Source organism: Stylophora pistillata, chromosome 2, assembly GCF_964205215.1.
Source record: "Stylophora pistillata chromosome 2, jaStyPist1.2, whole genome shotgun sequence".
Taxonomy (NCBI): domain Eukaryota; kingdom Metazoa; phylum Cnidaria; class Anthozoa; order Scleractinia; family Pocilloporidae; genus Stylophora; species Stylophora pistillata.
Window position 1 is genome coordinate 10,167,662 of NC_142520.1, and position 72,089 is coordinate 10,239,750.

A 72,089-nucleotide genomic window follows, 5' to 3' on the forward strand; every position below is an offset into this window, starting at 1 on the left:
ATAAATCTTGAGCATCAAAAACCTTTAGATTTAACTACATTATTTGATTTTCTCTCCTCAAGTTACAAAAGTCTGAGTGTCTCTTATTCATTGCCATCCGAATAATTCATCAGTGTTTCTCTGCAAGCTTGATTTGAATTGCTGGTTAATAACAACCAGGTAAAATATTTCTTTCCCTCCAAAAGATAGTTTTTATTGCGTATTTCTGATTGTTTAATGATGAAATTGATCGGAATAAATATTGTAAAAATTCAAAACTTAGGAAACGTCGCGGAAAAGTTTCAACCAAAATACCCCAAATGAAGTTCCCGCACACGATCGAGTTTGTTCCAACTCGTTTTGAAAGTTTCTAAATTTTTCAGCGCTTTGTAAAACCGTGGTTTCCTTCTTCATCATTTCTAATTAGTTACTCTTATTGACAGTAGCAAATTTTTTTCACTTAAATTTCGGGCCGTTGCTTTCCTGCAACTCCAGATTTGCAGGCTTCGGATTTGCCAAAGTCTACATTTTCATCCAACCCACACAAAAGAATGTCAAACTTAACTCACCGTGGTTGCAACTGTTAAGGTGTAGAACCAACCTCCAAACGAAAAAAGAAGAAATATGAAAGCGAGCATCGGGCAGCGACGGCGGACCATCTTCAGAGTATTGTTAAAAAAAAAAAAAAAACCCTCTTAACCCACTATCACGGTAGTTTGCTTTTTAAAATTATTTTCAATAAAGTGAGTAAAATGTAGCAATCATCAGTTGCCCATCTCTGGCACTGCTAGGTTCTTGAAGAGCGAAGTTTTATTCTTACCGTCATTTATTATTAATCAAAATTAGGTAGGATCATAACTTTTTCATGTTTACTATCTTCCTCAAACATCATTTGTGCATGAAATGTGCCCATTATAAGCCTCTTGTTTTGTGGAATTTTAAAAGAGATATTTCTCTGAAACATTGATCAAAACGAAATGAAAGAACGACGGAAAAAGAAAACAAAAAGAAGAGAAAAATCCAGATACTAACTAGGGATAATTAATCCTAATGTTACTCATTAACTTCTCTCGGGGTACGTAGATTCTTAGCCATTGGAGCCAATTTTGACTAATGTAAGTCTTTTGTATTCTATGTCAAAACAATTCCACAATTAAAAAAACTCCTTAAATAAAAACACATAAGCGACTACCGGGTTTGGTGTTTTCCCATTCAATGACTTGGCATTTGGAGGTAGAATGATTATTTCAACATTCAATAAAGAAAAAGTTCTGAAACGTCACTCAATATGAACGCAATATGAACTTTTTGGATCTTTTCCCAAGCTTTTTTTATCGCCAATAAAGAAAAAAAATTACATTGATTTTAACAGGCGAAAATAAGTCTGTTTAAACGACAGGGGTGCGTAACTGTTAAAAAACAAATTACTGTCATGTCAGCCAAGCTTTTAGAATATTCGTCACGATTATTATCATAATGAAGTGTACACAAACTCATCAAAAAAGCTTTTTTTTTGTTTGCTGCTTGAAACGGCTCTTTCGCACGAATCAGGGTGTGGATCACTATCCGTTTCTGGGGATGGAAAACGATGGAAAAAAAAAAATTTAGACAGCTGTAAAATCCCGTTAACGCCACTAGTGTTATAAAATCCGATCCCATTCCGGCTGTATTATTTTGTCTGACAGTTTGAGGCACTTCTTGTAAATAATCAATGTAATCTGGAGACAATTTTCATCTTTCAACGCATGGCAAAACCAAAAGTAATAACATTTTAATCCAACATCAAATGTCATTGATGCAAACAATTAAAAACTAAGATTTAGCCCTTTTTTGCGACGCAATGTCCCAAGTCTGATTCACGCTAATGATAAGAACTTGTAGAATAAACGTTAACGACATAAGAGGGTTATTTTGTTGTTAAAATGTGTGGTGTAAATCCGTGGGCATAACGACGACACAATGAAAACAGGCTATATGAATAAACAGGCTACCGCTGAGCTGTACATGATAACATCACTGATTAGCACACTTATTTGGTTCGCTAGTTTTGGAAATTTTCCTTCGGTTCTGGCTTCACCCGCTTGCGCTCAACAGCCGGCGGGGCTTCGCCACATGTGGTTAATTCACCAAGAACAGCCTTCGGAACTCAAATGGTCCATTCCTTTTCTCTTTTAAGATTTTCGTCCTTGCACGTGTTATGATATTGCAAATTACGGCGCTTAGCATGCCTGCAAACCTTTGGTTGGTTCTTCTTTTACTACCTGCCTGATCGCTTATTCAGAAATTTCACTTTAATTGATTAACGAACAAATGCCAGACACAGCACAAATTGGCAGATACCGTGACAGCCTTGAATCAACTCCATGCTCTATACTCTGTTGTAGTTCACCACTAAATTTTCTCCGATTCTTATTGGATTTAATTGATCTCGTGACGCGTAGTGTTCATCCATGGTGGAACACTATCAACCCATAGTGCCCGGCTTCGGAAAATACCTGGATGGATAGTACCCGGCCGCGGAAAATACCCGGGTGGATAGTATACGTCCGCGGAAAATACCCGGATGGATAGTACCCGTCCGCTGAAAATACCCGGATGGACAGTACTCATCCGTCAACAAATTTGAATGCTTTGACGGCCGGGAATTTGGGGAAGTCGAAAAAACAGTGACTTTTCAAGTCTGACATGTATAACGTATTATTTAGCCAATATACAGTTGCGAATTATGACATTTATGACAAGCTGTACGCATGAATAAATATTTGATTGATCTGCGTTTAGTGGGTTTTGACTGTTTTTCAAGTGGCGCGCAGAAGAAAATTTAGAGGTGAACAATAAAGACAAAAGAGTGTTTGTCTCAGAACCATCGGTCTGATAGTTCCTCGACAGAAACACTCTATTGTTTAAATAGAGCACGTCTTTCAACCGACAATAACGCGCATTGTATCCAGTCTCTATCATAATTACAAATATTACCCAAATTTTTTGGCATATTTTTCGGAAAACAGTAGGGGTCATAGTTTTACGTTCCAATTCTTCTCGTTTTCCCGCATATTTTCATGGCACCCTATCCTATGGTATTGATGGTATGCCCAACTTTAATTTTAAGCGTCCCTGTCTGAGAAAGTGTTCCAGGAGCCAAAAGTGGTGGTCCACCTGAAACTTGGCACAAAAGTCAGGTGTGATAAGATATTTCAAAATCCATTGTGGCTCACTCCTCTGACTGTTTGTTCTGTAGTTTCAGAGGGGTCCCATTTGTGGCCTATCACGGAGCACCAAAAATTCATCCTCCTAAAGGGGTTAAAGTTAGGTCAAATTTGAGGTCAAAATGACTACCTAGAGTTTCCATTTTTCAAAAAACCACAACATTTACCTGCCTGCTTGAATAAAATTAACACCAAATCCAGTATGTACTCTAGTGACCCATTTATCCAAATCAGTTGAGAAAAATTTGGCTTATTAAGGTTTGTTAAGTTTTTGGCACAAACTCTCCTTGCCCCTCTAAGGCCAAGCAAAATGGAATTTTTGAGCATAATTCCTGCTATGAAAAGACAAAAGCCTTGACATAAAGCCTTTATTTTGTATTTGGTGAGTGAAAATAAAATATTAAAGCCAAATCAATTTTATCGTCTAGAAATACCAGCTGGACTCATAGCTTATAATTACTCTTAGAAGGCCACTGACTAGCACTGTAAATACCCAGCGGTTTAGCAAAATAAAGGTAATTTTTTTTCCTATGAAAACCTAGTACCCATCATAGAGTACAAATGATGATGTTCTGACCTAGAAGAGCTGGATGAAAAAAAATTATTGTCGCTTTTTAAATTAAAAATTCCACACGAGACGTGAGATGATGCCAATAGGGCCAGCCATTTTGCACGCAGAATATTAGGACTGGGCCGAGTTTCCATTCCTCCCCCTATTCAAGTGTAAATGTTTGTGTTCTTATCAAGTATTAAAAGTATAGCGATGAGAAGTTTCAGGACCATTTTACGATGGCGCTTTGTTCCTTTGGAGGGCTAAATGATCGTTGTGGTGCGGCGTCCTGGGATCTGCACGAAACAGGAATGACTCCTTTGTTGTCTTGCAATAATGCCATGACTACTTCGTTAAAACACAAGTACAAGGGTTCAGGTGAGTCCTGGGCGAGAGGAAGATCGGGTGATACCAAAGCTACAGGTACAGGAAATGAAAAATATATGAAAGGGCTCATACACGCGCATAGATGTAGCAAATGGCTTTTTTAGCGCCACTCTTGCAAAGAGCGGTCCTCAGAAAAATATTTCCTTACTTTTTTCCTATGAAAACGGTTTAGGGCACATGTTTTAATATAGTTTGATGGTTTTTTAATTTTATTTTGTACGAGGGTTTCAAATTTCGCGAGCTCCCTGCCAAGGGAAGATTAACAAAAGCAAAAACTCAGTCAACTGCAATCATTATGCGAGTTTTTTGACGTTGAAATATAGGTAGTGCTAATCGTAAGGCATCACGTCTGAGTCTCACGTCCGATATGGTGGGTCAGTTGATACAATAACAATCGCATCTCGAGGTGTTGCCTGGCATGTTTAATAGGCGCTGCAACCAAATATATTTGTTATCCAGCTCTCCTAACTGTGTATTGCCTGTTTTCACATGACTTCACGCGGTATCCATATATAGGTGTCCGCCATTATAGAGCCCCTCAGCAGCGTAATCTGATGCTAGCCAGTTCACACGAGTCTCGCAGTACTTTTCGATTTGATGATGAATACTTCACAGGAAAATGCTATGAGGACCTGGATAGTCTTTCTAAAGATATACCAGTGCTTTCTGAGTACGCAAAAGGTTTACAAACGCACGTTAAGAGGAGATATTTCCAAAAAATCTCACAAGTTGGAGTCGACCCTGCTAGTATCTCCAGCGATACATAACCGTAGAAAAAATGTCACTCTGATTGACAAGTTGTCATCATGTCTCTGTACAATTGATGGAAAGTAGATTGTTCTCCCACGTTGGAATCATAGGTTTATGGCGACTTCCGCGCGGTCTGGATCCGAGTGATTCGGCCGAGTGGGTTCTAATTAAATATTCATACGGCGTAGGTGCCGAAGAGGGGGTTTTATGGTTTATTCATGCGGCGTAGGTGCACTGGGGGCTTAGGGCTGTTGGGGTTTAGGGTTGTTGGGGTTAGGGTTGTTAAGTTTGTAACGGTTTATGCACTAGTGTGTATTACAAACTTAAAGACTCGCATAATTACTTGTTATATTCGTCTTCGCATCCATCTCACGCTAAGAATTCCATTCCTTTTTCTCAGTTTCTAAGACTTCGTCGTTTATGCAGTGATGACTCTGATTTCCACCACAAATCAGAGTCAATGTGCCAGTTTTTCCATAACCGTGGTTACCCTGTTTCTGTCGTTCAAGCGGGTTACCACCGCGCCCAACTTATTGATCGACATTCAGCGCTACAAACGTCGCATGAGGAAGATTCCGACCGCATTCCATTCACTCTCACGTTTCACCTCACAAACGCTCAGTTAAATCCATTATTCTTAAAAACTTTAAATTACTTCAAAACAATCCAGAGACAAGCACTATCTTTTCGCAGCTTCCACTCATTTCATTCAAACGCGACAAAAACATAGGCAATTTTTGGATCAGAAGTTCTTTTCAGACTAATGACCAACCAGGCACTTTTAAATGCTCTCGTGAACGATGCAAAACGTGTCCTTTCATTCACAACACTGATAAGATATCGGGACCTAAACGATCCATTAAGATCACCGATCGCTTCACGTGCACCTCCGCCAATGTAATGTATTGTATAACTTGCACTTATTGCAAAAAGATATACATCGGCGAAACAGGCAGAAGACTAGGTGACCGATTCCAAGAACATCCTTGAGACGTGGAAAGGAATGACAAGGACACATCAAAACCAGTCGCTGGACATTTTAATTTACCTAATCATTCTAAGCAACATATGGCAATCTGCGGTCTTTCCTTACACTTGGATAGCACGGAAAGCCGTAAAAATCTTGAACTAAAGCTCATCTTTCCAACCGGCAGTCTAAATCCCACAGGGATCAACGAACGTTTTTCATTTCACTAATTTTCTTGTTTTTCTCCTTGCCATGTTCCACCAATAACGTAGCTCCATTCTTTTCCTTTAAAAGCACACACAACCCACAATTCCTCTATTCACTCCGACGAAGGGGTAACGCTCGAAACGTCAGCTTTTGTAATCGTTACGGTGGCCAATTTAACACTTCAACTTTGTTGATATATCCAAATGTTTTCGTTACCCCACCGACGCAGCCCCAAACAGCTTCTTTCAAAACTATCAGCCTTTGATAAACATTACGTATGCGAAAACTGTGTGTTGGAGTTAACCCCTCCACCATCTTAGATTCTGTTGTGCTTTTTTTACCGTGATTTTTTAAAATGAGATGCAAAAAAACCCTACACACGAACCTACGTGAAAACTTACCCTAACCACCCCAACAACCCTAGCCCCAACAACCCTAGCCCCAACAACTCTACCCCAACAACCCTAAGCCCCTAGTGCACCTACGCCGCATGAATAAACTCTAAAACCCCCTCTTCGGCCCCTACGCCGTATGAATATTTAATTAGAACCCACTCGGCCGAATCACTCGGACCCAGACCGCACGGAAGTTGCCATAAACCTATGATTCCAACGTGGGAGAACAATCTACTTTCCATCAATTGTACAGAGACATGATGACAGCTTGTCAATCAGAGTGACATTTTTTTACGTTTATGTATAACCTCTTCCTCCATTTCAACATTCATTGCATACACCATGTCATCTGAAAAACAACTGTTTGGACGAAGAGATTGAACAGAACCCTCAATGGGCCCGAACCATCCTAGACGAATTATTTGCCATTATAAAAGAAAAAAGCAACCACGCAAGATCTTTGTGAAATACGCAGACAAGTGACTAAATACAGTGACGAGATTGAAACCTATGATGCACAAGTGGGAGAACATTCTACATTTCATCGATTATACAAAGACATGATGACAGCTTTTCTAGCTTATGTTACTTATTTACATCTCAAATATCGTGCAGAGTGAACAAATAAACATAGTTAATCCCACCGCCATCTTAGATTCTTTTGTTATCTTTGTACTTTTTTGTACCGTTACTTTTTAAAAACCCTACTCACGAACCTATACGAAAATTAACCCAAACCTTAATAACCCCTCGTACACCTACGCCAAACCCTAACCCTAGCCCCCTATATACGCCTACGGAATATTTAACCCTATTCAAACCCCTCGTACACCTACGCCACACGAATATATTAACCTCGACCAAGGCACTCGGACCCAGGCCGCGCGGGGTGTGCCATACAGGCCCCCAATACTACTAATATTGCAAATCCCGGCACTTGGCGTGCCTACATACCTTTGATTGGGTCTTCTACCCGCTCACTTATTCCAAAATTTCACTCTTAATTAATTAACGAACAAACGCCAGACACAATAAAGTATTTCTGTCGAGGAACTATTGGCTGGTAGTTGCCCCGCGAAAATCTGATGTTCTTAAAACAAATGTTTGCCTGAGAAGTGAAGCTTCGAGGGCAAATATGCTAGTTTTAAGAACATCAAATTTCCATGGGGCAACTATCAGACCGATACTTCCGAGACATAAACGCTCTATTGTCTATATTGTTCCGCGCACCTGTTGAAAAACAGTCAAAACCCACTAAATGCAGGTCAATCACATATTTTTTCACGCTTACAGCCTGTCAAAAATTTTAATACCTCGCAACCGCACATTGGCTAGATAATACGTTAAACCTGTCAGAATTCAAAAGTTACTGTTTTTCCGATCTGCCAAACTTCGCGGCCGTCAAACTATTCAAAACTTTCCACGGATGACTACTACCAATCCAGGTATTTTCCGCGGACGAGCACTATCCATCCGGGTATTTTCCGCGAGCGGGCACTATGGGCTGATAGTGTCTCTCCATGGATGAACACTATCGCGTCACGTGATCGATTTAAACCAATAAGAACCGGACAAAATTTAGAGGTGAACTATAAGGGCTTATAGTGTCTCTCCACGGATGGATACTCTCGCGTCACGTGATCAATTTAAACCAATAAGAATCGGAGAAAATTTAGTGCTGAACTATAAACTCTGATAAAGCACGCCCTTTTAACCAATGATAGTGCTCGTCGTATCTAACCTGTATCACAATTATAAATATTACCCAAATTTTTCAGCATATTTTTCGGAAAACATAAGGGGTCGTATTTTTACTTTCCAATTCCCCTCCTTTTCTTGTATCTTCATAGCAGCCGGCTATCCTTGGGAATTTATGGTATGTCCAACTTTGATTAAACGCTTCCGATAAATGAGTCAGCCATAAACTATGAAAGCTTACTTTCATGGTAACTCACTTTCATGATCTGGAACTCCATAATCAGACCTGCATACACTTTTTTTTTCCTTGATATAACACCAACATTACAAATATTACATTACAAATATTACATTACAAATATTACATTACAAATATTACATTACAAATATTACATTACAAATATTACATTACAAATATTACATTACAAATATTACATTACAAATATTACATTACAAATATTACATTACAAATATTACATTACAAATATTAGTTACAAATATTAGTTATATTGTCATTGGCTTAGGTTCTCACAGGGTAAAGTGTCTGTCTCGCACACGTGCAAGTCATATTCCTTTTCGACATTGTCATCACAAATGTATGTTTTTGTTCTAGACGCCCTCCCCCCCTCCCCCCCTCCCCCACCCTTTTTTTCTCACAGACAAGGTTTGGTGGTAGGAAGGAAGGGATGAGTTGTAACTTAGCGAGGTGTCTCGAAATATAGGGTACCCCCTTCCTCCACCCCTCCCCCCATCCCCTTAAATCTGTCATTTTTTCAAGGTTTGTTTCTTCAGTAAATGGCTTGAACTCGGGGGTAACATGTGAAAGTATCATGTCATCGTCCGGGTGAGTGTAGTCTTGAGAAGGACTGTTGTCGATGGTGGCGACTTACTTTTCCACAACCTGTGGGGATGTCATCTTGACCCTTGACTCTTCGTTTGTCCCTTTGCTATTATTCTTCTTTTCTCGTGTTTTTAAATCTAAAATGTCACGTTATTTGCCCGCAGTTGTAAGGAAATTTGAAATATTTCCATTACAAGATTATGAAGTTCACAAACGATATACTACAACTTCTTTTTTTATTAATAGCTTTGCACTAAGTTTCCAGTATTAACTATTAGCAACAGCTTTGAATGAAAGTTTAAACTCACGTTTGTTTATTTAACAATATATTTCTTAATAGTAAATGTAAGTAATGTCCCCGGCCACCACAGACACTGCTGCCATTTCATAAAACCCTTTTGACACTTATCTTCTATTTCAACATCTTTCTAAGAAAATGTTTCTTTTCCAAATGTTACTAGCTCCCTGTAAGAGCCCGTGGTCTTTTTTGCAATTGCTTGATAGGTGGCTAAAACAGTTCAGTATTCAACGGAAAGGTTTTAGGTCAAACAGACACCTTTTTCGCCGATGGAAACGACATATTTCTGTTTATAACAAGTACTTCTACGAAATACATAGTATGTTTTTCTTAAATTCAGAACAGAGTGTCAAAGCGTATGATATAAATTATTATTACAGAGAGATAGGGAATATTATTCCGTTATTCAAAAAATTATGTATACCTCACACATTAAAAGAACTTTTTTTACGACACTAGCAATACTTTTAAACAACTGTCGTTAAATGAAGTACTTGTGAATACTTCCTACTTAATTCTGGTCCATAATTTACAATTTCACACGCAAATTTACAAGTTGCCGTAGCAACTCATTGGGTTTTCCGGTTGTTATACCAATTTGCAAATGATTTCCTTCCTCAAAGGGCTCGGGAGGGATCTCAACTTTGACAAAATCGTGCGTGTCATTATCCCCTCATGCTAGTCTTCATCATGTGACAACACGTTTTCAATGTTAAGATTAGTGCTACGTTCGAAAAGCCATACCGACTCCAGACTGTTCCATTGTAATAGGCGTCTTTACTGTTTGATCTTAAAATCTTCACTGATCTCACTGAAAATCGGTAAAAGAAGGTCACTGAAGATTCATATCAAACGATTGATTTGAAAGAACAGACAAAACTTAATCCTAGGCTTCCAGGAGATATAATCATCTGGAATTATTTCTCATCGTCTTAGGTTGTACAGTGTGATAATTGGTCTGTGCGATATTGTGACCATTCCTTAAGACCCTGGTGAAAAAGTATAACGAGTGAGACTCGACTTCTGAAAAAAAATATTTCTTCATTATCTCAAGTTTTAGAACCCTATTTGTACTTTTCAACCATAAAAAAAGCACTGAGCTCAGTTAATGTAATAGATGACCGAAAGAAATGATGGCTAAAAGTAAACCAAATGAAAAATAAGATGCGTGACTTTTGGGTTTCACAGAAGGTTAAAAAGTTAAACAGTTACACTTTATTCGGCACTTTAACTGAGTGCTATCAGTCGATTGGAATGCCAAACACTGAAAGCTCAAAACTAAGTGCCATTATCATTTTAGATAAAGGTTTTTTTTTTTTTTACTCCAGGAACGTAATAGTCACTTGACCATGACCAGCGTTGTTGTAACAACATTCATTGTCCTGGTTGTTTCCATCGTTGTAAGAACCTCCCCCACCACCACAGGTGTTACCACCATTATTTCCACTGCTTCCTCCAGTGTATCCTCCTCCTCCTCCTCCTCCTCCGCCTCCTCCTTCTAATCTTCCTCCATGAGCTCCACCACCTCCACCAAACCCACCATCGACATCGTTATACCAGGCTCTTCCACCCACCCCTCCCTGAATAAATCCCTTACCACCTTCTCCACCCCGTCCTTTGGTTCCATTAAAATTCTTTCCACTTCTTCCACTGGAGTAAAACCCGCCACCACCACCACCTGAAATACAATGAATATATTTTAAGATTTTCGTAAATAGAAGCGAAACTATATTTAAATGAGATGCTAACCCATTCGAATTTTGGAATTTTTTACTAGTATTGTAAAACGCTTCAGTAAACCCATATCAGTTCGGCCAAACCTTACATAATGCATTTTAATTGAGCCGCTATCCATGAGGTTTAATATTTGTATATAGCACCTGTAATACCTAGTTGTATAAACTGTTTTGTCTTACTTCCCCTGTCCAAGATACTATGAGTTGATTTACCGCGTTACCAAAATCCTAAATTGCAGAGTTAATGAACGGTGAGTTTCTTGTTCTGACACGAAAAAACAAAGGAAATTTTTTTCCTCTAGGATCTTTATCGTGATTGTTCAGCGTGCGCTCTTGCACCGCGTCCTATTTGAAACCAAACCCTATTTGGCGTTGAAACCAAATTTTCGAAGTGGTCATATGATAAGATGCTTGTTAATCAAGTTTGATCGGGCTGGACGGGAAAATATTTGGCTCTCGGTCACGAGACACGGCACGTGCTACATTCGGTCCGTACGTCACGACCGCGAGCAAAATAATTCCTGTTCTCCCGCCAACATCGGTATCGCTACCTTGACTCGTCTTTACAGTAAATATGACCTCTACGAGGATCTCAGTTGGGTTAACCGTCAACCGTCAAATGGCAAAAATATTAACCGTCAACTGTCAAAATCGCAATATTTTGCCGTCAACCGTCAAATAAGCAAGCCAAAATTAGCCGTAAAATGTCTCAGATATCCTTAAATAAAAATCATACGATTGCCTTAATTGGGATCAAGCTCCATTTTTTATGAATAAAATTTTTGATAATCCCAAAAATACATTTATGTAAGTCCTTTAACTTCTTTTCGCAAGTAAAACTGGCTAGCGACAGAGCTGACTTCTGGTTTGGAAACACTTCCGGTGTCGTAAAACGTTGGTAAGTTATCAATAAAAGGTGTCATAAATGAACAGTTCTTTACAAACGCGTCATCAGGAAAATCTACAGCCAAATTCGCGTTTAGTTCTTTTTCTAAACGACATTCCAAAAAATGTTATGCTTACAGTTGTTGAAGTGATGGAGGCTTTGTCGAATATTGATCCAAGTAAGGCCGGTGGACCAGATGACATCCCCGGTTCACTCCTAAAACATACTGCTGCTGAAATTGCCCCTTCATTATACAGGCTCTTTAATATGTCGCTTTCTACTGGCTCTTTTCCAGAAAATTGGAAGCGCGCGAACATTGCACCCGTCTTTAAGAAGGGCGATCCTGCCCTAACGGAGAATTATACGCCAATTTCTCTTTTATGCATTGTCTCCAAAGTTATGGAACGATGCGTGTTTAATCACTGCTACCCTCATTTATCGTCTTTTCTTCACCAACTCCAGCATGGCTTCCAGCCCGGAAAATCCACAGAAACGCAACTACTTGAGGTGTATCACGATATTTTAGACAAACTAGCCAATGGCCATGAAGTGGACGTAATCCATTTTGACCTGTCAAAGGCATTTGATAAGGTTCCACACAGGCTACTCCTCTCGAAGCTTCAGCTCCGTGGTATATCCGGTCCAGTTTTGTTGTGGTTCTCAAGCTATCTTTCTGACAGATACCAACGAGTTGTTGTTGACGGCATATCCTCAGACTGGCTCCCAGTCACATCAGGAGTACCCCAGGGCTCCATCCTGGGTGCGCTTTTATTTCTGGTCTTCATTAATGACATGTCGTGCCCCATTACTTACGGAAGTAAACTTGGCCTCTTTGCGGACGATATGAAGCTATATCACCCTATTGTTTCCAATGGATGTGTCTCCCTGCTGCAAGCTAACTTGGACAACTCCAAAACTTGGTGTGACGACAACGGTATGTCTTTCAGCACAAAAAAATGTAAAGTTCTACACATGTCAAAGAGAACCTCGCGCCAAAGAGAGAAGCATACATACCATTTAGACGGCCAGACCTTGGACTCGCCTCCTGACACCAAGGATTTAGGCGTGACTGTCACTACTCTACTATCATGGACGACGCACATCGAAGAGATATGAGTCAAGTGTAACAAAGTTCTTGGTCTTGTATAGCGTGTCTGCGGTAGAGACATTGTTAACGTATCAACTATAAAAATGATGTACACTGCGTTAGTTCGCCCAATCGTCGAGTACGTATCCTCTGTATGGTCTCCTTACACAGCAAAGCATCGTAGGTTAATCGAAAATATACAACGACGGGCTACTAAATTCATACTTAACCGCCCAGATTGGAAAACCAGCTACACTGCGAGACTGAGAACTCTTAGCCTACTGCCGCTTGAATTCAGAAGAGAAGTCCATGATCTTGTCATTTTATGCAAAATTAGGTCAGGTCTTATCAACGCTAGTTTTGACAATCTTCTGCTTCCTGCCAACCATATATACGCAACCCGACGTCATCATCCTGCAAACATCCGCCCTTTATTTACTCGTACTCAGCGGTATTTTAAAAACTCTTTCTTTCCTCGCACAATTAAATTATGGAACGATTTACCGAGCAACATTAAGCGAGCGAGCTCTTTACATAACTTTAAAGCCTTAGTGAAGCGGTTTTATAAAGAAAAGCTCACGCTTTATACTCCGCCCGGTTTGGAAACACTTCCGGTGTCGTAAATTGTTAGTCATTTATCAATAAAAGGTGTCATGAATTAACAGTTCTTTACAAACGCGTCATTATGAAAATTTACAGCCAAATTCGTTTGTTTAGTTCGTTTGATAAACAACATTCCAAAAATTTAATCATCAACCGTCAAATGACTTAACATTTAACCGTCAACCGTCAACATCACCTTCTGCCCCCCATTGAGATCCTCCCAGACGACCCTCGATCACGAGCTCGAGCTTGCCGACCAAATTACGACACGTTATATTTTCTGAAACTACACGGCATTCTTAAAATCTCGAGAAACTGAGGAGGATAACGACACATTAATTTCTAAAAGCACGAAAGCTTATCGGATACCAGTTGTCATCACTCAGAGACATCCAAACACTCCGGCTAAGCATTTACAGCGAGACCACTGCCTTATTTTAAACACCAGATAATCGACCTCATTGACAAGTCAGCAAAGCCCGAAATGCGAGTTTGCTATTTCCAAATTTTTATTTACGAACATTTGTAGCCCAACTAAAAGAAAGAACCGGTTTAGAGCGGCTGTACACTCAAGATCATTTAAAGAAGAACGATATTGATGTTTACGTCGCCTCCGAAATACACCTTGAGCCAGATAAACCTGAATCTATTGTCAGCATACAGATCTAAAACATATTCAGACGGGACAGGAGCTGGTCAAGAGTGGTTTTGAGGGAAAAAGGCGGAATTGCTGTTTATGTGAGAAGTAACCTAGATGTTGTTGATTGTTTATAGATTAAAACTACATAGTTTAATTTTTAGACATGATCTTTTATAAATACGCAGCAAGTTCTACTTTCACCTAAGTATATTTTAGCGCACCGCACATGTTTTTTTTTTTTTTTTATCTCGGGATATTCATATTTTATCCGAGATTTATTAAAGATTTATGTGACGCCGACGCATATTTCGAGTTATGGTGCACGCGAAAAGTTTGGAGAGCACAAGAGAGGAGTTGCTCGAAGTGCAGCCGGGAGCGTTCGGAGTTATCAATACAACACTAAAAATAATACCGACCGTTCAGAAAACCAAGAGGAAATTTCCTAAATTTACGAGTCCCGTGTGATAGATTTACCTCCTTGAATTGTTGGTTACTAGAATTGACGATCAGAAATTACGTCGCATTGTGTTGAAAATCTTAAAAATTGTACGATTTCAAAGGAAAATCATCTATTGAACAACACTTTTGGGATATACATGCAGCAGCTCTTCAGAATAACATTCACCCCAACGTCGCGAAGCCTCGGTCGAAGTAAAAAAGCTCAGTTTTGTTTTCAGCCACATTCACGCTTCGCGTTTGGCATATAAAGTATCGTCGACTCCAGAACTAATTCCGTCGCTTTGAAGAGTTACATGATGCTCAATGTTTTTAGAAACGATTATCATGTTAGCATATCTTCTTTTCAAATAGAGCTCCAAAAGGTTAGAGGGAAAACAGTCGTGAAAGTTTTGAAACTTCGCGGGTAAACTCGATGGGAGATTTTCGCCAACAATGAAGTCAGTCTGAGCCATCTCTATCAGCCATCCATTAAATTAGAAGCCACTTAGAGCGCACGTTATAATATGATTATGATGTAACATTAAATGAACAGCTGAGATGTAAGGAATCATCACGATATACCCTTACCTGACCATCCATCATCAGCAGTGTGTGCACCATGTCCATTGCTACCCCCTGACCATGATTTGTATCCAGGATTCCCTGTTGTGTTTGTGCTGGCGTCACATCCTTCATGTCTTGACCGAGCTCTATCTACCCCTCCTCCGCCTCCAGCTATTATCAAAGGTGTGTTGGCTCCTCTCACCACGAACGTTCCTCCACCACCTCCAGAAGAGCCATAGCGCGTGTTTATTCCTCCTTCTTGACCAACAAGTATTTGAATGACCTCACCCTTGTTTAGGCGGAACGTTCCTATCATTCTTGCTCCTCTTCCTCGGTACTGAATACTTTTATCGCGTCTATCGTAGCCTCCTGCAGCTGCTATTGCTTCTATTCTGTAGTCACCAGTGTACGGCACAGTCCACTGTTGAACTCCGCTGGACAGTGTGACTTGCCCGTCATGATCATGTCCTGTGTAGTCACTGCCTAGCGTTGTTGGACCAATTCTTCCACTGGTGTTGAGGTTTGTAAAAACGGCCTTGAAAGCTGAAAGGGAAGAGTTAAGTTATCTACATCGTTATAACCATAATTGTTTTAGCTTTTTTCTTTCATTAGAGGTAAATTTGCATCTACAAAAAGGACATAGAACGGTTAAAATCTTGTAGATTGATCCTTAAAACTACTCACCATTATTGCAATTATTAAGTTATATTTAATATACAACTTTTTTTTATTTGATCAGTTATTCAATTCTTTGTCTCTCAATGGACTTGTACCCGCTAGTCACGAAAATATTTTTCCCCGAACGTTTATCAAGCATCGCATCTGATTTTGATTGAAATGTTGTGTCGATCTTCTTTGTTAAAACAGATCGCTTTTGAAATAGGCCTTCAACTAAAACTGTCCTTTCTTTTCCTCGTTTCAGAGGTGACTAATATACTTCTTTAAACTTTCCTTTCTTAAGTTTGAATTATAGATAAACCCATCCTCTAAAAAATCCACTCTTGGATTTCTAATTTATTTCTTCTTTAAATCGGGAAAGCGAGATTTATCAATGCTACTGGGCTAGTTTAAGCCCTTTCTCCCCTTCCTTTGGGCTTTTCCAGGCGCTATTGCATTAATTTACATTTTCCGCCTCAGTGCTGACGAGTAACTGATGATATCCAGCCATTCTGCGTGAAAAAACTCGAAAGTTGAGCAAACCGTAAAATTTTGATTTAGCGTCCGGGGCTATTGAACCAGGGGATTTAATTCTTGCTTTTCACGTGACGTCGTCGAATTTAGAAATTAGGAATTATCGATCCCTACGAGAATTCGGTTTAGTAAGTTAATAGAACAGTTGAATTCTTATCTTTTGAAAAATTTTCCGTTCGATCAGGTTTTTCTTCTTGTGGTAAAGCAAGGTTAAATTTCTAAGCTATTGCTTGACATGATATTAACATACTGGTACGTAGGTTAAAGAAAAGACTTGTAATATCGCCGTTCTGTTGTTGAGGCTGGGCATCCTGTGCCCTGCCCGCATTTTGCATGACCAGCGGTTTCACTTTATTGCTATTTATTATCGTGACCGCCATTTTTTATTTAGTCTTTAGTTAGGTTCTAAGTGAAGTAAGGCCTATTAAAGGTTCGAACTCAACATCAAGGACGAGACAATCTTTTGGTTCAACAGTAACCTTTTATTCTGGGTCAGATGAACAACTGACATGACCTCTAGCGTACTCAAGTTGGTAATCAACGATATAAACGACGATACATACATAGATACATACATACATAGATACATACATACATAGATACATACATACATAGATACATACATACATACATAAACTTTATTTCCATTGGGATTTATGAATAGCACTAGATGTGCTAGTATCTCCGAACATATAACTACAAAACAAATGACATTAAGTTTAAAATCGAAAGACTCATATAAAACCTCATATAAAAATGCTACTAATTATATACTAATCCCCACTACATATATAACTCCTAATGGTACGTTTAAAAGCGGCTAGAGTGTCCGACATTCTTAGTTCATCTGATAAGCTATTCCATGCAGAGGCAGCGAGATACCTGAAAGAGTGAAGTCCAAAAGTTGTGGTCTTCACCGCTGATATCTGTAATTTCCTTTTACCCCTTAAATCATTCGCACTTTGACTGCGCTCTTTGAGAAGTGATGTGATATACCCAGGAGCCATGTTGTAAAGGCCTTTGTAAACCATAGTCAATATGTCCTGGACTCTTTTATCTTTTAGTGATACCATACCAAGCCTGTTAAGTAAAGCTGAATACGAACTTTATCTGTCTCCGAGGACTAGGCGAAGCACTCACTATAAACGTAACCGTGTGGATCCAGAGAGAAGCTTTCCAAAACGCCCAATGACCCTAGACTGGTTATTGACCCTATCGCATATATGGGATACATGCTTCCAAAAACTAAGTTTTGAATCAATGTTAATTCCTAGAAGATCTATATCATCATGCTGCTCGATTCTCATCCCATCAACTATAATTATAAATGAAAAATTACGATCAGTTTCTCCGAGTATGAGAAAATAAAATTTACTTGGATTGGCCATAAGACCGTTATTCCTAAACCAATCGACAACAATCGATAGTTCACTATTCATCCTATCATACAGGGTAAGGTGATCCGTATCCGAGCTATATAATTGCTGATCATCAGCGTATGCATTAAGCTTAACCTTTGTAATACAATAGAAAATATCATTTAAGAATATGTTAAAAAGTAAGGGTCCTGGGACACTTCCCTGTGGTGCACCTCTGTAATTATGCTCCCACGTGGAAAACTCATCGCCAATTTTTACCCTTTGTTGCCTATGCTGAAAGTAGTCAATAAATAAAGCACAACCATGTGTATCTAAGTCGTACGCTCGCAATTTAGCAATAAGTAGATCGTGGGGGAGGCTATCAAAAGCCTTTGATAAGTCCATTATTACAACAGCTATAAGCTCCCTTGGCGCGGAAATTAAAATCGTATCGAGTATACAAAGTTAAAGTGAGTTCCTTTAGATCTCCCGAACTTGTACGTATCGCGTTTAAAAACAATTACAAGTAAAAGAAGAGGTCTTAAAATCTGCTCGATAAATTTTTGTTATGCTTTCTGGGAAGTTAAAGAATTTCGGTAGGTTTCCTACAAATGAATATAAATGGTAGGTCACAGACTTAGATTTTCGGATAATTTACAATAACTGAAAATTCGAGTCTGTTTGTAGACCTTACGTCCTGCCATGGTAACCGATATGACATCACCACTACCCTTAAAGTATTGCCCAACAATATAGTTGCAAAGATGTTTATAATTTTCCCTCAAGATTAAAGCTCTTTTCTTGTAACCTTTCATGGTTTCACAAACACTACGACAACGAAACCATGGAGAAAATGTCCTAAGGAAAATTCCAGCCACTGATGGCCCCGTAACAAAACGTTGAGAAGTTGGAACGTCTAATGAAAAAGAAAAATGTCCCAAAACAGCCGAGATGTCTTATCGGTTGGCATGCGGTGCAATCGCTCCAAATGATCTGGACAAGCTGTACGAGGCACTGGTAACGGCAACAGAGCAACGGAGTTCACACGACATACTAACATTAACAACTGCATACAAAGAATCTACCGACAAAGAATCTAAAACTTCAAATTATTAGCCTGTATGTTCTGAACTTGAAGAGCTAAGGAATCATCAAGAGCCTTTCGAGAAGCTAAGTTAACGGTAAATAAAGAAAGTGAGACATTACTATTTCACTGTTTCCATGCTTAAGGAAATCTGTAATTTCTACAAGCTCCCATTTGAATCTAGAGATTTGAAAGCTATTCTAATATCAAAACTTAAGGACTGAAATGACCCATGAATGCCAGTGTTCAGTGGAAGGATGGTTACACCATCAAGCAGTGTTGCAATGGACTTTGCTGCTGGCTATAATAGCCACCATTTTGCTAGAAGAAAGTATATGTATATATATATAGCGTAGAATACACACACACACACACACACACACACACACACAAACAAAACAGTTTAGTTGTAAAAACCTTTGTGCTTTTTACATTTTTACATACCTATATATAATTGTGCAGGGTAACTGAAATGAAAAAGAAAAGGTGTCCTGCATAACAGTCTTTCAAATTTATCTCTTTAATTTAGCCAACAGGGAGTCATGCAGAGGCGTGTGGTGAAAGCAACAAACAAATTAGAAGCAGAGAGGAGCTTATTTAGCCGGCCTTTTTCATGTCTTTGTATGAAAAAAAAAATGTACAGTAAAACTGAAAATGAAAAGAAAAGGGTTTAGTGATAATAGGTCAGAGCTGAAACTAACATGGCGCACTTGACAATTGTATGTGGAGCTTATAAGTGGAAAACACTAAAAATTGCACATGGCTAGTCTTATTAACACCATACGTAAATGACATTGGTTACTGTTTCGGAAAATCATATGTTAGAGTCAGCAAAGCGATGATTTTGCATACATTCTTGGGAACAGCAAAAATGATATAGAACAAACATTCTAAGTACAGTGTTCATTGCGTGAAATAGAACATAAATAAAAGGTTGTGGTAAAAATGACGCTTTATCTTATTCCACTGAAGACAAGCAAAAGGTAATATGGGTACCCTACTTAAAAATACATCAATAACTACTAATTAATACCAGTTCTAATTTAAAGGAAAGAGTTATGAGAATAAAATGAAAGTATTCTGTACCACGAAGCATGCCTTCACTGTTTAGACGGAGAGTCCTAAAGTTTTTGGAAGGAGGGAAGGGGAACGAGGAGCTGTGCAATGCAAAACCAGATCTACGGCTTGTTAATCAAGTCGTGTTGGTGGAAACGTTTGTGTCTTAGATGTGATAGTCGGAGTACGTTATAATTAGGATTATAAAACTTGTGTTTCTCCAATGTTCATTACCTGTCCAGTTATGTATATCCCCGGTGAATCCACGTTTACAAATGCACTTGAATGATCCCTTGGTGTTTTGGCAAACGACGTTTTCATTGCTGCAGTTGTGGGTATCTCTAGCACACTCGTCGATGTCTAAAATAAAGTCAATAGACCTTTGGTCAAAATACTGAATTACAGAGGTCGCAGGAACTAGGGGGGGTGGGGGGGGGGAGAGGAGGTATGACGTGCAATGCTATTTGTCGCCAGTGGTGTGTGAAGAAGCAAGTTACAACAAAAAATGCGAGGCTTTGGAGAGGAACATTCTTCGCTCCACTTTTCCCGGCACGGAATGCCTGTAATAGGCTGGGGTGACACTACAGCTTGAAAACATATAATGGGGCTGGCTTGAGATCCTTTCTAAAGAAAGAACAAGAAAATTGAAATTACGCGTCATAAGTAGAACCGATTTTGAATTATAAACCATCCGAGGGAATAGGCCCCCGTGTTGCAATGAAATACAAAATTAATTATTATTATTTTAAGTCTTGCCTTTTTTACAATCGTGGCCAGTGAACCCAGACGCACATGAGCATCGATATCGTTTTCTTGTGAATCCCGACTGGCAGGTGCCGTGGTTTTTGCATGGAGATTGAGCACAAAAATTCTTTAAAAGAAAAAGAAAAAAAAAAATAAAAAGAAATGGGATGTCACAAGTAATTATTCAATACCTTAACAACATTCTCCGACATCTCCCCGAGAACTTGAATACAAAAAGAAAAAGAAAATCGGGAAGGGGTGCCTGTAGATACAACATCTAGGAACCCCGGTCATAGGTCAATTGTATCCTTCTACCTGTTCTTAGCATCTCCCGGGCCATGAAATTGATGTAATTATTGCGACTGTTTTTAAGCTTCGAACCAATGGAATAAAACTGCCTTTTGCAGAAATGCCTTAAAATGACCTTTCCAGTTATCTTTTCTCCCGAGAATTTTCTTATTAGAAGCGTGGTTGTGCTTTCTTTTATAGAACAGCGATCAATTGTTTACTCAAGGCAGGTGAGCATGGCTCTAAAATGAATACGACAAAGTACTCGCTCATGTTAACGGTGTTGGGTGTCCGTCCTCAAGGCGCTTAAAGGATTTTTGTTTTTGGTAATTTATGTACAAAAGATCCGTAACGACGCTAGCAGGTGGTTAAAATTATGTAAAAATAACAAATAATGGATGAAAGTATCCCTCAGCTCTCATGAATGGCTTAAAAAGAGAGAGGTGCAATTGAAATTTAATTAACAGCTCGTCTATGTACCTTAGTTCCATGGTACACATAATTCGATGCTTGTACCAGATCCTCATCATACTCTTTAGCAGTTGCGTTATTCAGTTCACAGTTGTGTGCTTCTGCCCCATTTTCTCCAAAATAAAAGTTAACACTGACGCAGTTATAGTTCAGGTAGCAACGGTATTCACAGGTGTCCCTGTCAATCACACTGATATTTGCTATGGTGTGGTTAATAAGACGTGCTCCCACGAAGAACAGGGTCGATGGAAAGGCTAATATACGGCATTGATCTAAAAATTCAAATCATTAAAAGTCAAATAGCGTCATGGGTTCTAAAAGTCTAGGTTGCTGTTAAACTCGTTTTCCGAGCGCTTGGGTCTTGCCTTGATAATTATGACATATTCAGTAAGATACCAAAATCAAATTATATATATTTATATATCCTTTAGTTTTTTTCGAGAGAAAAGATCTTTAGAAAAGGATTGTATGGACAAGAGATATGTTATTTGGCACGTTTATATATGAAGTTCATATACTTTGAACTGCAGTATTAGATACGTATGATTCACGATCCTAGCAGTAGAAAGCGCTATTTATGCAATAGCGCTCTCTACTGGAGAGACTACTAATGTGCTCTCTACTGCCAGAGTGTACATTGTACATTATGCAATGCGCTCTCTACTGCGAGAGACTACATTGCATAAGTAGTACTCTCTACTACTCATGCAATGTAGCCATCTCGTTAGTTAAGCCTCTATAAACGAGAATTTTAGTCCTGAAAAATGTGCGTTTCCATTTTTCTTTTTTTTTTTTTTAAATAAGTTGCATAGCTGAAGAATTAAGAGCAGAAAAACAAACGTTTCTTGTAAAAAAAATGCAAGCTTTAAAACATACCATCTGGGCAGAACTGAAATCGTCCGAAGGGAAGCACCACAGAGATAAGGAACAAGTGGGGAGAAACCCTCATGTCTGCCAAAAAAAACAGCAGAAGAGAAATCCTTTCGATGTTTTGAAGCTGTTAAGCAAACTGAGGAGCTTAACAGCAGTTTGTTGACAGAGATGTACCACCAATTTAAGGTTACGCTACCCTAGAAACGTGTTAGCCAATAACATTTGGCCGTGATATATGAAAGATGTTTCACCGCCCGTCACAGAGAGGCTGTGAGATTAATTGTTAATGTCTACTGTAACAGTTAATTTGGTTAGTTTTCTCCTCAGGCAGCTATTTATATCTTTCACTCACTATCTCTAGGGAGGCTTCTTATCTTCTTCAAACTGTTTTAATAATTATAAGCAGCATCAATTGACAAAACTTTGTGAAAATGCAAGCGCATGAAAAGGTTTTTTTTCTTTTTTTTTCTTTTTTTTTTTTTTAAGATTCAAATTGATACCTCTGTGGTATTTTAACCAGAGAGGGATTTTAAAAGACAATTTTAGAGCTCATGGCTTCAATGAGGTAGACCCTTTTGTTAAGTGTCATTTGCACTGAGTTATTTTTAGCCTGATTTGCACCTGCATTTCAAGTATTCTTTCCTACAATTAAGTGAGTTTTTGATATGCAAATTAATTTCGAAGAGAAGGTTTTCCCCTGATTTCAAGTGAAGTTTCCATATTTTGTTTGTGAAATGACTAAGTGCATCTTTTAACTTGTAGCAAGAGAGAATTTCATTAGCGCGCTCGACACTTTAGATCGCTGTCCACACGGGTGGTCTTGCCAGAAATCAATTTTAGCTTGCAGAGACACGAATAAGTAGGATTGGAGAACAACCAAACTAAAAAGGAAAACTTTCTTTCGACGGGAATTCGAGAGGATCGCCCATAGAGAGAGTGGCTTACATTGCCAAACCGAAATCTGGTTTATAAAATAATATCTACCACAAAAACTCAACTTGTTTTAAAAGATAAAAGGTTTAGATATTGCATAAATAATTTTGAAAAGACCTTTGAAACGGCTATAGATATTCCTCGCTTCATTGTGCATTGACAATTATTTAATAATGAAACTCTACGTGGAGGATTGTTTTATATCACTACGTGATGATGGTAAACAACTTTTTTTTTAACTCGAACTCATCTTATCAGATTAGCAAATTCTACAGTTAAAACTTGCTTGATTCATTTTTTTTGTGTGTGTGTGTGTGTGTGTGTTTTTTTTGTTTGTTTTATTATTTGGTCCACATCCCAATTTCTTAATGTCTTTTAATTTTGCTGGAACATGTCAGCTGATCTGTCAGGTTGCCAAGCAACAGTAAGATTGGGAGCCTCAAGCCCATATGAAGACAATTTTCGAAAGAATAGGCTACTTTTTGAGATCTCATAATGTAATATACTTTTTGCCGGATGATGCATCCTTCACTTTGTAAGTTTGCTAAACATTGCTTATGTTTTTCTATGCAAATCATCTACGTTTTGAGTTTTATTTCTCCAAATTTTGCAACCGACAAAGTTTTTATCAGCAGATCGTTAATGAATCAGTCTTGTGAAAGACATAAAACGAAACTTATAATTTCACCGCAGTAAACACTCTTTTATCTTATTACAGTTGTGATAAGAACTTCGAAAAACCTACGTACAGACCTAATCGAGTGTTGTTGCTCAGAAAACCTCATAACTGAAGTTTATCTTGGTTTTTTTTAATAATGTAGTCTTTAAGTCCCGACTTTTTCACATTAATTTTTAAAATAGAAATTTCCATACTTATTCTCAAAGTTGCTTTGTATAACAATATTACCCATTCTTATTATTCATGTCAGTTAACCTTGTCCAAGATAAAACGTCTACACATCGAATAAACATTAGAAGTCCTTTGACTAAATTCGAAATCTTCTCTTGGCCTCACTGGATATGGGCGATAATCGAAATATGAGAAAGTCATTGTGAGTGTTTCCATAGTAATTGCATAGCATCTACAACGTTTATTGGCGGTCAGTATCAAAGTTATTCCAGGTAAAATACAAGATAGACTTAAATATTTATGCATGCGTTTTACAGTGCATCGAAGATAGTTAGAATATTTCTCATGATTATTGTAACGAATGAAAAGAAAGAACCACAAGGATCTAGAATTAAAGATCAAAAATCTCCTCAAAGTGATAGCAGACAGTGTACAGCAATTATTCTGACAGCCTCTAGCTTGCTAGCAGGCGATAGTTTGCGTCTACAAGCGCGAGACTCAGCGCGGCGAATATTCGGTCGCCATTTGAAAGCGCGGGGAAGGAAGGAAGTGGAAAAAAACGCCTGCCCGAAACCCATCATTTCTAACCAACCGCTCCCTATAAACTGCATGGTATCCCCGACATGTCACGCATTCTTGAAGGAAGAATCAGATGGAATGAAATGGAACCTCGTGTCTACAACTTACGAACGTGTCATACTGCCAAAATAAAGTATTCACGTGTCAGGGGTGATCGCGGACGGTACGGCGCAGTGACACCAAATTAAGCGGTAAAAAATTTAAAATCGACAAATAAAGTATTAAACGAGGAGTGTATAACCAGGCTAGTCTTCCGATGGGAAACACTAACATTTCAACGAAAATTAATTTTTGATCCCCATAATAAAGGAGTACAGAGGCCTTGAGTTTCACGACATAGAGAACAAAACTTTGTACGAGTTATGTAGTGAGCTTGGTTTTCGGTTGACGCATTTATCTAAGTTATCCTACAGAAATTTGCAGGCCATGAGGTCGCAAGTTAAGAAGCAATCATCGCTTTTTCAAAGATTGGAAGTCTGTAGCAAACGCAGCACTCAAACTTCACCAGTGCTGTACAAACACCTACTTGTGCAAGTCGGTTGGCAATAATACAATTTAAGAGCAAATCCGTGCAAAAATCAAACATTACATTGCAAAGTTAAAAAACTACAATTTGCTGTTCTTTTGCATACAAGTATCCTTTAGAAAGTATGCAATTGCTGAAGTTTTTTCCTTGAAAACATTATTTGTTTCAGGAAAAACGAAAACGTTTCGTTTTCAGTCCCAGGATCGATTTGGTGACACCGAACAGGTTTAAAAAGGTCATGATTGGCTCGACTCGCGTATTAAAACAATTGTGCTATAAAAAGCTATCATAGTTCCAAGTGGTTGTACAACTTGTCACAGTCTAAACACCGCGATTTCATAAAGATTAGATCAATCCCAGTATTCAAGAGAAGTCAAAAGCTTATGGCTCTCCCGTGTTGCGTAAAAGGGTAGACGAAAAACAATGACAATTTTGAGCATGTGCCTTTGTTCAGAATTTCGTAAGATTGCAATATGTAGAGTTGAGTTTGGGGAAATAAGTTTGGCATTTTTAAAATTTGTTTGAAAATCGTAAAGAAAGACATAAAATCACGCCATCCTCTTGTGTACATGTTATCATCAAGACATTGATAGAGTAAAAATTACCACGACTCCGATGCATATAGCAAAGTAAATATAATAACCTTAGCTCAAATATTATATTCTTAGCTGTTCGCAACAGTCCAAAGATTTTTTTCCGTTTTGTCGTTTTCTCCATTCTGGGATCTCTGTAAGTTTGACATTGGCACCGTCGCTTTGTGTCGCGCCTCGATCAAAACAGCTGCTCCAGAAAACGTCTAAACTTTGCAATTTGTGTTCCATGTGCGCTTGATACGACGTGTCGGTGTTCTTAGCGACAACATTCATTAAAACACTGATCGAGCCGACTATTTAATTAAAGCTTACGTTCAGAGTTTTCTATCTTCGACCCTGCGATCTCTCCCTATAATTCGTTACTTTGAGGCAGCAGATTTCTCTTTAGATCGCTAATAACTATTATAACATAACCAAAGTAAAACGCTCGCTCTGATTGGTCAATTTAGCGTCCCCCCTTTGCCCATGGGTGTACGCTGCTGACGCGAGCAAATGCAAAGACCATTTTTCCGCGCGCGCTTGTTTTTTTCTGGTCACGTAAGGTTTGTTAAATAAAAGGGAACTCTTTAGCTACAATGTGTTAATGTTATGTTATAAAACAAATGGTAAACACCACTTCGTACACTATTGAGTTATAGATGCACTTAGGAGGTTTGCTAAGCACTCAAGAAGCTACAGTCGCTCTCGGCTATCGCCTCGAGCGACTCTTACGCTTCTTTCGTGCTTAGCAACCTCCTGCGTGCATCCATAACTCAATAGTGTACGCTGTGGTGTTTACCATTTGTTAATTTTACCACGAATTTATCGTTCTCGTTACTTACTTCTGAAGAATCGATCACGTCAATTTTGTGTAATTGAATTAACCTTACTAGTGCGTGTTTATTTCCAACGAGGACTGAATAAAGATTATAAATTTAAGAAAGACAATACTTTCGGTGTTCCTGCCCTTGAGGAAATGATGGAAATTTTTTGCTCTTTCGGGAGTATAGTCGGCAGTCCATGTTCGTAGATTTATCATATTATATTGTCGCGCTATTCAAATTACGTAGGGTAGTTCTGTCAATTAAAACCATCGTGACCTCTTTCCTGTTGTGAACTCATTGATTGAAAACTTCTGGACAACGATCGTCAAAAACAAAAGAGAAGAGACATATGGCAAAAAAACCCAATCTTTTCAATCGAGGACTCAGGGACTCGGGGACTCAGAGACTCGGAGACTCGGGGACTCGGCGACTCGGCGACTCTGGGACTCGGGGACTCGGGGACTCGGAGACTCGGGGACTCGGGGACTCGGGGACTCGGGGACTCGGAGACTCGGAGACTCGGGGACTCGGCGACTCGGGGACTCGGGGACTCGGGGACTCGGGGACTCGGGGACTCGAGGACGCGCAGGGACTTAGTGACGTGATAAGCAAACAACTCCTGATTCTGTAAAGTATAATTTTCGGTGGCCTCGAGAAAGTTATTACACTTCCGAAACAGGTAGACTGCTTTTCCAGACACGTGCGTAATGTTAACGACAAAAGTGATCCTTTTTGGTCAAGTGACTCAACATTCTTTCGCATTTCTTTGCCCGCGCTTTTGTTGGCTGTTGTAATTTATCCGCTTTTGTTTAGTAATACAACATGTTTCGAAATATTTCTTTTCCGGAAAGTCATTGCCAACTAATTACAACAGACGAAACTGAGGTGTCTACCTTCCATGATCTGATGCGAATTGTAAGGAATAATTATAAGTGAGAGTGTTTACAATTCATTCCTGAGGAAGAATTGCGGATTCAGTACAAGGACGATGAGGATACTTCCGTAACGAAGTAATCGCAACTTGCTTCCGTTGTTATAAGCTCGCATCAATCTTCCAGAAAAAAAAAAAAAGTAAAATAAATTGTTAACACTCTAATTTATTAATTCTTCATCAAAAATAAATTGTAAACGCTGGAGTTGTACTAAATCCGCAATTCTTCATCACGAATTCATTGTAGACGCTCTAATTTATTCCCTACGATTCGCATCAGATCATCTAAGGTAGACTCCTCAGTTTTGTCCTTTGTTACTAACGACAACTGTTACGCACGTCTCCAGAAAAAAAAAAAACAAAAAACAAAAAACAAAAAAAAACAGTGTGCCTGTTTCGGTAGTATAAAACCTTTCTCGAGACCATCAAAAAATACACTTTACAAATCAATGGAAAAATCAGGTGCTGTTTGTTTATTACGTCACCGAGTCTCCGCGCGTCGCTGAGTTCCGACCTCCTCGCGCCCCACGTCCCAGAGTCACGGCGTCCCTGAGTCTCCTAGTCTCCGCGTCTCCAAGTCTCCGAGTCTCCGAGTCCCTGATTCCCACTTCCCTGAGTTCCACGTTCCTGAGTCCTACGTCCCCGAGTCCCCGTCCTACTTTTGGTCGCAGCCTGATAAAATTCCACATTCATTTCCCCAAAAGAAACTTTACATATTTTGAAAGATCGTTACCTCGGGTATTGTCACTCTTAATCTTACGAAATTCTAAACAAATGCACACGCTCAAAATTATCGTTATTTTTCGCCTACGGTTTTACGAAGCATGGGAGAGCCATGACTTCTATACTTCTCTTGATTACTCAGATATACCTAATGTTTATGAAACCGTGGTATTTAGACCAAGGCAAGTTATCAAAAAGATTGGAGGTAGGAGAGCTTTTTCTAACGTAACAGTTTTGACAAGCGGGTGAAGTGAATCATGACTAATTTCAACCCCGTTTGCACGTGATTGGGATCGCCAAATTGTGCCTAAATTGTAAACTGCTTCCACAGTTTTTCTCAGAAATTAATAGATATTTCAATTTAAGGAAAAAACAACATGGCACTCATGTTCTTACTAAAGGCTATGTATATGCAAAAGACGAGTGAATTTGATTTTTTTCAGATTTGCCGAAGATTTACGATTCTCTTTGATTCTTACACGGATCTGCTCTTAATAACGAAGTAAACGACTAGTCTGTTTATGCCTTTTCCCCAGCCTGTTAAGGAAATAAATGACTAGTCTGTTCATGCTTTTTCCACAGCATGTTAAGGAAATAAATAACTAGTCTGTTCATGCTTTTTCCACAGTCTGTTAAGGAAATAAATAACTAGTCTGTTCATGCTTTTTCCACAGCCTGTTAAGGAAATAAATGACTAGTCTGTTCATTCTTTTTCCACAGCCTATTGAGGAAATTGAAAGGACATCTTCTCCCCTTGGTACACTTATCACAGCTGTTTCTTGTTCGGGTTTCAAAACCACCGTTTTCCTCTCAAATTAGAAAAGGCAACTCTCCACTTACAACACCCTTCACTTCTTAATTTATAACGTGACGAGCTTTTGCTATCAAACTATACCTTATTTTTCTTTTGACACCTACTCAACCAATTAGGAACCCCTTTCGGTGACAGTAAATCGAGGCAAACCTTTAAATCACCCACTGTGGTCGCTGCATCATTCGTTAAAAAAATGCGCCTTCCATCGACAGCAGCGAGTAAGAGAATCGCTCAAAACCAAAACACGTAGAACACGGATTAGATATGAGCAATGCAAAGAGGAACTAGGTACTAATAGTCATAATGATAATAATAATTATGATAACGATAACTGTATTCAGTAATAAGAACAAGATAAGAACGGACGTGCAGTATGTAGAGTTTTTGTGAGCAAGACCTTTCTCGGAACATCGGGGAGTAGGTCTTACCCTACCAATTCTCCTCTCTTTCCCTTCCCCCCCCCCCCCACCCCTCTTCTCGAAAAAAGTTGTTAACTCTCAAGTTCACTAAAGAAGTTCTCATAATAATAAATAATCTTTCGTTATTATGCTTTATTCATTGGAAGAGAAACGTCGACCAGTTAATTACTTACGTGGAATAGCAAAAATAGAAAGACTGAGGTATATAGAGTGCCTCTATTAATGGTTCTGCGCGTCCTTGGAACGCTGAGAAGATTTTTATTGGGATTTTATTTGTTTTAATGACATTCGGATGAGCCTAGCATTAATTAACAAACATTAGATACATTATCCTGTTCATGCATATAGAAAATATATGTTTACTTTTGTTAATCATACCAATCGCACTGCAGTAATGAAGATTATCATTGGTAGCCCTAACGTTAGGTCAGAGGGAGGGGGGAGGGGAAAGTAGCTATCGAGTGTTAGCCCTTCGTCAGAGCGAATGGACGAATTGTGGGTTGTGTGTGGATTCATGTTCAGAAAGTGGAGCTACGCCATTGGTGGGAACATGGCGACGAGAAAAACACGAATAAATTAGTAGAATGAAAAGCGTTCGCTGATACCTGTGGGATTAAGAGTGTGGATTTGAAAGATAAACTTTTGTTCAAGAGTTTTGCGGCTATCCGAGCTACCTAAATGCAAGGAAAGACCGCAGATTGCCATATGTTGCTTAGAATGATTAGGTAGGTTTAAGTGTCTAGCGACTGGTTTTGATGCGTCCTTGTCATTCCTTTCTACATCGCGGAGGTGTTCTCAGAATTGGTCACCTAGTTGTCTTCCTGTTTCGCCGATGTATATCTCTTTGCAATACAGAGAATCTGTTCAAGAAAACCAAATTCAATGATCAAATAATGTTTTGAAATAAGCCCAGCCATTCATAAATTTGCACAGGGCCATCTTCATATGAGTTGCCACAAGTCAAACCGGAACAGCCTTCGCCATTGCAATACGAGCCTCCTCCCCCTCCAGTTTGATTTCCATAGGTACCACTACTTACCCCAGAGTATCCACCACCTCCACCTGATACGCAATTATCCTCTGATCCCCCTCCACCATCACCAAACCCTCCAATTGCTTCTGGTGCAGGGCTCCCGTTATTACCGCTATTCATTTTTCCGGCTTTACCTCCGACCCTGGCTTCGGCACGTGACTTTTTCGACCACGCAAGGGCCATCCATGCCCTAAAGACGTTTTGAGAGTATCGACGCAGGAGGCTGAATTGTGAAAGAGATGATCATGAATACCACTGGCGTACTCTTCAATATCTGTCCGTACAAATGGGTAGGTTGTTGAAAATTATGATAAACAGTGACACAAGGTATTTCGTCATCGAAATTTCTGGTGTAATAGGACACCTGACACAATTTGAGACATGCCGATTCTTTTTATCGCCCCGTCGAAGTGCTCCAGGTGTAATGTTTGTTGAAAGAAAATATATGACATGTTAAGTGAAAGTGAAAGTGAATGATTCGATACCTTAATAGCAGCATAGGCTGAATTGCTAAGGTCTACAGTGTTACTAAGGTTAAACACTCGGTCCTCGTCAATATTTCTTGGATACGAGTCTGGCTATTTTTCCATCAGCATTTTATTCTATAGCTTCAGAATCACGATAAGAAATCGTGTGCGTTTCTAAAGAAATAAAGTGTGCCAGTTTTGTCATGAGATGCAAATCTAGTCTACGATAACAACAGGGTTTACATGATTTTTAATTGTGCATGTGTTTCCATTTCCAATAAAAGCAGTTTTACAGGAACAGCGACGAGAGCGACATTCGGCACTGATATTGCTGCACATGCCAATAGAAGCTCGGCACTCGTCAAAATTTTAGAGGATAACAAAATAAATTCAATAATAATGATAATAATAATAATAATCATCATCATCATCATCATCATAATGAGAAACGAAAAAAGAAATTAGACAGGAAGAATATGAAATATCTCATTTGCTCCTTTACCTAGTAACACCATCGCCCTTTTAACGGCTTAAATGGCAAAACGTTCACGATAATGATAATAATGGCAGTACTAATAATGCCTGCTACAAAATGGGAGTTTCTGGAACATGTACTCCTACAACGATGCAGTTAACCGGAACAGGAACCGGGAGAGGAGCAGGAAAAGGCAGAGAAGAAGGGAAATTGACGAAAAAGTGAAAAGCTGTGAAGACATGTCCGAGGGGGAATTTGAAGCGCACGTCTACAAGGTGTTGACGGAAGCAGCCAAACAACAAGCGGAAGAGGAAGAAGCCAAGATTCGCATCGTCAAGTTTTTGGTCGAAAAACTTCGAGAAACTGAGGCAACACTGGAAGCCATCAAAATGTCCGTGGCGATACTTGTAAAAAAACAAGAGATGGGCAGGTTTTAAAATAAAAGTTGTTTATTATGTATGGTTTACAAGTTTCTTTGGTATCCGCATGGAAATTTCCGCTCTAATATATCTACAAACGGTTTACACTATTCTTTGGTATCCGTAAGGAAAAGTCGCGTCACTTTCCGCTCTAATATATCTACAAATGGTTTACACTATTCTTTGGTATCCGTAAGGAAAACTCACGTAACTTCCAGGCTCTATCACCCTTTTATCGAATACTAGTTGGTAAGTTTTTATTTTCGGTTCCGTGCGAATTTTCTTTTCTACGAGATCTCGTACGAAATATAGCGGGTTGTACTCGTGGGTGACTGCGTGATGATGATCTATGAGCTCTTGCCACACATTGTCTTTTAGAACTTGAAAATTAAGTTGTTGCCTACCCCTCACATTTAACGAAAACCCTTTCACTTTGGTACACACATGTCCGAGTCGCGTGCGATACCCGTAATTTTTCGCGCCTGCACTCACAAATTCCTTGATCCAGTCCCCCTCGTCCAATTCATTTGTCACATCGCCTAAATGATCGCCTAGCGGAATCTTGGCCAAACCGTGTTTCCAACGGTACAAGACAGAATCTGTGTCGTAGTACAACACCTGCTGTTGTACTCTTTCTAGCGATTCGTATAGTTTTAAACGCGTTAATGCCGTGGTAAACGCTGCGATGAAAATGTTTGTGGTCATACCTTTGAGAGGATCCTTTGAATCTCGTTGATGCATGACTTCCACAATTTCATGCGATAAAATTCTTACTTCTTGTACGTGCACCAGCGGGTCGTCCAACATGTCCATCAGTCCGCAGGCTTCGGTCATTTGGCAGGTTTGCGACTTGTTGGTCTGCTGTCCGAGTTTTCCCCAAAACGAATTTAACATCAGTTTAGCGACTGCTTTACTCCCTGGGTTTCTCGTGATCTTGGCGGCGTCTAAACGAATTCCCTCTTTTCTCTCGTATTCACTCACATATCGCATGCGATCTGTTTCTTCTCGACACCAGGGAGGGTAACCGGCGCTCTCTTGTTTTATTTTGAGCCAAGTGTCGACGTGCGGCGCAAACAATCCTTCTTGAGATTCTTCAAAGTGCCACACTTCGTGAATGCGAAGCACTCGATACCCCAGAGGCATAGCTTTTTCCAGTTCTGACGAACACCAATTACCTCGCAAGGTGCGTTCGGCGTCCGTGTGAGCGCACTCGTAAGATCTTTCCAGCAGCGGTTTACCACTTTCTTCTTCAACGCACTTGGTGCATAAGGGAAACGTCAGCTTGTACGAACCAGAGCCCATCTTGTGTCGGTACGGTAACAAGGGGTGAAACAACTGAGCGGGAGGTAACACGTCCACTTTCAATAGACCAAAATAGGCTGAGGGATCTTGGTATTCGGGCTCGTACAACATGACGGGGTGCCCTACAGGGTACGCACCATTCTTGTTTACCCACGGGTATTCGCTTGTCACGTCGACGTAACGTATCTGTTCATCGCCTGTGACCCGATGATAGAGCGAAACGGCACCAGTACGCCCACCAAAAAATGCCTCGCGCAGTTCTAACGGTTCCACCAGATGTAAATCTGCGACAAAGTCACGGCACTCCCCAACTTGCTTTTTCAGATTGGAAAACTCGCATTCCCACATTTCCACGACCGTGTACCCGGCGTCACGAAACGCTTCGAGTTTTTGAACCGTCTAACGCCTTAACGCTTCCACGTTTAAATCCATGGTACAGTGAGGGACTTGTTTTCTATCGGGAAAGCAGGTACGGCATCCGTGGCACAAACACCCTTGAAACTCGAAACAGGTGCGCGATTCTTGGTGATATCCGTCCACGTGATAGGTGTGACCAGGCAAGCGTAAGCACACTTCACCGCCATTTCTTGCGTGACATATGCGAATTCCACGCCGCCTCTCTTCCCACAACAACCACTCTAAAGATTTCAAAGAATGCGGTGGACGAGCCCCATGCCAACCACTACACGGTTCTAAGGCGATGTTATCTTCCTCCGTGACTCGTTTGCACCAGTAGCGATTGCACGCTTGGGCGATGGTGACGCATTTTACGAGCGGGTCAAAGCCAGCGACCGCGCGAAATTCGGCCACAAATTTTTGACATCCGGCTTTCAATAATTTAACATCCGAACCGCAATATTCGATCAACTCACGTTTTAGATCGTACACGGCAGGCGGTTGCCAACGGGCAGATTCTTCTCTGTACCACTCCTCAAACTCGGTCATTTTTTTCTCTGACATGAACGCTGGTCGAAATAAACGCGATCCGGTAAGGCACCCACATATTCCGCATTGTCGGGAGTGTGAAAAGCATGTGGGAAAAACCCTTTTCAGTTCTTCAATTCCAAACTGGCTGGAAATTTGGGCGAGCGAAGATGGAATGAAACAGAAGGAATCTTTAAATTGTACTCCTCCATATGATAGAGACAACTGTTTCGTTCCGTTAGGGATCATGAACTCAAATCCTCGGTGTTCTTTTAAGAGTTGTGCTTGTAAAAAAACACTATCGTATCCTTTGAGGTTGTGAAATATACATATGACGTCACGGCTCTCTTCTTTAGGAATGGGGTGAGTGTCCGTGCCGTAGATCAGGGTATCTAAAAATTCCAAAAATTCCCCAGTGCATTCTGGACCGTAAAAGGTGTGGCACTCGTCCGAGTCCCCCGTTTCGGCGCGCACCAAGATGGGGACAGGGTAACGTCAGACTCGATCATTGCTGCAAAATCGGCGTAGACAAAAATGGGTGGGTTTATGTAGGTGCTGACATCAGGATTTTGTCGTTTCTCCTTTTTGTACAGGTCTTTGGGTTATTTTACGGGCTTGTCTTCCTCTTCTTCCACGCGTTGGATGTAACACTGATGCGATGTCAAATCTACATCTTCCCTGCATGCGCGACATCGCCCGTTATAACATTCATGCGGGTCGTCAGAAGGCGTGTATTCGTTGCAACACAGCTCGCAACGCACCCAGGTAGGGCAAAATCTTCGGTAAGATGGTAGGCCATACATCTCTCATCGTAAAAATGGCGATGTGGAAACGTGGGATTTCGTCCTGTGTGAGTTAGTTCAGGCAATATTTTGCTTCTAAAGGTGCTCTCACGGACCTACCTTACCCTGCAGGAGTTCTTTTATTTCCTTACATAGGCTGAGTATATAATGGCATATCAATAAATTGCGTCTAAGTTTTCACAATACTGCCTAGGGGGCATGATACTGAGACAAACGTCTCTACAATATAACTGATGAAGTTTTTGTTTGCTTTTTAATTTTTCGCCATAGACTAAATCCCATTTTCAAAATTTTCAAAGTAGTCTGTTTGAAACAGCTTCCTGGAGTTTCGAAAAGCAAAGATATTGTTTAGGTATAGGGTATTTCTCATGAAGGAAACGATACCGGATAATAAATAATTCTCATACTATCTTGATGATGTTCGTCTGTATGGCACTTTTGTGGTGCGCGTAGTACTGATAAGATAGATACTTTAAACAACCGAATTCTTAGAGTTATCTTGCAGGATTATAATTCTCCCTATGACTCTCTACTGAGCAAAGTTAACTCCAAATCTCTGTCTAAAAGACGCCTTCAGACTTTCTTACTTACATTGTACAAGATCTTGTTTTTTAACTGCTATCCAGGCTATCTAAGGAATATGTTTAGTTTCCGGTCAGTATCCTATAATCTACGCGGAAATTATAATTTGTCTCTACGTCTACAAAAACTACTACTTATGGTCTTCACTCCTTTTCATATATGGCTTCAAAACTAAGGAACTCTCTTCCCGACTCTTTTAGAACGTCTGACTTTTCTGATTTCAAGCGGAAGATTCTACAGTATGACTCTTTCTCATAGTTAAATTTTAGACTGCTACAATTTGACATTTTACATTTTCGTAGTATTTAGAATTATACTCGTAACTCGAAGATACTAGCTTATCCTTTAGCTACTCCAAATTCGAGATTAAATAAAGTATATGTAGGTATGTATGTATGGCTTAGTTCTCTTGAAAGTTGGAGACTTTAGCGTAAATGAAGGAAAATATTACTGGTAGTTTTCCTCATTGATCAAAAACATGTGAAGGTGTTTCCATGTAAAAACCATAATAATCGAGACGTTTTTCCTTGTGTTCCGCATTCTTAGGGAAACCTTTGTTTCTTCCGGTCATGAAACGATTCGAATGAATACTCTGTTATTTTAAGACATGGAGATAGAACTGAAGTCAAACACTTTTGAACCACCTGCTGTTAAAAGCTACGATGATATGAAGTGCTACTCAGAGTTTTCGTACTCATTCCATTTGCTATAGCTAACGCAATGAGTATTTTTACGAATCTAATGGTTTTAGAGACTCAAATAAAAACTGCAACAGATAAATCTTGAGCATCAAAAACCTTTAGATATAACTACAGTATTTGATTTTCTCTCCTCAAGTTACAAAAGTCTGAGTGTCTCTTATTCATTGCCATCCGAATAATTCATCAGTGTTTCTCTGCAAGCTTGATTTGAATTTCTGGTTAATAACAACCAGGTAAATTATTTCTTTCCCTCCAAAAGATTGTTTTTATTGCGTATTTCTGATTGTTTAATGATGAAATTGATCTGAATAAATATTGTAAAAATTCAAAACTTAGGAAACGCCGCGGAAAAGTTTCAACCAAAATACCCCAAATGAAGTTCCCGCACACGATCGAGTTTGTTTCAACTCGTTTTGAAAGTTTCTAAATTTTTCAGCGCTTTGTAAAACCGTGGTTTCCTTCTTCATCATTTCTAATTAGTTACTCTTATTGACAATAGCAAATTTTTTTCACTTAAATTTCGGGCCCTTGCTTTCCTGCAACTTCAGATTTGCAGGCTTCGGAGTTGCCAAAGTCTACATTTTCATTTAACCCACACAAAAGAATGTCAAACTTAACTCACCATGGTTTGCAACTGTTAAGGTGTAGAAGCAACCTCCAAACAAAAAAAGGAGAAATACGAAAGCGAGCATCGGGCTGCGACGGCGGACCATCTTCAGAGTATTGTTAAAAAAAAAAAAAAAAGAACCTTCTTAACCCACTATCACGGTAGTTTGCTTTTTAAAAATATTTTCAATAAAGTGAGTAAAATGTAGCAAACATCAGTTGCCCATCTCTGGCACTGCTATGTTCTTGAACAGCGAAGTTTTATTCTTACCGTCATTTATTATTAATCAAAATTAGGCTGGATAATAAGATTCATAACCGTTTCATGTTTACTATCTTCTTCAAACATCATTTGTGCATGAAATGTGCCCATTACAAGCCTTTTGTTTTGTGGAGTTTTAAAAGAGTAATTCCTCTGAAACATTGATCAAAACAAAATGAAAGAACGACGGAAAAAGAAAACAAAAAGAAGAAGAGAAAAATCCAGATACTAACTAGGGATGATTATTTCTAATGTTACTCATTAACCTCCCTTGGGGTACGTAGATTCTTAGCCATTGGAGCCAATTTTGACTAATGTAAGTCTTTTGTATTCTATGTCAAAACAATTCCACAATTGAAAAAACTCCTTAAATAAAAACACATAAGTGACTACCGGGTTTGGTGTTTTCCCATTCAATGACGTGGCATTTGGGGGTAGAATGATTATTTCAACATTCAATAAAGAAAAAGTTCTGAAACGTCACGCAATGTGAACTAGGTCCCAAAAATATTATTTTTGGATCTTTTCCCAAGCTTTTTTTATCGCCAATAAAGAAAAGAAGTTACATCGATTTTAACAGGCGAAAATAAGTCTGTTTAAACGACAGCGGTGCGTAACAGTTAAAAAACAAATTACTGTCATGTCAGCCAAGCTTTTAGAATATTCGTCACGATTATTATCATAATGAAGTGTACACAAACTCATGAAAAAAGCGATTTTTTTTTTTTTTTGCTGCTTGAAACGACTCTTTCGCACGAAGTTTCCACTTGCCATATGCCGTTGCCTTTTAATTCATAGTTTTCTATTAAGTTCTTACGCAAGTTTGCAAGATTTGTGGACAAATAAACCATTGGCTAAGTGAAGAAAGAACAACCTTACAAGCCAGAAGGTCATCAACTTAAGTTTACAAACGTTTCTTTTCTAAATTACTTCATCTCGAATCAGGGTGTGGATCACTATTCGTTTCTGAGGATGGAAAACGATGGAAAAAAAAAAATTAGAAGAGAAGAGTTTGACAGCTGTAAAATCCCGTTAACGCCACTAGTGTTATAAAATACGATCCCATTCCGGCTGTATTATTTTGTCAGACAGTTTGAGGCACTTCTTGTGCCTCAATGTATGCCTCAATCAATGTAATCTCGAGACAATTTTCATCTTTCAACGTATGGCAAAACCAAAAGTAATAACATTTTAATCCAACATCAGATGTTATTAATGCAAACAATAAAAAACTAAGATTTAGCCCTTTTTTGCGACGCAATATCTCAAGTCTGATTCACGCTAATGATAAGAACTTGTAGAATAAACGTTAACGACATAAGAGGGCTATTTTGTTGTTAAAATGTGTGGTGTAAATCCGTGGGCATAACGACGACACAATGAAAACAGGCTCTATGAATAAACAGGTTAGCGCTGAGCTGTACATGATAACATCACTGATTAGCACACTTATTTGGTTCGCTAGTTTTGGAAATTTTCCCTCGGTTCTGGCTTCACCCGCTTGCGCTCAACAGCCGGCGGGGCTTAGCCACATGTGGTTAATTCACCAAGAACAGCCTTCGGAACTCAAATGGTCTATTCCTTTTCTCTTTTAAGATTTTCGTCCTTGCACGTGTTATGATATTGCAAATTACGGCGCTTAGCATGCCTGCAAACCTTTGGTTGGTTCTTCTTTTACTACCTGCCTGCTCGCTCATTCCGAAATTTCACTTTAATTCTTTAACGAACAAATGCCAGACACATGAATAAACCCTAAAACCCCCTCTTCGGCACCTACGCCGTATGAATATTTAATTAGAACCCACTCGGCCGAATCACTCGGATCCAGACCGCGCGGAAGTTGCCATAAACCTATGTTTCCAACGTGGGAGAACAATCTACTTTCCATCAATTGTACAGAGACATGATGACAGCTTGTCAATCAGAGTGACATTTTTTTACGTTTATGTGTAACCTCTTCCTACATTTCAACATTCATTTCATACACCATGTCATCTGAAAAACAACTGTTTGGACGAAGAGATTGAACAGAACCCTCAATGGGCCCGAACCATCCTAGGCGAATTATTTGCCATTGTAAAAGAAAAAGCTGCCACGCAAGATCTTTGTGAAATACGCAGACAGGTGACTAAATACATTGACGAGATTGACACCTATGATGCACAAGTGGGAGAACATTCTACATTTCATCAATTATACAAAGACATGATGACAGCTTTTCTTGCTTATGTTACCTATTTGCATCTCAAATAGAGTGAACAAATAAACATAGTTCATCCCACCGCCATCTTGGATTCTTTTGTTATCTTTGTACTTTTTTGTACCGTTACTTTTTAAAAACCCTACTCACGAACCTATACGAAAATTAACCCTAACCCTAATAACCCCTCGTACACCTACACCAAACCCTGACCCTAACAAGATGTCATCTTGACCCTTGACTCTTTGTTTGTCCCTTTGCTATTATTCTTCTTTTCTCGAGTTTTTAAATCTAAAACGTCACGCTATTTGCCCGCAGTTGTAAGGAAATTTGAAATATTTCCATTACAAGATTATGAAGTTCACAAACGATATACTAGAGAACTTTTTTTTTTATTAATAGCTTTGCACTAAGTTTCCAGTATTAACTATTAGCAACAGCTTTGAATGAAAGTTTAAACTCACGTTTGTTTATTTAACAATAAATTTCTTAATAGGAAATGTAAGTAATGTCCCCGGCCACCACAGACACTGCTGCCATTTCATAAAACCCTTTGACACTTATCTTCTATTTCAACATCTTTCTAAGAAAATGTTTCTTTTCCAAATGTTACTAGCTCCATGTAAGAGCCCGTGGTCTTTTTTGCAATTGCTTGATAGGTGGCTAAAACAGTTCAGTATTCAACGGAAAGGTTATAGGTCAAACAGACACCTTTTTCGCCGATGGCAACGACATATTTCTGTTTATAACAAGTACTTCTACGAAATACATAGTACGTTTTTCTTAAATTCAGAACAGAGTCTCAAAGCGTATGATATAAATTATTATTACAGAGAGATAGGGAATATTATTTCGGTATTCAAAAAGCTATGTATACCTCACACATTAAAAGAACTTTTTTTTTACGAGACTATCAATACTTTTAAACAACTGTCGTTAAATGAAGTACTTGTGAATACTTCCTACTTAATTCTGGTTCATAATTTACAATTTCACACGCAAATTTACAAAGTTGCCGTAACAACTCATTGGGTTTTCCAGTTGTTATACCAATTTGCAGATGACTTCCTTCCTCAAACGGCTCGGGAGGGATCTCAACTTTGACAAAATCGTGCGTGTCATTATCCCCTCATGCTAGTCCTCATCATTTGACAACACGTTTTCAATGTTAAGATTAGTGCTTCGTTCGAAAAGCCATACCGATTCCAGACTGTTACATTGTAATAGGCGTCTTTACTGTTTCATCTTAAAATCTTCACCGATCTCACTGAAAATCGGGAAAAGAAGGTCAGTGAAGATTCGTATCAAAGGATTGATTTGAAAGAACAGGCAAAACTAAATCCTAGGCTTCCAGGAGGTATAATCATCTGGAATTATTTCTTATCGTTTTAGGTTGTACAGTGTGATAATTGGTCTGTGCGATATTGTGACCTTTCCTTAAGACCCTGGTGAAAAAGTATAACGAGTGAGACTCGACTTCTGAAAAAAATATTTCTTCATTATCTCAAGTTTTAGAACCCTATTTGTACTTTTCAACCATAAAAAAGTACCGAGCTCAGTTAATGTAATAGATGACCGAAAGAAATGTTGGCTAAAAGTAAACCAAATGAAAAATAAGATGCGTGACTTTTGGGTTTCACAGAAGGTTAAAAAATTAAACAGTTACACTTTATTTGGCACTTTAACTGAGTGCTATCAGTCCATTAGAATACCAAACAATGAAAGCTCAATTCTAAGTGCCATTATCATATTAGATAAACATTTTTTTTTACTCCAGGAACGTAATAGTCACTTTACCATGACCAGCGTTGTTGTAACAACATTCATTGTCCTGGTTGTTTCCATCGTTGTAAGAGCCTCTCCCACCCCCCACAAGTGTCACGACCACCATTTCCACTGCTTCCCCCTAAGTATCCTCCTCCTCCTCCTCCTCCTCCTCCTCCTAGTTTTCCTCCATATGCTGCACCACCTCCACCAAACCCACCATCGACATCGTTATACCTGGCTCTTTCACCCACCCCTCCCTGAATAAATCCCTTACCACCTTCTCCACCATATCCTGTGGTTCCATAAAAATTCATTCCACTTCTTGCACTGGAGTAAAACCCGCCACCACCACCACCTGAAATACAATGAATATATTTTAAGATTTTCGTAAACAGAAGCGAAACTATATTTAAATGGGATGCTAACCCATTCCAATTTTGGAATTTTTTACTTTTATTGTAAAACGCTGCAGTAAACCCATATCAGTTCGGCCAAACCTTACATACTGCATTTTAATTGAGCCGCTATCCATGAGGTTTAGTATTTGTATATAGCACCTGTAATACCTAGTTTTATAAACTGTTTTGTCTTACTTCCCCTGTCCAAGATACTATGAGTTGATTTACCGCGTTACCAAAATGCTAAAAATTGCAGAGTTAATGAACGGTGAGTTTCTTGTTCTGACACGAAAAAGCAAAGGACATTTTTTTCCTCTAGGATCTTTATTGTGATTGTTCAGCGTGCGCTCTTGCACCGCGTCGTATTTGAAACCAAATCCTATTTGGCTTTGAAACCAAATTTTCGAATTGGTCATATGATAAGATGTTTGTTAATCAAGTTTGATCGGGCTGGACGGGAAAATATTTGGCTCTCGGTTATGGTTAGCCAAATGTTGCAAAATTCAACAACTTGCATATTTATATTCAACAACTAATATTTATGCTCAACAAGATATATTTTTATTCAACAGTTTACAGTTATATTCAACATTTCATATTTATGTTCAACGACACACATTTTCTTTTCATATTCAACCAAAATTATTTTTATTCAACAACAATATTTATTCAACTTCAATAGCTATATTTATTTTACTCAACAAAATTAATTGTTCAACTTCAGTCCAAAATTTTTACCCAACAAAAATAATTATTCAACTTCTACCACGCATAATTATTTAATGACATACCTTCTATTATGACTAAGTGTTCGAAAGTTCCCGGACATTCAAAATATCGTCATTCAACAAAATTCCCCGCCCCTACCCCAGTTAAATACGCTGTATTGCGGACCCAGTGCCCCGACCATTAACCATGAATAGAGATGGCGTCGGAAGACGAATCAGGGCGTGATGTTAGGGAAGAACTGACACAAATTGTGAGAGAATGTGTTCGAAATGAGATCACTCTTCAACGATCGGGAAGTAATACCTCGTTATTAATGAGAACGCGCGACCTTATAGCAAGTTCAGCAAGATCTGCGAGCCGAGAGATGACAAATTCTATCGCCCCGGGCATCGTTCCATCTTTTCCCGCCACAGCCACCCCGGTTCCTTCTTCTTCGTCTTCTTTTCACAAGGGAAAAAAGAGGCCCGCAGTTGCAACAAATCATCCATGGCGCCTCAAAGGTAAACAGGAGAAACAAATGAAACAAGAGTTACACCCAAAAGCTGTTCATCTCCTCGACAAGCCCGAAGATCTCGATGAAAATGGCTTTGTCCCTGATTACCCAGTTACCGACGATATGATTCTACTGAAAGGTTACTTTGAGCTGGGAACAGGCCAGTCGGAAAGCGAAATCAGAGAAAGCATAACAGAGGTACTGAAGCAGCGATTCCCTTTCGTAAGACCAGATCATTTTGACTTTGTTAAGCGAGAGCGCAACAAAGTAACTACCCCCGTTGTAGGAAAATCTCTTGAATGGAATTATAAACACGTGAAAGAGTTATGTGGCCAGGGAAAGCTTTATATTCGTTTAAATGTCTTAAAAGAAGTCATCGAAGCGTGTGATGAGCCATCACCCATAGTGACTAAAGGTGAGGACGATGAGGACTTGATGAAGTCACCTTTCTTCTCATCAGAATTGTCGATTAATTCCATATCCAAGAAATCTGAGAGTGCACTAGCGAATGCATCTGCAGAGAATGGACCATTTGACCACGGCCTTACTAACATGGACAGTGCAAGTGTATCTGGGGCATGTACCTCTGCTGATTTGCTAAGCAGTAATGTGTCCTTTATTTCCAGTCCAAGCAGGCAGAGTGACATGGCAACACTAGGGGAACTGCTGCCATCTGTAAGTGAGGAAGACCTTGACTCATTAGTGCAGATCATCAACATCTTAGGAAATAAGTTAACAGGAAAAAGAAAGAAACTAGAAGTTGATGAAGATGATCTAATTGAAGATGCTGTGGCCTATTACAAGTCCATTCAGTTTGATGCTTCCTGCCCTTTAAGAATTATCTTTAGAGGGCAGCCTGCCATAGACAGTGGTGGAGTATTAAGACAGTTTTACTCTAACTTATTTGAAGGATTAGTACAGGGCAAGCTACTGCTGCTGTTTGAAGGAGAAGAAGCCCGCAAGGTGCCAAGTTACCAACCACAGGCCGTCATGAGTGGAATGTTTGAAATGGTTGGGAAAATGATTGCCCATTCACTTGTGCAAGGAGGCCCTGGATTTCCATGTCTGGCACTGCCCTGTTTTTATTACCTTGTGACTGGAGATGTCATGTGTGCATTTGCATACTGTGATGTTTGGGATCTTCCATGTCCAATGTCCAGGAACATAGTCTTACAGGTAAATGCTCAGTATGTCTTGAGTGTAATTTAAAGGAAAGCAAAGATTTACCTTAAAACCACAGTAAATCCAGTAAGTGTACACCGCACCTCATGGACACCCCATTAAACAATCCACTCTTTAACATGCCAAAGCAACCAGTATTGGTGGCCAATTTACCATTTCAACTTTGTTGATATATCCAAATTATTTCATTACTCCCACCGACGCAGCCCCAAACAGTTTCTTTCGAAACTATCAGCCAGTATTAGGTAAGCCTCCCATTACTAGAAAATTTATGTGGCAAGTGCTTTTGAAATGGTGGTTGTGGTCTAGGAGTTTTTGTACTTGATAGTATGGAAAAGTAGTGTGGAAAAATGTGAAGGTGCATTAGTTTACAATCAAGATGCCCTGAGCATTGAAATGCACATGCATGCAAAAAATGTTTCTCATGAAGATTTCCTGGAATGGCTTGCTGAAAGGTGTAAAAGGGTCTACCTTTCACCTATACCTACTATTCAAATAATAGAACTTCTCCACCAGTATATGTACATTCTAGTCATGAGTAATGATTATTTCTATTTCTGCAAATTTATTGAAAGCTAATGGATGTCAACAGTTATGATGAACTGGGAGAGCTAGCCAAGAATGGTGAAGTAATTAATCTGATGGCTAATTGTGGAGAGACAAGTGTTCTGCAGGTAGAACTTAATTTACATTAAAAATATATGGTCTGTCATGCATGTCACCCCTGGCATTGCATAAACTATATTATTCATTCTTGAGATTGTGAAATAGCAAAATCAATGCAGGAATTTCCAGATGTACTTTTACACATGCACTGAGATTTCACTGCTGTCTTGAATCTGATGGGAACTATTTATAGGATGGTTATACAGTAGCTCTAATATATCAGAAAATTTTCTGAGATGGTATATACATGGCAATTATATATCATTTTATGATTATAATGGTACCAGAGATGATATGGTCATTCCTTTCTCTCAAGTAAGACACCTCATTTAACAGTAATACACTTTCAGAAGATTTATATGGCTACATACTAAGTTTCCATCAATTTTATTCAGTTGATTAGTTTGAAGCCACCTAAGTGCCACCCTATTTGTTTGCTAAAATTTAAGAGAATTATGTTGCATTCTATTAGGACATTGCTGTTAATATCATAATTTTATTTCAGATGTCTACCAAAGGGAAAATAATCCAATCAATAGTCATGTATGAGGTCATTTCAAAACGTAAAATGGCTTTGGATCAGTTGAGAAAAGGATTGATCACCCTTGGTGTTCTTGATGAGATGTCAAAGCACCCACATTTGTTTGAGAGTGTGTTCACCCTTAAACCTGTTGAGCTGACACCAGCAATAGTCAGAGAGTGTCTCAAATATCCAGATGAATTAAGTGACCAAGCACAGGAAATCAAGATGATGATGAATAGATTTGTTGACCAGTCATCAAGTGCCAGGTTGATGCAATTAATGCAGTATTGCACTGGAAGTAAGATGATGCCTTCAGTACAGAACTTTGCAATAAATGTAAATTTTCATTGTGAAGATTACATCTCTTCATCAACGTGCACCTTTACATTGTTAATACCTGATCATTTCCACTCTTATGGTCTGTTTGAACTCTCTTTAAATTCAGCCTTTTCTTCATCTGGAAAGTCTTTTACCTCGGTCTGAAGTGAATAGTCACGATTGACCTTATGGCCGATTTTGACTTCATTTACAGTGGTAACAACACACACAACTAATGTTGGTGCTGCTTTTCAGTAACTTTCTTTTCAATGTTGTGTTGTTTAATTCACTGATAAGTTTAGTTGTGTTACCTTTCCCAGCAGTATAACTGGTGTTTATGTTTGGTGCTGATTCCTGGGAATAATAGCCATAAATTTGTAATCTTTTGACATACGTAAAGTTCATTTTCTGATTTTATTATTGAAAATAACACACAAAACAAGTAATAAATGTGAATCTTTATTGAGTTGCTCTTTAATAATTATTGAAATAAGTGGATCAACCTGAACTATTGTTTTCTTCTTAAAATGCTTTGCATGGGCAAATCATTAAAAATGGAACAGAGTTATAGAATAGGGGTGGAGAGATAGGGATGGGTCAGCTAGTTTGGGTAACTAGTGCCTCAGTTTTGAGGACGTAGACTTCATCCGAAAAAAAAAAAAAAAGAAGATATAATATGAAAGGTGGCTGGGACTTGTCATTGTGAGAAAATCAGTGCTTCATAGTCATTACCTGGCTATCTGAGTTTCATGATAATTTTAAGCAGGTTCAGTTTGAATGATGTTCCAATCCGCCATGTACCATAACAGTAAAATTCAAAACAGGTGTGTGTCATACCATCAGTTTTTCCTTCAAAAGATACACTGATAAAACACAAATTCAGTTCTTAATCTCTCTTAAGATACCCTCCTGCAAGAAATGGTAGGGATTTGAAAAAAAACTCAGTGGCATCTTAACCTTGTCAATATTGAATACAGCTATGTGTGGGATGATCCCCTGCAGGCATGTCTCATAGGCATTATTGGTTATCATCCCATAACCCTAAGTGGCCTTTGTAAGTATTCATTGAGAACTATGGGTGGAAAGCAAGTTTTCTAGAAATTCAAGTGCCCTCTGGAATATATCTATTGCAAAAGCACTTGAATTCCCAAGTGGGTTGATCTCGTTTGACAGCCTAGAAATAATGTTATCTGGTAAATTCAAATCCACTTCATTGACTTGGACAGTAGACAGACCATCATCAGGTGGTGGTGGTGCATCAGGGTCAAAACCATACCACTCATGCTCATGCCCACTGATGTTAGCTTCACTTCTGACATCAGCTACTGCAGTAAGTCTTCCATTAACTCTGTCTATCATTCCATTGGACCAGATTTGTTCCGGACTCCAATTTCTTTCAGTTCTTATGGGGTGCTTATTCCAGGCCTCAACAAAGCTGTCAATTGCAGCATTAATTCTGGGCAAGTAGACATAATGAAGAACAAACAAATGTAGGGGGTTGGTAACATCAAGCAAACCAGACTCCTCCATGGATTTGAAAGTGTAGTAAAATACGTTACCGAAACATCGAAATACGTCTCGCCATAAACGCTCTATTCTCTGGTTACGAGTAGAAGTTCCAATAAGTACGGATCCACGATCATGGCCTCGAAATGCATTCATACGTTCCCACGTCAACACGTTTTCTCCTCCATGGTCAGTTCGTATTCTAGAAGGCCACGAATACTTTTCAACACTCTGCAGAAAAAGACCTTCCACGGTCTCTTTTCTATTGTTTGTAGAACACTTCAAAAAACATATTAAACGAGAATAGCCATCTATACAACCATGTATAACGAAACCCCACGTAATCAAACTGTGATGGCCGTCAATATGCCATAAACTGTTAGGGCCAGGCACTGAATAGGCTCTTCTGGAAACCACTGTTGCCCATCTTAAGCGGCAGTTGATCGGATCAACTCGCGAAATACTGGCTCTAATACGTTGTCTTTGAACATTAATACCTTTACTTCGCAAGTGGCCATGAACCATTGAATACCCCACAAGGCCTCCTTGTACGTTCATGAAAGCTCGCACAATTTCATCAAGATCTGTATTTCCTTTAATTGTAAAGCCAGTTTCCTCGCTGATACCAAGCTCTCGTACCCGTCGCCACAGGGTCCAACGAGAGACGAGAAGAAGTTCTGCGATGTCTTTCCACTTAAATCCCAATGCTCTTAAGTGTAGCAAAGTCTCTTCATTGATCTCGTACTTTGGTCTCCCTGGTCCTCCGTTTACTGTACGTTCCGGTGAACTTACCAGATATACTGCTAAGTGAGTACAGTTTGGAGTATTCCTTAACCCCAGTTCTGTCAATTTTCGGCACCAACTGTGGAACAAAACCCTTAAATTTCCAGCAACCTCAGTCAACTCTCCTTTGCACTCGTTTACAATCAGTGACACGTTTTCGACAAATTTCGCCGCTGATTCTAAGCAATTGATCACCCTCTCTATAAATGGTCGGGAAATACTGTTTTCTCCCTCTTCACAAACATTTAACAAACTTATAACATCCTCAAAGCAACTGAAGAATGAACCTTCGTCCAGTGTTATGGCTGCCATTTTGATTTTTGGCGCAAATTGAATGATCGGGTTCCAGTCCGTAATCTTCGTATTGGAAGGGAATGGGTTTCATGTTTGGGGGTAGTTCGGGGGTAGGGGCGGGGAATTTTGTTGAATGACGATATTTTGAATGTCCGGGAACTTTCGAACACTTAGTCATAATAGAAGGTATGTCTTTAAATAATTATGCGTGGTAGAAGTTGAATAATTATTTTTGTTGGGTAAAAATTTTGGATTGAAGTTGAACAATTAATTTTGTTGAGTAAAATAAATATAGCTATTGAAGTTGAATAAATATTGTTGTTGAATAAAAATAATTTTGGTTGAATATGAAAAGAAAATGTGTGTCGTTGAACATAAATATGAAATGTTGAATATAACTGTAAACTGTTGAATAAAAATATATCTTGTTGAGCATAAATATTAGTTGTTGAATATAAATATGCAAGTTGTTGAATTTTGCAACATTTGGCTAACCATACTCGGTCACGAGGCACGGAACGTGGTACATTCGGTCCTTACGTCACGACCTCGAGCCAAATAATCTCTGTTCTCCCGCCAACATGGGTATCGCTACCTTGACTCGTCTTTACAGTAAATATGACCTCTACGAGGAACTCAGCTGGGTTAACCGTCAACCGTCAACTGTCAAAATCGCAATATTTTGCCTTCAACCGTCAAATAAGCAAGCCAATATTAGCCGTAAAATGTCTCAGATATCCTTGAATAAGAATCATACGATTGCCTTAATTGGGATCAAGTTCCATTTTTTATGAATAAAATTTTTGATAATCCCAAAAATACACTTATGTAAGTCCTTTAACTTCTATTCGCAAGTAAAACTGGCTAGCGACAGAGCTGACTTCCGGTTTGGAAACACTTCCGGTGTCGGAAAACGTTGGTAAGTTATCAATACAATGTGTCATAAATGAACAGTTCTTTACGTACGCGTCATCATGAAAATGCACAGCCAAATTCGCGTTTATTTCTTTTTCTAACCGACATTCCAAAAAAATGTTATGCTTACAGTTGCTGAAGTGAAGGAGGCTTTGTCGAATATTGATCCAAGTAATGCCGGTGGATTGCTCAAATTGCCCCTTCATTATACAGCCTCTTTAATATGTCGCTGTCTACGGGCTCCTTTCCAGCAAATTGGAAGCGCGCGAACATTGCACCCGTCTTTAAAAAGGGCGATCCTACCCCAAAGGAGAAATACACGCCAATTTATATTTTATGCATTGTCTCCAAAGTTATGGAAAGATGCGTGTTTAATCACTGCTACCCTCATTTATCGTCTTTTCTACACCAACTCCAGCATGGCTTCGAGCCAGGAAAATATACAGAAACGCAACTACTTGAGGTGTATCACGATATTTTAGACAAACTAGCCAATGGCCATGAAGTGGACGTAATCCATTTTGACCGGTCAAAGGCATTTGATAAGGTTCCACACAGGCTACTCCTCTCGAAGCTTCAGTTCCTTAGTATATCCGGTCCAGTTTTGTTGTGGTTCTCAAGCTATCTTTCTGACAGATACCAACGAGTTGTTGTTAACCACCCGGATAGGAAAACCAGCTACACTGCGAGACTGAGAACTCTTAGCCTACTGCCGCTTGAATTCAGAAGAGAAGTCCATGATCTTGTCATTTTATGCAAAATTAGGTCAGGTCTTATCAACGCTGGTTTTGACAGTCTTCTGCTTCCTGCCAACCATATATATACGCAACCCGACGTCATCATCCTGCAAACATCCGCCCTTTATTTACTCATACTCAGCGGTATTTTACAAACTCTTTCTTTCCTCGCACAATTAAATTATGGAAAGATTTACAGAGCAACATTAAGCAAGCGAGCTCTTTACATAACTTTAAAGCCTTAGTGAAGCGGTTTTATACAGAAAAGCTCACGCTTTATACTCCGCCCGGTTTGGAAACACTTCCGGTGTCGTAAAACGTTAGTCATTTATCAATAAAAGGTGTCGTGAATTAACAGTTCTTTACAAACGCGTCATTATGAAAATTTACAGCCAGTGTGTGCACCATGACCATTGCTCCCCCCTGACCATGATTTGTATCCAGGATTCCCTGTTGTGCTTGTGCTGGCGTCACATCCTTTATGTCTTGATCTTGCATTATCTACCCCTCCTCCGCCTCCAGCTATTATCAAAGGTGTGTTGGCTCCTCTCACCACAAACGTTCCTCCACCACCTCCAGAAGTATATAATTCCGTGTTTATTCCTCCTTCTTGACCAACAAGTATTTGAATGACTTCACCCTTGTTTAGGCGGAACGTTCCTATCATTTTTGCTCCTCTTCCTCGGTACTGAATACTGTTAGTGTGTATATCGTACCCTCCAGCAGCTGCTATTGCTTTTATTCTGTAATCACCAGTGTACGGCACAGTCCAATGTTGAACGCCGCTGGACAGCGTAACTTGTCCGTCATGATCCTGCCCTGTGTAGTGACTGCCCAGCGTTGTTGGACCAATTCTTCCACTGGTGTTCAGGTTTGTAAAAACGGCTTTGAAAACTGAAAGGGAAGAGCTAAGTTATCTACATCGTTATAACCATAGTTGTTATAGTTTTTTCCTTTCATTGGAGGTAAATTTGCATCTACAAAAAGGACATGGAAAAGTTAAAATCTTGTAGATTGATCCTTAAAATTACTCACCATGAATACAATTACTAAGTTATTTAATTTTTTTTTTTTCGATCATTTACTCAATTTATTGTCTCTCAATGGACGTGTACCCCTCGTCACGCAATATTTTTCCCCGAAAGAATATCAAGCATCACATACGACTGTGGCTGAAATGGTGTGTGGGTCCCTTAAGTTCGTTGTGAAAACAGATCGCTTTTGAAATAGGCCGTCAACTATAACTATTCGATTTTTTCGTCATTTCCAAAGGTTACGAAGTCTTTATACTTCTTTGAACATTCCCTTCTTAAGTTTGAGTTATAGACGAATAACTGATGATGTCCAGCCAGTTTGCGTGACAACATTCGAGAATTGAGCAAACCGTAAAATTTTGATTTAGCGTCCGGGGCGCTAGTGTACTTTCGACACATCAAGGGAGGGCATTTTTTTGAACAAGGGGATTTAATTCTTGGTTTTCACGTGACGTCATCAAATTTAGAAATAAGGAATTATCAATCTATATGAGATTTAAGAGAACAGTTGAATTCTTATCTTTTTACAAATTTTCAGTTTGATCGGGTTTTTTTTGACACGATATCAACATACTAGCAGGTAGGTTGAAGAAAAGATCGACAGATAGACAGACAGAGAGATAGATAGATATAATTTGGATATATCAACAAATTTGAAATGGTAAGTTGGCCACCGTAACGATTACAAAACCTGACGTTTCTAGCGCTAGCCCTTCGTCGGAGCGAATTGAGGAATTGTGGGTTGTGCGTGCTTTTAAAGGCAGAAAATGGAGCTACGGTATTGGTGGGAACATGGCAACGACAAAAACACGAATAGATTAGTGGAATGAAAGATAGATAGATAGATAGTCTGATGAGTGCGTAAGCACGAACCTCTGAGTAACAGAAACCATGTGTCGTCTTGTTTGATCGCTACCTACTGTATTGAGCTCTGCACATGTGCATTGAGCACTATTCAACAGTATCCGCTACCTCCTCACATGAATAGATAGATAGATAGATATGTTTAATCAACTCTTTTATCGGCAGAGATCAAGACTAATATTCAACCATCTTGACCGAACAAGCTTGGTTGATAAAAGATTTACTATATTAAAAAAGATTTCATGATAAAAATTAACGGTAAAAAACTACGACGTTTCGAAGTCTGCATGACCTCATTATCAAGTAAAATGTTAAAACTGATGTAAAATTGTAGCTCAGAGATTATATACAAATAAAATGTGATAACTTTATTAGAATAATAAGCGTTCATTGTTATTGGTGTCAGATCGTGCAGTATATGTTTAAATAAATACTTTTGCACGTATTGAGTCAGACTGCGTGTTTAACTTTGGTTTTTGTTCGCGAATGAATAACATTTCGTGGATTAGGCAGTCCATTTTCCCGCGGCATTTCTTGAGAACGGAAAACATTTTCCCCAGGCCAGCGGACGCTACACCGTGGGCCTCCCTCAGATGCTTGCCAATGACAGAAGCTTTATGTTCTTCTATGCGTTGATGAAGATGGCGTGTGGTATAACCGATATAATCCGCATCGCACGAATCACATTTAAAAGTGTAAAAAAGATTTCGCTTTATTAATTAGTTCTTATTAACCGAGCGGGAGGTCTGTATGGGAGAATCTTGACCGAGGTTGCCAGTACAGACAGAACGCAGTGAGGTCTGTACCGGCGATCGAGGTCAAGATTCTCCCATGCAGACCGACCTAGCTCGGTTAATAAGAGGTTTATTATATGGCTGTGTCTTATATGGCAATTTTTTTATATTCTTTGTACCTTTTTATTTTCTAGACCGGTCTAGATGTCGGTCTAGATGGGATAATATAGACCGCTTTCAATATTGATTTCAGCCAATCAAATTTATGAATTCTGTAGTTCCCAGTTCTCCTGAGACATAGCCCTATGATAAGAGTTGAGAATGACTTTTTTCCTTCGAGAGCTGGGAAAGAAAGCCAACTGTGTTTGTTGCACAACAAACTCACGAGAGTCGTTTCTATTTTCTTTGTTTTGAATATCTTCTGCCGCTTTTATCCTTTCCGTCGCCGAATTTTTCCAAGAGTTACGAATGTAATTTTTGTTGTATTTTTTCATGTGCGGGATTAAAGCGGACAATCTTGAGCGGGCAAGATGGCCCATCTTGCCTGCTCGGGTTGCCAATCAGAACACTGGATTTGCTTCCTCTTGCCCACGGACACTGCGTTCGATGTAATAAATAACCCTTAATAAATCATATTTCAACAGCATGCACGAAAATCTCATTACATTCAAAAAGTTATCATAAATATGTCCTCAAGGGTTACCTCTTATGGGGAGAGACTTCAATGGTACAGAAAGCTGCGAATCTATCTGTCCTAACTCTGGGTGTCTCTACAAGGAGGCATTCCCCTGACCGAAGATTGTAACCATGAGGAACTACTTCCACCATATAGAGAGACCCTTAAGGCTCAGTATTAGGAAGGTCATTAAAAAACCTGATGCAGGGAAGATCCCTGCGCTTACTTAGGGTGGGGAGGGCAGACAAAACAAATGATTCCTCATAACCATTATCTGGAAAGATAATCTTCAATGCCCTCCTCTGAACGGCTTCGATAATATCCGATAGATAGTCAGGCAGAGCTGCCCACCCAGGTGATGCGTATTCAACAAGAGATCTGATTAATGAACAATGTATCTACACCAGGTCAGTAAAATGGGGCTCTGACTTCTTAAGTAATCTTGAGGCATGCGCCCTCTTATTAGCACTTTAAACAATATACTCAACATGCTAATTCCACTTTAGGTCATTAGATATATATGTCCCTTGGAGCTTGAGACTCTTTCCGTATGTCATTACCTAGTATCTTAAGGGTATCTGGAACCATAGGTTGGTATTCAAGAAAGTTGACAACCATTCCTTTGCATTTCTTGGGATTTAATTGCATACCTCGGCTAGTATCATAACCACAATGTCCTGAACAACAAACAAGAGATACCTTGGGCTAAATCTGGATATTCACTCAATCACAGTTGTGTCATCCACATATTTAGTGCGCAGATGCTAATTGTCAGCCAGCTTGTTAACCAAGGCAACAAAAAGGATAGGGGCTAGCTTTATCCCTTGGAAGATACCCGGCTATGAGGATAGACGGGGGCAGAGAAGGCCCCTTTGATTCTAACAATCTGAGATCTGCTGGTAAGGAAAGCATAGATCCATTTGACTAATTAAGACATTGCTCACACCCAGATGTTTAAGCTCAAGTTGTAACTTACTATGATCAACAGGATAAAATCATTTACTAAAGTCTGCAAATAAATATTCCAATACAATTTCCAGGACAATCAAGAAACATCAGTATTAAATGCACAAAATAGACTAATGCATGGATTGTTGATTTTCCACTTATAGAAAATTGTTTACAGTCAAGCCTATTCCTAACCTGCTTAAGTAATGAGTCTCTTGTGAAATCTTCCATGACTTTAGATATCTGGCCAGTTGGGGTTATAGGTTTTAGGTCTTCCTCCATAGACTTTGGGGGACTGATCCTTGGCACTAACTATGGAATCGATACCTTCACTTATCTGTTGACATTTCGCAATCCAAAAAGTCCTTGTGTGAGAATTTGTAGTCATGTAAATGTTTATGAGCCCTCAGAAGACGACTACAGGTTATGTACAACAGAAACCTTTTTTCGAATATCGCCCGCACAAAACATTGCACAGACCTGAATCTTGGCGAGAGTGTTCGAATATTTATCTTGTTTTGTCCCTTTGATTCTTTCCTTTATTATTTTTGAAAATTTTTGTGATGATGGTGGGACAGAGAAACCTGGGGATGGGTACACAACGCTTATATGCATCTTGACAAACAGTAAAATGCGCGAGACAAACCTACCTATTTCAAAAGGATTAAAAAGACTGAAAAATGACAGATTATTTCCATGGACTGGTCTTGGCTAGAACGATCAGCTGAGCTGTAATCGACACGCAATGAATGAACTGTAAATAACAGTTGAAAGACGGACACATAGACCATTGATTTTGTTTTGAGGCTTTACGTGAGCAATTACTGGAAGTTGGAACACGGTTGATCTCAATGTAAACAATGCTATTAGTGATTCAGAATAGGGGCGCTTATTCGTGTGGGGGTGCTTATTGGAACGCGAGTGCCTATTCAATAGGAGCGCTTATTAGAATAGGAGCGCTCATTAAAAAAAGTCTAATGTGACGGGGCGCTTCTGAGAGAGGGGGCGCTTACTTTAAGGAGGGCACTAAATTGAATCCTTGCGGTAGTTATGTAGCGTAGTTGATTGAAAACTGACTGCGTGTTTATTTTTTGTTTTTGTGTTTGATTGATATTTTGTTTTATGCTATGAAAGGAACTTCAGGCTTAAGGTTTAATTGTCGACGGCCTCACAATATAAGGATTATTATGACGTAACTTATCCTTATCTTGTACCGTGTACAATAAGTTTCACTCGGTGTGGGCATTTTACAAACTTGATCTTATTTTTCCCCCTAGGTATAAAACATAAGTATTGTTGGCAAAAATAGCTTGGATAGGTACCACGCATCCTGCAGTCCCCTCCACAGCCCTAATTTGGTCTCGTCACGCGACGCCCTCTCTCCCACGTTGCGTGACGAGACTAAACAACGATTGCTTATAGGCTACGACGATCCTTACTGCTGTTCCTCTCCATCAGAGACAGTCTTAATTACTCAGTTACAGCTAGTTGCCCCAAAGTAATTTTGCAAAGGAAAGCAAACCAAAAACTCTATTTCATCTCTAACAATCACTGAACAAAGATACTTTTCGGTCTCCCTTCTTCAAACAAGTGAAAATAGATTGCATGAAGAGACAACTATCATGTTTCAAGGCGTAACAACGTAGGCTCTTTATTTGGTTGTTGCCTATCTGGCCTTTTCCCTGAGCGTGTGAAATACATGATAAAATGCAGGTTGTTGGAAAGGAATTGACACGTGATAAGGTGAAGTCTAAGGTAGTAAAAAGCGAAATCAATTTGTAAAAAAACGTCCAAGCACGCGGGAATTGCATAGAAAATTTACCAACAGAAGCATAACGTTCCTTCGAAATTTTTTTGTTTATTGAGGTAGCATTGTCATAAAATTTACTTTGTTAATGGCATTTCATCTGAGAAAGTCTAGTCCATAGTTGTGAGTAAAACGTAAACACCAAATTGTAGCGGCAAAGTACCGTTTAAACATAAACAATTAATCGATGAAGAACTTTTAGAGGCAAAGAAACGGATACTTTAATATGGCTTGCGGCTTTTCCGACAACCTTTTTGTAAACAGCTAGCTGTACACCTTTTCTTTCTTCGTGGAAGAGGTTATGTACGATGCAAGTGCGTATGTTACTCATCAAAGTAACAATCATTTTTTGTTGTGTTTGTTTGACAACAGCTATTAGCTTTCATTACTAAGAGAAACATTTTTGGGACATTGGGTTTACGAAACTTGTGATAATTTGGATTAAAAAATTGGAAAATGTGCAGTTTAAATTTTTGCAAGTATGAGTAAAAGTGATGGGGTCCATAGTTGGTCACAAAATAGACTCTAATAAGGTGAGAATTTTAAGAGGCCAGCGGCACTTACCCAACAAGAATTATTTTATATCTTCCTCCCCTCCTACTACCCCCCTCCCCCCACTTTTCCATGTAACGGAAGGCAAAGTGCAGTAGAAGAGAACAATTTTGTAACACATGAAAAAGTGATATAATTAGCATTGATATCTCGATTGGAGTGCACTTTTATTATTTTAGCAATAGTGATTTTCTAAAAAGCGATAATAAACTAGTAGTTAGCTAAATGTTTAATTCCTTCCTTCGTCGTACTCGTCAGGGATAGCTTATAGGCGCGTCACAATCACAGGCGGTCCGGATTTTTTTCACCCCATTCAAAAGTAACAGGGGCAGTAGTCAACCAAACACGCACAAAAAGTTAGGTAAGGAATGAAACAGCAAAACACCTTTGCAACGTTTTTGAGTCTACATAGAAGGTAAATATAACTTGGTGGTGTTTTCAACCTTTTCAAAATGAGCAACCACAAGGCAAAAACAAGATAATCAAATATTATTTATGCATATGCTTTGCACAAGTTTTACCTGAGCCGCAAGAAGTGGTCCTACCCAAATAAAAAGCACTAGTGATAAATTCGTGTTAGGCCTTCAGCTGACAATGTGTACGTCGTAATTAAATGAGGGATACTTGCAAAAGGTTGAAAATTTTCCATGACGACCTTTCTAATCCCGAGAGACTGTAGCAAAAAAAGTCCTCAAAACGTTGATGGCGACCGATTAAACGAGCACCTACTTCAAGCTCTTTGGAATGTTGTAGAGATTTGTGAGTCTGCTGATGATCAGTACGACATGTGGAATACAGCTTTCGAAAGTGTAATAGATCAACACATGCCGAAAAAGAAGATGAGAATTAGAAAAAAGGACATACCGTATATGAGCGAAGAATGGAAAAGGGCGATAAAACAAAGGAGGAAGTATGCACAAATGTTTGCTCATAGTTGCACACCTGAAAACTGGGAGCTCAATAGAAATTGGAGGAACCGTGCGACAAAAGAGAGGCGACGAGCCATCAAGGCATACTGGAGTAGGAAGTCTGACGAACTTAAACAAAAGCCAAAGGAGTTCTATAAAACCTTCCAACCATTCCTAAGTAAGAAGAGTAAAGAGGTTGAGAAAATAGCCATTGAGATTAACGGGAAAACAGTCACAAATCAGATCGCAGTGGCGGACGAGCTGTGCGACTATTTTTAAACAATTGCAAATAAAATCGGCGGTGATCAATCGGGGAAATACTTTGAGAGACATCCTAGCGTTGCCGTGATCCAGCAAGCCTATCATAACATGCATTCTGCTTTAACGAAATTAAGGTCGGTGCAGTAGAAATAGAACTTCAAAAGATTAACAGCTCTAAGGCCACTCGATGGGATGGAATTACTCCCAGGATCTTAAGGTTTTCAGCCAATAATTAGAAAAGGAGAGTGGCCGAGCACATGGAAGATGGGACAATGGACACGACTGTTCAAAAGGGAGAAAGAGCAGACCGTTCTAATTATTGACCGATAACTGTCTTAAACTCAAAAGACAATTTGTTCGAGTCATTGCTTTGCCAAAAAATAACTGCAGCCATTGATTCACACCTGCACGGAAGAATGGCGGCAGATAGAAAACAACATAGCTGCGAGACAACTCTGTTAAGGTTAACAGAGGATTGGAAAATGGCTGCCAATAAGAGGAAGTGTGTAACTGCATTATCCACCGATATGAGTAAAGCGTTTGACTCCTTGCACCCTGCACTAATGGTTCAGGAGCTCAAGGCATATGCTTTCTCAGGAACATCCCTAAATATTATGCAATCTTTTTTGGGCTCATGAAAAAAAAATTAGTAAAGTTACAAGACCAGTTTACTGTATGGAGAGACCAAACAAGAGGAGGTCTACTATAGAACTTGTTTCAGAACGACCTTCCGTTACACACAGGAACAGAGAATCTCTTCATGTATGCAGATGACCACCAAATATACACCTATGGGGACTCGGTCCAGATAGCTTTACAAAAACTCAAGAGCAAAACGCGTTTCAATAGTTTTAAAGACAAATTTAATACCACCAAATTTAATTCGAAATCAATTTTTGCAGAAAAACCATTGTGTTGAAGAATTCAGATCTTAACGAATGAGAGTCGCATTGATTAACGTAATTGTTAGCTGCAACCACCTCTCGTTGTAACTTTCTGAGTTACTTTTTGTTAGTGAAGGATTATTAAATAAAGAAATTCTTTTTAGGCCGCGTTTCAATCGTTTTAAAGAAAAATTTAATACCACCAAATTTATTTCGGAATCAATTTTTGCAGAAAAACCATTGTGATTTGAGAGCGAGAGAGAAGAAAGAATGAATATTATTCATCGCTGAAAGGTCGTGACCGAAGTCTTTGCTCAAATCTCTGACCGGCCGGCAGAATGAGATGATATTTGTGAAAACGTGTAACGAAGCTTGAGATGTTCTGCAAAGTGACTCCAGCGAAACGAATACCGCCCGCTGTAAGCGGGCTGGATGGCTAGAATACTGCCCGCCCTTGGAACTAATCAGATTGCAGGATTTGTACAAGGGCGTAGCCATGAGGGGTCCTAGGGTGCCCGTGACCCCTCCTCGGTGGGCCTCCTTTAGAGCAAACAACCTATAATATTCAGGTAACGAAAACGCCATGACAATATCTTGGCCGTAAAGGCCATTGTTGAAAAGCCCACTTTTTTAAAATTTGTTGTTTTTACAGAGTATTTTCGTCAACGGCTCTTGTATTTAGTTAATATGGGCCTTCAAACCGCGATAATATGACTGAGCCCGCTGATACACGCGAGAGAGCAGCGGTGTAAATGGTAAGTAGCCTCAGTGACCCCGCCTTTGAAAAATCCTGGCTACGCCCCTGTTGTAGAATACCGCCCGCTCACAAACTGAGAAAAAATATTATTGTTTATGTCGTTCTTGATGTGTGTCAATGTTGGGTTGATTCAATCGCAACGTATCATGGTACCCTAACCTCCAGCCCTGATTGGCATTAGGGGCGGCATTCTGATTGGTGCAAGCGTACCCCGATGCTGTGATTTGATTGGTACGTGATACATACCTGATGTGGCAATCTGATTGGTTTGTGATAAATGAACTATAGGGTAATCTTATTAGTACGTGATATCTACGATATTGCAGCAATATGATTGGTTTGTGATACATGAGAAATGCCGCAGTCTGATTGGTGCGAGCGACATACAACTTTTTTCGCTGGCATAGAGTTATTTATTTGTTTTTTTTAAATAAGTCAATGATGGATAGGACTTTCTCCAATTTAAAGGTGTAACATTTTTCGCACTTACTGCAGTTAAACTCGCTTTTGCATTCGTACGAGTAGGAGCCATCTGTGTTATTGCAAATTTCTCTTTTGCGACAACGGTGGGTGTTACTGATACACTCGTCTATATCTGGAAAACACAAAGGGAAGCAATATGGACATACAAGTTTTAACACGAAATGACTGACACACATTTCAATAGTTTTCATGTACCTTAATGCAAACTAAGAGCTCAAATATCAAGCTTTTCCCCACGCCAGTTGACAACACGACCCCTAGGTCCTTTCAAGATACTAGTGTATAAATTGCTTCTCAATCCGATCTTAATGGATACTAGACGCTAATTTCCGAAAGATTAAATGCTTCCTTGAGAGCGGAATCGAAACTTACAACGTCATCTGTAGAGTCTATGATCATGTCCTCTCTTTACTGCAAGAGCGAAATGTCCGAATGACGTATTCGGCTTCTGCTGGACAGATAGAGCAAAATTCCACCAATTAGCAAAATTGCAAAACAAAGATAAATTCGGACAGGCGTAATACTCACTTCCCCACCCCAGCCCCTCTCTTTATTTTTGACCGTCACCTGCACCTTTAATCCAAATTACTTTCTCACCCCAGCCTTCCGCTGCCATTAAAGTAGATAGATAGTAGATAGATAGTTTATTATCAAAAACCTTGCAGCCACAGGCTGAATTACGTTTGATTTACAATAAAATATATACTACAAAAAATACATGGCTAAGAAGAACTAATTAAAAAGACAAAAATATATAATTAAGAGAAAAACAATATTACATCATTGCTTTATGGACATAGTGATGGATAAAACTATTTCGAGTACGAATGGTGTGGAGGCGCCGTGTAGTAAAAGAGTGCTGACTCCTTAAATTGACTTCGCACTCATTCTTGGGAGGTAGTAAGCTATAGAGCTTGTGCGAGGGATTAGACAGGATGGAATTAAAAAGCTTATCACATAAGAACTCGCGGCGGTTGTGTAAGGGAACTAGACCAGTCAAAAGAAGCGCCTCATTGTACGAACAATCTGGATAGATAATACGTAAAGCTCGCCTTTGACATCTCTCAAGATCTACTGAAAGGTATTGCGGGAGGCTATGATGATAAACAGGGCATGCATATTCAGTGACAGGCCTAATACAAGTCAAATAGAAGAGCAAAAGTTCCTCCGACTTGACCTGTGCACGCTTAAGCTGACGCAAAAAATACAGGCGCTTGTTTACTTTCTTTACAACTTCGGATACGTGATTATTCCACGTGAGATCGCAAGATATCTGCAAACCTAAGATCTTTGCTTGCTCTACACACTCTAAGTCCTGATCATTAACCTTAATTGGATCAAAGTTCTTTCTAGAGTGACTGAATGTTATGCGCAGTTCCTTGCACTTGGTTTCATTTAATTGGAACTTGTCAGCAGAAGCTTGCGTCGCGAGTTCGTCAACCGCTTGTTGGACTTTGCTGACCTCAGACTTCATGACTGTTTCAGAAATAGTGGAGTCATCGACATATTTCCACATGTCTGTACCCGGGATGATGAGGTCGTTTATCATAATAGTAAATAACCACGGGCCAAGTTTTGTGCCCTGTGGGACCCCTGATGGGATGGCCCCCCACTCCGAGTAACAGTCCTGACTAAGTTTAACACGCTGTCGGCGACAGGACAGAAAGTCCACTATCCAGTCAATTATTCCGCTTGGAAGATCGTATGAAATGAGCTTCTGAACTAGGATCTGATGGTCAATGAGGTCAAACGCCTTGCGGAAGTCAAAGAGGATGGTTCTGACAGTTGCACCGTTCCCATCCGTAGCACTAAGCCATGAGTGGACCATGCTTATTAGTGCTTGTGTCGTACTGGAACCTGGCACAGTCCCAAACTGCCGTACATCCACTAAGCCAACACAACAGGCTTGAGGAAACTCTCCACGACGAAATCTTCAGCAACCTTAGAAAGCACGGGAGTTAGGGATATTGGACGTAGATGTTTGTTTACATCGTGTATTGGATTCTGCTTTGGTACTGGAGTGATGTTAGCGTCCTTCCAAGACTGAGGCAACCGTGCTTCCTTAAACGAACAGTTAAGGATATCAGTCACAGGTAGTGCTAGTAAATCTGCATTCTCTTTAAGAAGCCAACCGGGGATTCCGTCCGGACCGGTTGCCTTAGTTGGATTTAAGGCGGATAGCTTCTTTAAAACAGAGAATTCTGATACCTGGAAAGCACTCTCCTGGTCAGAGTTGGTTGAGGTGTTAGGTGAAAGGGGGGTGAAGACGCGCATAGGAGCCAAGAACGCCTGGTTGATGGTGTTAGCAATGTCTATCGTGCTTGGAGGTGAACCTCTCTGATCACAATCAATATGTTGGTAGAGGGTAGCTGGATTAACGCCTCTAGAAGCTGCGTCTGACATACCACTGAGCTTCTTTACCTCACGCCACCAAACTGAGGGTTTACAGTCCTTCAGATGTTCAACCTTGGAGTTATAGAACTTTGCACGGCATGCTTTCCTCTCACGATTAACGCGGTTTCGTAGGGTGCGGTACTGCTCCTGGTCGCCTTGAGCGAGGGCCTTTTGGCGGCTGTGAATGAGACCCTTCAATTGTTGATTGACCCAGGGCGGCTCGTTGGTTTGTACCGACTTAGACTTCAGGGGGAGGAGAATGTCCATTCCGGTCTTAACTATGGTCTCCAGCATTTCCACTTTGCCCTTGCAAGAATCTTTACTATCGATAAGTGTCTTAACGTCCACATTTCCAAGATACGTGCGCATAGCCATACGCGTTGTAGGCCGTAAGTCCCTCGATTTCACGATAAGTTTAGTTCTTAGTTGTTGGGAACGCACGAGCGGCTGAACTTCTACAGAAAAATGATCGGACAAACCGAGAGCAGGGCGCTGGATCGGAGGGGCATAGAACTCCTTCACATTTGTTAACACCGGATCTAAGGTATTTCTGCCGCGAGTTGGAAAGGTAACGATTTGCTTCAAATTAAAGCCGTTACTAAGGCGCGAAGATTTCTTTAACAGAGTTTTATTGAAGTCACCAAGTAAAATTATCCCGCAGCCAGGAAAGCGAGCCTCAACCAAAGATAAACAGTTATACAAATAATCCAGCATAGGCGGATCCGCGGCGCTCGGAGAATGATAAACAACTCCAACAATAATGCTGGTAATGCCCCTTGGGAGACGCGAAGGCCGTATTTGAGTCCAAACAACTTCAAACTTCCTATCCATAATGTCCTCAATGATCTTGAATTGGATAGACTCTTTAATGTACAGACACACTCCCCCATGCACTGCTTCAGTTCGATCTCGGCGGATCACGTTATAGCCAGAAATAGCGACAATATTATTGTCAATGTGGTCTTTGAGCCAAGTCTCTGTTATGCATACGAGGTCGAAATCTGCATAATGGACGATTTCACGGACTTCATCTATTTTCGGCGCCAGTGACATGACGTTGGAGAGAAAGAACGACGGCATGAATAGCTTTGATGACTTTGCAGGTTCGGCTTTAGATGGTGTAGGTGGAATAGCGAGAAGGTTGGCGTTATTACAGTATTTGTGACTGGACTTCAAACGGTAGGGGCCATGGTTGGCTGACCTTGGTGAAATAACTGCAATATGGCGGTGACGATAAACTTCTCGCTCCTTCACTTGTCGTCCAGCTCTGGTACCGCGATAAGATGGCCATTTCCCACTATGAAATCGAAGAAAACCAAAAGAGGGGCGAACCTGGACCATTTTGCGGCAGCAGATATAACATTTAAGGCAATAAAATTCAAAAATTACGGAAGCAGATGAAACCTCGTGCTGCCTTGAAAGGCGCATACATCAAAAGTCTGAGATGGTGGTCAGTTTTCGCTGAAAAAATACTGAGCACTCACTCGCCAAAATTACGCTCACTCTGCAGGCTGTTTAACCATCTGTCTATCAAAATCTAGCTTTGCAAGAGTTAAAGAATAAACTGCAACTCGGAAAAGGTTTAATTCACCGAAAACCGTCGGTTTGATATTACATTTATCGTACAATGTAAGACTTGAGATCACCGCAACACAGCAATGCGAGTTGTTTTTCTATGTAATACCGCATGAAAAAGATCAACACCACAACAATATGATTGGTTTGTGACACATGAAAAATGCGGCAATCTGATTGGTGCGAGCGACATACTACTCATTACGCTCACATTACACAGAATTATTGATTTTTTTCTTTGAAATAATTCATTTATGGATAGGACTTTCTCCAATGAAAGAGCGGATCATTTTTTCACACTTGCTGAAATTAAACTCGGTTTTCCATTCACAGAAGTAGGACCCGTCTGTGTTATTGCAAATTATCACGATATGGATACACGGTGCTTAGAGAGCAAAAGACAAGCTCTCGTCATGTTTAGGCTGATACAAACAAACAAGGATTACGAATCTGCTGTGTTCTATGTTGGGTAAACTTTAGATAGACGAATGTCATGGTTACTTGTACGGTTCTTGCCATCGCCATTAAATCCTTCTTTGCAACTGCATTTGAAGGAACCTTCGATATTATTGCAGTGAGCATGGACACTACAGTTGTGGGCATCGGTGGCACATTCGTTTATATCTGAAGAAACATATGCTTTCCGTTTAAAAGAAATAATGACAAGTCATAAAAGCATATTTAAGAATTCGTCTGATCGTTTTTAACCTGTGACATGCCAAATTTTACAATATTGAAATATTACTGAAAGCGCCACGTCAAATAATGTTTATCATTTATTTGGCATAAACAACGAATCAAAAAGTAAACAGGCTGAGATCAAATTAATTAACAGACACATCAAGAAGGACACGGGTCTTCTAATGCAAAAGAGGACGCGAGACGTGCGTGAAGTGATGCTAAGAATGATTTAGAATGAAAATATAACTGTGCTCAAAACCACTGTAAACTTGACTAAACTCCAGACACAAATAGTGTAATACAACCAAAACTAAACCAACACAATTTGTCTTCCACCACTTGTAAAATCGTTTAATGACAGGTGGTAGCATTCGAAACATGAAACGCGTGATAAAATGAACACTGCGATGGATGCAAAGCGTGATAAATGACACATTGGCAGCCGACTGATCCCTCTACATTGCCATACACAGCTTTCTTATGAAAATCGTCGATGTTCTTGATACGTTCGTCAAGTTTAGTCAAATATAAACAAACTGATTTTGATGCTTGGAACTGGTGGACACATTTTATCGTTACCTGTGCATTTTTTGCCATCGCCATTAAACCCAACCTGGCAGCTACAGTTGAAAGAACCTTCGGTATTGTTGCACTTGGCATTAACGTCGCAATTGTGCGTATTGGTAGTACACTCGTCTACATCTGTAGGAACAAATTATTTCCGTTCATAATGAAATTAAAAAATAAAATTACATGAGCTTTTACAGGTATGTTCTAATTGGACGACCTGCGATACTCAGCAGGACTGAAAGCTCACCGAAAGTGCACCACGTGCAATGATGTTTTGGGGCCACTTATTTTTTTATCGAGGGGATGGGGTTGGGGAGGATCGCATAGTTTTCAAAGGGAACAGCTACAAAGTGTGATACATACATCATAATTGACTTTTTGTTGTGTAGTATCGCTGAGTATTTTTACAAGTTAAGCTGTATTTTGACTGGCCCGTAAGGCGAGTCAAATTATAAACGACAGCTAAAACTGTCATTCTTGGTGTGTGTCAAATATCACTGAAAGCGCCCGCGTCAAATGATCTTTATCATTCAATTTACACTGAAACGACTAATCCACAGGTAAACAATCTTAAATCAAAATTAATTAACAGCCACATCATCAGGAAAGGACACTCGTCTTCTAAGAAAAAAAAAAGAGCGCGAGACGTGAATGATGTGATTCTAGCAATGATTACAGAATGAAAATGTAACTGTGGTTAAAAAAAATTGTAAACTTGACTTAACTCCACACAAAAATAATGTAATGCAACTAAAACTAAAAGAACACAATTTGTCGTCCGTCCACGACTCGTAAATCATTTGATGACAGGTAGTGTTACGGTATTTTCTCAACCGCCAGAAAGATGTAACTCGTACTAACTCAACTACTTTATTGACTGACGTACTAACTACGGAGCGATACCAATAACTAATACAATAACTATCCTCTTAACTTAAAGCCCTCTATAAATACTATAACTTCAATCTCGGTACACTACTGCACAACTCACGGTTCTCTTTAAAGATCCTTGTCGCTTATCAATATCCACAACACTCTTCCAAGGCAGCCTTCCACACGGCTGACGATTCCAGTAAATAATTTTAACAACTCTATCCGGCTCTCGCTCCTCTGGGCTCCTTGTAGCAACACTAACTCACTGGAAAAGGTCTTTAACTTTAACCTATCGCGACTCCTTATGTATCTTTTTGTATGTATACTATCAAGTATATGAATTATGTAATTGTTGACTGAAAAGCCCCAGATGGGGATGTGTTCAATAACATGTATGTAGGTATGTATATATGTATGTATCTTTTAAAAAAAGTTCCAGAATGTTCTAGAGATCTGTAATACTGCTATTTTTAGTAACATTACACTACTATTACATCATGGCGAAAATATGCTGGCTAACTGTTCTAGAAAGTTCCATTAAAAGTTCTTAATGAGTAAGCATGACTAAGCGTTCTAGAAACTTCCTGGATTCTATTTTTAGCAATTATGTAACACCATGTTCTCCATAACAGTAGTAGCACCCTAGACACGAAACACGTAATAAAATGAACACTGCGATGGATGCAAAGCGTGATAAATGACACATTAGCAGCCGACTCTGATTCCTCAGTACATTACTATAAACAGCTTTCTTATGAAAATCGTTGATGTTCTTGATACGCCTGTCAAATTTAGGCAAATGTAAACCAACTGTTTTCTATGCTTGGAGCAATTCATTTGGACAGATTTCATATTTACCTGTGCATTTTTTGCCATCGCCATTAAACCCAACCTTGCAGCTGCAGTTAAAAGAACCTTCGGTATTGTTGCACTTAGCATTGACATCACAGTTGTGGGTTCTGGTGGAACACTGTTTACATCTGTACAAACAAATTCTTTCCGTAAATTATTCAATTTTAAAAGAGTTGATAAAAGCTTTTGCAGGTATGTTCTAATTGGATGACCTGTGGTATTCGACAGGACTGAAAGCTCACTGAAAGTGCATCGCGTGGAATAATGTTTGGGGAGCAGTCATTTTTTATCGGAGGGGGGAAGGGAGATTGGAAGGATCACGTGGCTTTCAAGGGGAACGGATACAAAGTGTGATACATAGATCCTAATAAAAGTTTTGTTGTGTATTATCGTTGAGTATTTTTACGAGGTGTGCAGTATTTTGACGAAAACGTAGGGCAAGTTAAAATACAAACAACTGCGCACCAAAAAAAATTAATAAGAGATTTATTATCCAACGCGCCAAATTGTGTTTTCAGTGCGGGTGAATTTCGCGGATATCTATTTACGGGGAGTGCAAAGCAGAACGCAATCAGCCCGTTGTCGTGTTGGTGCTTCTGTTTTCTTCCATTGATGATGAGATTTCAATGTCGTCTAGCTGCTTTTATTCCTTTCCTTTATCTAATAAAATTGCGTCAATATTCGCCAGCCATTCCAACTCTTCATCGTTAGAAGGATAACTTGAATTTTTCATCATTTTTGTTTGTAACCTGAATCCAATTCGTCGCTTGCGCAATGCGAGAAAACCTGTCTTGAGCGTTATTTGTACTCTAAGAAGCACAGTTGGATAATAAATGACTCGTAAGTGATCAGAACACATGTCGAAGCATACGAGACCATGGTAAAATGGATGCAAAAGAGACGCATAATTGTAGTAGCTAACATGATTATTATAACCGCCTCCTGGTTAGCTCAATTGGTTAGAGCGCCGGATTGTGTTGTGCGGGAGGTCGAGGGTTCGAGCCCCGGCCGGACCAATACTCATGGTCTTAAAATAACTGAGGAGAATTTGCTACCTTTCTATAACATGAGTGAAATGGTTAGATATTCTAGTCTTCTCGGATAAGGACGAATAAATGGAGGTCCCGTCTCCTGCAGGGTTAGGGGTAGGAGACGTTAATTTCCCACACACGAGATTACTGTGTGATGGATGTCCTCCCCTGGGGTGGGATGTGTGGGGGAAAAGGTGAGGTCGTTACATGGACTAAAGCGGCTGCCAGAGGCGCCTGATAATGATAATGCTGACGTCCGATCTCAACCTTAGTAACACTGTACACCTTAGCAATTCAGCCTATGCTGCTATTAAGGTATCGAATCATAGCACACGTGCAAAGTAACTCTTGCCTTTTTCACAGTGGTCTCCCATGTAACCAAGTGGACACACACACTTGTATCCCTTGTCCGTAAATCCAACCAAGCAAGTTGCATTGTCGTAGCACATGTTTAAACAAGACTTGTTCTAATGGGGAAAAATATTGAGCCTTTTTTTTTCACAAAATAACGGAGATGCTATTCATGCGAGCGATTTATACTTTTTATCCCTAAGGGGCATGCTTGGAGTTTTTCATTTTTTGTGTAACAAATAAAAACGCCTCGACTTTGCTCTGTTCTGTTGTAAAGGTAAACGTTAGCGGCTAGAGAACAAAAGAAGTGAAGGGGGAGAAACTTCTTGATACTCTGACATGCTGTGTCAACCAATCAGAACGCTTGTTATACAGGAACTTTATTTTCAAAATTAATTCATCTCTTTTTCATTTTTAGGCGATTCAGGTGTTCTCAGGCTTCACTTAAAAAGGTTTTGAGATAAAATTGCTTCATCTGAGTTGCCGAAGACTCACAGTTGCATAAATTAGTCATGGCGTGCAGACATGTTTTTGCAGTCGTGCTTCTATTGACTATTTTCAGCGTTTTACTTGGCCAATTTACTTCAATTACACCTGAATTCGATCGCTCTACAGTCAGACTCTTCATTGGGAAGGAAATATCTGCTCCACCTACGTTCAACTGTAAGTCAAAGCCTTCGAAATGCACACCTTGCGAATTGAATTTGAAGCTCCACGCGTTGTTGCGGTTCGTCAAGCTTGGCCAATTTTGTCTGTGTATTCTTCTATCTGGCGATATTGCCGTCAATCCAGTACCTAATAACCTTCAACCTCCTGTAGGCTTCAGAGGTTTATCAGTCTGCCACTGGAACATTCAACGACTGACTGACACCAAATTGGAAGAACTATCGCTAATGCTCACCTCGAACAACAACAGTGCTGCTAAACTCGACGTCTTAATTCTCACTGAGACGTTCGGATCAAGTAAAATTCCAGACAGCTATTACATGATACCCGGCTACACATTACACAGAAAAGATCGAATCGGGAAGAAAGGTGGCGGCATAATTGCGTATGTAAATGAGAAAGTTATGGCTTCACGTCGAAGAGATTTGGAACTGGATGATCTTGAAACTCTCTGGCTTCAAATTTGTCCTCATAAATCAAAGAGACCGATTTTGATATCTGGTGTTTACCGTCCACCTTCAGCCAACAAAGATTATAATGAGAGCTTGGGTAAAAATATTGAAAATGCCCATCTCCAAAACAATGAATTGATTATTCTGGGAGACTTCAATTTGGATTATATTGATTTCAACTGTTATTCAAAACATTGTCTCGCAAAGGCACTGAACAGTCTTGGATTAACGCAGATGGTAAATGGAGTAACAAGACCTGCCTCTGATGCGTGCTTAGACCATATTTATTCTAGTCATCCTGCTAGAATTAGAGAAGTATCCATAGGTAAATCTGGACTTTCCGATCACCTTCTGGTCACCATCTTGAGGTGCTACACAACCATGGATGCACAACGTAAACAACATTCCAAAATCAAATACAGAAATATCGACAAAATCAACAAAGAGTGCTTTCTGCGAGACCTAAGAGAAGCCCCTTGGGATATCTCCTTTGTTTTTCGAGATGCCGATGACATTGTTGAATCTTGGTACAAAATCTTTAATGACATTCTTGATAATCACGCACCTTTAAAGTCCAAGAGTGTGAAGAAAATCAATCAGCCGAAATGGTTCACTAATGATCTATACAACGAAATAAATAAACGCGATAATCTTCTAAAGAGGGCCAGGAGAACACAAAATGAGCAAGATTGGTCTGCTTTTAAACTGGTTAAAAACAAAGTGACGAGGAAACTAAGAAATGCGAAGGAACAGTACTTTAAAACTCAGTTCAGTAAAAATCAAAAATGTCCAAAGAAACTTTGGTCTTTAATTAAAGACCTATCTAAAGATAGAAAGAATAACGACGACTCCGTCCCTATTGCTGACGAAAACAACAACTTGATAAAGGATGACCATTCAATCGCTGAACGCTTTAACCGCTTCTTCGTTGATGTATATAAACGTCTCATAAAGGCGGCACCTGTACTTCATTATGATGCTCTTCCTGGTCCACCAGACAAATCTAACAGTCAAATTGAGAATCTTATTCCGCAAATAACTCCGAGTGAGGTTAACGATTATCTTCTAAGTATACCTACACACAAAGCCACGGGAATCGATGGGCTTGGTGCCAGAGTTCTAAGGATTGCAGCTCCTTAAATATCATGCTCCATAGCTAAAATTATTAATCACTGTATTGAAACTTGTACATTTCCCTCACAATGGAAAATAGCAAAGGTTAAACCTCTATTCAAGAATCAAGGAAACAAGCAAGATATTCAAAACTATCGTCCTATTAGTATTTTTCCTATTCTTTCTAAAGTCTTTGAAAGACACATCTTCAATGCTGTGAACACCTACTTAACAGAAAATTCACTTTTATACCGCTTCCAATCAGGGTTCCGTAAAAACCACTCCACGGATACTGCTTTGTTGTTTCTTCTGGACCAAGTCCTTCTTGACCTTGATAAGAACAATGTCAGCGGCTTAGTTTTTGTGGACTATAGCAAGGCATTCGACTTGATCAATCATGACATTCTCCTGGTAAAGTTAAGATCATATGGATTTCCAGATAATGTTGTAAAGCTATTGCAGAGCTATCTACTCAATCGCAAACAGTGTGTTACTGTAAATAACTCGACTTCGTCACAACTTATGCTAACCAATGGAGTTCCTCAAGGTAGCATATTAGGACCTCTACTGTTTTTAATTTTCGTCAATGATCTTCCCGAAGCTGTTGGATCGGACTCAACTATTCATGCTTACGCGGATGACACCACATTTAAAGCCAGCGCTAATATCGATAATGCACCTTTGGAATTGGAACGACGTCTTCAAGAATACATGGATAAATTAAGTAAATGGTCTAGCGAAAATGGGATGGTCCTAAACGCCGTTAAAACCAAAGCATTACTTATCACCGGAAAGAGGCTACATTCATCATTAGTTGATGGCAATCACCTGTCAGTGACCCTTGATGGGGCCGAAATAGAACAAGTAACCTCTTATAAATTGCTTGGTGTAACACTCGATCAAGATCTTACATTTAGTGACCACATTTCCAGCCTAAAGGCCAAGCTTTCTCAGCGTATTGGTTTATTGAAAAAGATAAAGAGATACCTTCCAATAAAAGAAAGACTCTTATACTATAACGCCTTGATTAAACCCGTCCTTATGTACGGGAGCATGGTTTGGAATATCTGCGACGTTAAAGAACTCCACTGTCTCCTAAGGTTACAGAAAAGGGCTGCCCGAGTAATTCTTGGAGTGGACTCTTATTCTAGAAGTGTTGTAAACTTTAGTAAACTAGGCTGGTTGCCTTTTTTTGATGAAATCAAACTAAATAAGCGTACAATGATTTTTAAGAGCCTTAAAGGCGATGTTCCGATTTACATCAGAGACTTGCTCAAGACGAACAGTTCTGTACACAATAGGTCTACTAGACATGGCAATTTAAATTTAGTGTGTCCCAAATACCTAAGAAATAACGATGGTGGCAAGGCATTCAGTGTTGACGCAGTTAAGTTATGGAACAGCCTTCCCCATGATATCAAAAATAAGCCTAGTATAAAACTATTCAAAACAGCTGTGAAAAAGCATTTTATAAGCTCATATAAAAACCTGGACAACTTTGAAACAATATTAAGCAATAGCACATTATCTAATTTTAATTTTTATAAATTAATTTTATCTTTCTGAATATTTTTAATATATCCTGCTATTTCTATCATAGAATTTTGTAATTATTTATATATTTATTTATTTATCAGTTTTTTGTAATGCTGTATAATCTAGTTAGAGGGCCACAGGTTTGTCAGCTTTTCAGCTGTTACGTGTCCCCCTCTATAAATAAAGTCCTTACTTACTTACTTACTAGAAGAGCGAGGAAACTCTATTAAAAGGTACACAAGACTTACAAACAGCAGCAAACTTCTAAACAAAAATTAAAATAAGATAAAAATAAAAGTCTTACCTCCATGCCCCTATACATGAAACCTGCCAACGGTTTCAGATCATTTCCATTGGGTGTTGTAAGTGGTCCGAGTCACTCAATTGACACAAAACTTAACTTTTTCTCCTGAGGGTCCCGTGTTGATTGAATTACATCTGTCTTCCATAGTACACTAATTTCTGCAGTAACTATATATATGCATTCCGACTGGTAATAAAATGTTTTTAAAGACGTGGCCCACCAATCCATAT

At 39.4% G+C, this 72,089-nt stretch overlaps 5 protein-coding genes across 5 annotated transcripts; 1 reads left to right on the forward strand and 4 right to left on the reverse strand.

The window, feature by feature from the left end:
- Nucleotides 1-9,205: 9,205 nt before the first annotated feature.
- Nucleotides 9,206-30,684, reverse strand: LOC148737055 (uncharacterized). The gene is made up of 4 exons (XM_088749247.1): nucleotides 30,435-30,684; nucleotides 30,278-30,328; nucleotides 15,257-15,775; nucleotides 9,206-10,956 (listed from the first exon to the last, which is right to left on the reverse strand). The coding sequence occupies exons 1-4, from the start codon at nucleotides 30,682-30,684 to the stop codon at nucleotides 10,598-10,600; spliced, it is 1,179 nt and encodes a 392-aa protein (XP_088605373.1). The 3' UTR covers nucleotides 9,206-10,597.
- Nucleotides 30,685-32,033: 1,349 nt separating this feature from the next.
- Nucleotides 32,034-33,512, reverse strand: LOC148737056 (uncharacterized). The gene has a single exon (XM_088749248.1). It carries the CDS (start codon nucleotides 33,510-33,512, stop codon nucleotides 32,034-32,036), a length of 1,479 nt encoding a protein of 492 aa, XP_088605374.1.
- An 8,363-nt stretch (nucleotides 33,513-41,875) lies between these two features.
- Nucleotides 41,876-45,780, forward strand: LOC148737057 (uncharacterized). The gene is made up of 3 exons (XM_088747777.1): nucleotides 41,876-43,805; nucleotides 44,387-44,485; nucleotides 44,983-45,780. The coding sequence occupies exons 1-3, from the start codon at nucleotides 42,333-42,335 to the stop codon at nucleotides 45,481-45,483; spliced, it is 2,073 nt and encodes a 690-aa protein (XP_088603903.1). The 5' UTR covers nucleotides 41,876-42,332; the 3' UTR covers nucleotides 45,484-45,780.
- On the reverse strand, nucleotides 45,762-48,072 carry LOC148737058 (uncharacterized). Its single transcript, XM_088747781.1, has one exon. It carries the CDS (start codon nucleotides 47,917-47,919, stop codon nucleotides 46,381-46,383), a length of 1,539 nt encoding a protein of 512 aa, XP_088603907.1. The 5' UTR covers nucleotides 47,920-48,072; the 3' UTR covers nucleotides 45,762-46,380.
- A 13,276-nt stretch (nucleotides 48,073-61,348) lies between these two features.
- Nucleotides 61,349-63,196, reverse strand: LOC148737059 (uncharacterized). Its single transcript, XM_088749249.1, has one exon. The coding sequence runs from the start codon at nucleotides 63,194-63,196 to the stop codon at nucleotides 61,349-61,351; it is 1,848 nt and encodes a 615-aa protein (XP_088605375.1).
- Nucleotides 63,197-72,089: the final 8,893 nt, after the last annotated feature.

Excerpts from the sequence above, each read along its gene's own strand:
- LOC148737055 (XM_088749247.1), bottom strand. The coding sequence starts at position 30,684 with ATGGCCCTTGCGTGGTCGAAAAAGTCACGTGCCGAAGCCAGGGTCGGA. Across the intron at positions 15,776-30,277 it reads CGAAACAGGAAGACAACTAG|CTTTCAAGGCCGTTTTTACA; the intron begins GTGACCAATTCT and ends CTTCCCTTTCAG. Across the intron at positions 10,957-15,256 it reads TGCTGATGATGGATGGTCAG|GTGGTGGTGGTGGCGGGTTT; the intron begins GTAAGGGTATAT and ends ATTGTATTTCAG.
- LOC148737058 (XM_088747781.1), bottom strand. The coding sequence starts at position 47,919 with ATGGCAGCCATAACACTGGACGAAGGTTCATTCTTCAGTTGCTTTGAG.
- LOC148737059 (XM_088749249.1), bottom strand. The coding sequence starts at position 63,196 with ATGGTCCAGGTTCGCCCCTCTTTTGGTTTTCTTCGATTTCATAGTGGG.
- LOC148737056 (XM_088749248.1), bottom strand. The coding sequence starts at position 33,512 with ATGTGGGAATGCGAGTTTTCCAATCTGAAAAAGCAAGTTGGGGAGTGC.
- LOC148737057 (XM_088747777.1), top strand. The coding sequence starts at position 42,333 with ATGGCGTCGGAAGACGAATCAGGGCGTGATGTTAGGGAAGAACTGACA. Across the intron at positions 43,806-44,386 it reads CCAGGAACATAGTCTTACAG|CTAATGGATGTCAACAGTTA; the intron begins GTAAATGCTCAG and ends ATTTATTGAAAG. Across the intron at positions 44,486-44,982 it reads GAGAGACAAGTGTTCTGCAG|ATGTCTACCAAAGGGAAAAT; the intron begins GTAGAACTTAAT and ends ATTTTATTTCAG.